A 72,089-nucleotide genomic window follows, 5' to 3' on the forward strand; every position below is an offset into this window, starting at 1 on the left:
CCAGAATCCTTCTCTCCTGAATAGACAAGAGGCAGTGGTGGGAGAGTGCTAAACCTCACACACAAGAGCACTGAGTTCCTAGGAGGCTTTCCACTGGTGCTCTGGAGCTCCCTGTGGATAAGAGCACCAACCCCAACCCCTAATAAATTATTGATTCCCAAAGTATCTGAAAATCTACTCCAGGCCATTCAGTGCACTAGAAAGTTTAGAGGTACAGAGAATTAAGTATGAACCTAATCTTCTAGTTGTCATGTTAAGTATCTTGACCAAAGAGTTGTTGGGGGTGTGTGAATGGGTTTCAGGGGTTTCATTTATGTGAAAAATTTGTTGGTATTTCTAGGTTTTTACAGTAAGAAGATACTAGCTCTTATCAGCAAAGGGCTCTGGGTCCCCCAAAATTTTTTAAAAGATTAGTTTTCTCAACTGTAGTTGTTATATATTCTTTTTTTAAAAAAGATTTTATTTATTTATTTGACAGATAGAGGTCACAAGTAGGCAGAGAGGCAGGCAGAGAGAGAAAGGGAAGCAGGCTGCCCACTGAGCAGAAAGCCCGCTGTGGGGTTCAATCCCAGGACCCTGGAATCATGATCTGAGTTGAAGACAGAGGCTTTAACCCACTGAGCCACCCAGGTGCCCCTGTAGTTGTTATATATTCTTATACTAATAACAGAAGTCCTATAACCCTGGACAAAAAGCAAGGGAGGGTGCTTTTGAGTAACAGGAGTTGGATTCTATCTGGTTTACTGTTCCAACATCTACTTGTTAAGTTTGATCAGTTATCAGACTCTAGCAATGGGGTAGCACTGTCCCCATGGACATATGGATCCTGCGGAAGAATAATTAGAAGTTCTCTGACCAAATCTAAGGGCTGACTCTTATTTTCTGTAGACAGTGTATCATATGTCACCAATCCCTGCAATAATTATGCAAGCATGTTCAAAACAAGTAAGCCAAAGGTAATCAATTTGTTGTGCAATATAGACATTCCCATTATTTCTTGTCATTAATATGAAGAGTATGGACTGCCCCACGGTGGACTCTGTCACTAAGATTGCCGCTGTTGAAATATGGAGAAATTTGAGTTTCCAGAGTCCCACTTGGCTGTTATTTGATGGCATGGTGTATATATAATCTGATTTCTTTTAATTTGAATCTAAGCAAATCTAAAATTTATTCTTTGAAACTGGATATTTCTTTTTGCTTTTGTTGTGGGAGAGACATTTTTTTCTTTATTTTTATTTTTTTCTTCATTGCTGAGGATAAGGGGAAAGTTTACTTATAGGAAATGTCCTTTAAATTACTAAATAACTTTCAAACAATTGTATAAGCTAAATCCAGGTGTTTTAATCAGAAGATTAACCATGGCCTAATTTCACAGCTGTAGCTTTCTTGAGTTCAAAGAAGGTTAATTCCATACCTAAATTGGGATGCTTCTCTCTCTTTGTAGGAAAATACCTAATTATTTAGAGTAATAAGTTTCTTACAGATAATTAATACTAGCAAAATTAATTCATTCTTTTTTTAAAGCATTGGTCTGACAATAAGTGAAAAACTTGGGCTGAAGAAAGCATAAGTTGTCCTCTATTTATTTTTTCCAATATTCTAAATCAATAACTCTCTTTACCATAACTGGGTCATTACTGATAGAATAATAAAGAGTAGGAAAAGTTAACAGTTAACTACACTATATGACTTCATTTATATAAAATTGATTTTGGAGAGCTGGATAAAAGTTGTATAAAATAAGTTCTGGTTGGCTGCTGAAATAATAGAAAATAGTATCAGGCAGCTTTATTACCAGAAAAAAATCTAACATGATAATGTAAAAATACCCACTTAGTTTTTGATGCTGCATCTCAAATATATATTTAGATGATAATGGGAAATCTGATTAAAGTTGGTCCAGTGACACTTTTCAGATAGCTGAGAAATGAGAAATACATTCTCCCCTTCACAGCTTTATGTTTCATGGGTATGAATTGATAGGTTCCTTTGCTAAAGAAGTAAGCCATAGTCATTGTACTAGGGTGTTTCTATTTCCAATTCTAAACTACTCTTTTTTTCCCCAAATTCCAAAGAATATTACTAGCATGAAAATCATGTCTCATTACTGAAATCATAAGAATGAATTAAAAAGTGAACTCTGTGCTTTTGCTCAAGGTAGAACAATACTTTATTAAATGTACAGCCAGAAGGAATTCCACATAGCACAAAGGAAGAATATTCTCCGTGTCAAGTCTGACCAGACAGATAGTAGAAACTACTAAAAACCATCTACTGCTACTAAAAACCATCTAAGGTAATATGGATTTTTTTCCTTCTTTATTCTTAATTTTATTCTTTATTCTTAATTTATTCTTATTCTTAATTTTTTCAGAGTTGTGAATGAAGTGTTATACAAACAGAACTTAGAAAAAATGAACTGCAAATGATTCTGCAATTGAAATTATCTATTGATCTTCGGTGTTTAAAAAGGTTTATTTATTTTTACTTATTTGACAGGGAAAGACAGAAAGAGCAAGTGGAGGAAGGGGTTTAAGAGGTGGAAGGAGTGAGAGAGAAAGAATCTCAAGCAGACTCCACACTGAGTTTGGAGTCCAACGAGGGGCTCAATGTCATCACCTTGAGATCATGACCTGAGCCAAAATCAAGAATCAGATGCTTAACTGACTGAGGCAGGAAGGCACCCTTCCTTATTGATCTTTTAAAATGCATGCCTACTTCCTTAAAGTGTCCAATGTCCTTTCCAAATCCAACTGCACCTCCAGAAGCATTCCTGTTAACACTTTACTTAATTCAAAAGATGATCTTTCCATGAAACAATGAAAACGACCTTGGAGGAAAAACTCTCTTGTTTGTCACACAACCTAGACTTGGAAAGGAGACCAATTGTGAATGCTAGTTGAGAAATAGTTAGTTATGAATCTCCATCAATCAAGACATGTGACTGAATATTGACCACCAAACAAGAAGATAACTCCTTCCCAAACTCAAGATGCAGAAGATGGAAGAGATCTGTTCAAAAAATTCATTCATTTATTCATTCACTGAACAAACACATCATGTTGAGATGGTTGCAGAATGCACAGATGCCAAGGGGATTTCCCAGAGCCCTTCCAGTCTCCCGGAAAGTTTATTTATTTCACCTCACAGTCTCATCAAAGCTCTAAAGAGCTTATCGGCTATAACTGGGCAGAGGGGTCCACCTCTGTGTTTTCTCAGTCAATAAAAATTTGTTGAACATTTGCTATGTTCCAGGTACTTTGTGTGACTCATAGGTCTACAAACTCTTCTACCATTCATGCCTTCTTGCATCAAAAAGTATATATAAGATACACACGAGAACATACATGCTTCTGGATGCTTGATTACCATGAGGATCACTTGCAGCAACTGGTGTCCACTTATTGTCTCCCTTAACATAAGAGTAAATTCTGAGCAAGGTTATCACTCTCCTCTGTTCCAAGGTGCCATAATTTCTGTCCTCCTTAGAACTCTCACAGTTAAATCCATTAAAGAATATTCTAATGTTAAATAATTCATTATTAGAATTCATGGTTTTGTGAATTGTTATGTAGGGTAATACTTTCTCAAGTTTCGATTTCATGAAAAAGTAAATAATCATTGAAGACAAAAGCATCTAGTTTTCTCCTAACCCTGTCAGTTGTTCCAACGCTCCCTAAAGCTGTGATTCTCCCAGACACAGCCATTAAAAAAAAAAAAAGAAGAAGAAGAAGAAGAAGAAGAAGAAGAAGAAGAAGAAGAGGAAGAAAGAAAGAAAAACTTACTTTAGGTAAGTCTCTTAGTTTCTAAGGATCTTCTTATCTCACTCCAAAGTCTAGGGAATGACTAAATAATCCAAAATTCTATGGTATCTTATTTTCTCTCTTCTTAACCTTTGTGATTCTACATTATTTTACAAAAGAAAAAAACCCGTAAAATCATAAATTCCAATTCTAAATTCTTTAACATAAGATTATTCTCCAAAGGACTTATCTGTGAGGATTTACTTTCCATCCCTGACTGGATACTAGAGCTGTAGGCAGCCCTATCTATTCCTGCCCATGGTGTCCAGGAGGTTCTAAGGCAACCCACCTTTCAGGCCAATCGTGAAGACTTTAATTGCATTGAAACTCTATAATAATACATATGATAATTTTATAAACAGGAAAAGAGTTGTTTCTCATAAATATGAAAAGAAAGGACAGCTTCCCTGAAAAATAATTTCAGAGTTTCCAGATTTCTGCAGAAACTCCACTGAAAATATAAAGACACCAGACAGAAGCTCAAACAGATATTTATAAAACTGAGAAGTTAGTGTTTCTACTTCAAAAAAAAAATCAACCTAGTAAAGAAAATATCATGGACATATTTAATACAACACAAGTATCACCAAAAATAATGTCAACTGGCCATTTAGCTGAAATCCAAAAGAACTATTTGCAAAATTCCTCATAGGATTGGGGCTTTCCTCATAGCAGTTAACCTCCCTCCCTCACCTCCTGTGACCCCAGCAGTGGATGCACCCCTCTTAAGGCAATTACAGTAGGTCTTATAGTTTGGCTGTTCTTACAGGTCTTACTTCCTCTCTAAGAGTGTAAACTAGCAGAAAAGAAGCCCTTTTAATTCACCTTGGGAAAATGTCTGAGGTAGACCTATGTGTGTCCATCAGATCACAGACATTGGAAGAAGGAAGGGAGCTAAATTGAAAGGATGTATTGACAGAACGGATAATAACGAATACTTACAGACTATTTGTCATGCACCACAGCTAAGCCAAGTACTTTATCTGCGTTAACCCATTTAATAATCACAAAACCTTATCAGGCAGGAACATCTGATTCCCTTTTTACAGATAGGAAAGCAGAAGGGACAAGAGACTAAATATTGCCCCATGTCACATAGCCAGTAAGAGACAACTAGGAAAACCCAGGCTTTGGGCTTCTGGAGTGTTTGTTCTTAACCCCTCCGCTGGTGCACTTCCTAAAAAGAAAAGATACATGAGGAAAGGAAGCTCTGGTATCCAGCTCTGAAAAAAAATGGTGGGTTTCTGAGTCTGCCCGTGATCAGCTTACTCTACAACAACAGTAAAAGTTCCTTAAAAATAAAAAAGAATAAGTTCCTCAGGAGACCGTCCAACATGTGGAAATTCTGTCTTCCTCCTTAGTCCATAGGTTACCTTGAACCAAGTTTAGCTAACCAGATGAATTAACCAAACATACATAAATCTTTAGAAAGGGAGGTTACAAATCTTCCAGCATATCATCATCAGCCTATACACACTAATTTCATACATAATGAAAACATCTACGTCTCTTAACTGGACTTATATCTTATTTTACTAATTGATTAATTGATTGGCTGATTCATAGGAGGAAGCCTAGTCTTTTTGTTTTTTGAGCCCCAGCTTCATTTATAGTCAAGTACTTCAACATCCCACTGTCAGCAATTCATAGAACCAACACACAAAATAACCAAAGATGTAAAAGAACAGCACCATCAACCAATATCATCTAATTGACATGTCTAGAAAACTACACCCAACTCAGTGAGATAGTTTTTTTTCTTCAAGTAATCATGAAATATTCAACAATATAGACCATATTCTGGGTCATAAATAAACTGCAACAAATTTAAAATAATTAAAATCACACAGCATAAATTCTCCAACTATAATGGAATCAAACTATGGTTGGGTTCAGTCAAACTACTCAGCCAAGCAATATAATGCTATTTTTGCCTTATTTTGATATAATTTTTATGAAATAAAGTATTATCATACTTTTCTTCATAGGCTGATTGATATCAAAATTGTCACTTTTTAAATCTCCTAAATAGCCGGAAATATTTCTTCCAGCATTTTTTTGAAGAAGCCTATATTTCACATAAATGATCCTTTTTTAATTTATAATTTTTGCACTTAATCTTTTCTTGCCAGAGACACCTTTATTTCTCTGTTTCCTACCGAAAGCATCCAGAGTATTAAGCATTAATCTGCCCTTCCAGATTAGCCGAAGGTCACTGGCTGCATTGTCTCTGGAGCTAAGTGTGTTGCTGGCGTAGACATAGAAGGGAGTCCATTGCTCTCTGGGAGCCTGTCCAGAGATGGGTTTAATCTCCAGAGATGAGTTTACTCTACTAGAATAAAATTAGCCCCTGGAAAGCAAAAGTCAACAAGCTTTATCATTCTTCTTCTTTGGTTATTTTGCTATTGTTGACAGGCTGTCTTAATGTCCCAGGGCAGTTGTTTTCTGGATTTGCCTTACCCTTGGAACAAATCCCTCAGGATTCATGGCTGTATGGCCCCAGAGAGCAGTAGAAATGCTGCCCAACAGTATGCCCTAGATGCACTTTCCAATAATATCCTTCCACTGCAGCAAGCACCATGGCCAAAACCTATCTCAAGAAGCACTTGGGCACTAAGGAAGCCATATTTAGCTCTATGAGGTAGATACAAGACCATTTGGATCATACTCCATAGTCAGGTAATCAGCTAACAGGATCTCCTTCTCAGGAAAAAACAAAACAAAAACAAAACAAAATGAAAGCAAAAACACCCTTCTCAGGAAACACAGAAAGTATGCATCTATATCACAGCCCACAATAAGGAGAACATGTACTTCTGTTTGTGGTCCCCGTTCAGACTAGTATGGATGAAAGGGTGTCCACCACTACCCCCAAAATTCACATATTGCTGTGGACTGAATTGTGTTGCCCCAAAATTCATACGTTGAGACCCTTATCTCCAATGTGACAATATTTGCAGCACTTCTCTCTCCTCTTTATCTCCCTCTCCTCTCCCACCTCACCCCTACTCTCCCCGCCATGTGAGGACAAGGCTTCCTGAAAGCCAGGAAGAGAGTTCTCACCAGAACTCATCCTGATCTCAGACTTCCAGCATCCAGACTGTAAGGCAACAAATTTGCATTGTTTAAGCACCCAGTATTTTGTTATGGCAGTCCAAGCTGACTAAGATGTACGTTGAAGTCCCAACCTTCAGTACCTCAGAGCATGACCATATTGGAGAAAGAGCCTTTAAGGAGGTAACGTAGGGAAACGAAATCATTAGGCTGAGCCCTAGTCCAATATGAGTGGTGTCTTTATAAGAAGAGGAGATTAGGAAACAGACACAGAGGGAAGACTGTGTGAGGACACACAGAAGAGAAGGCAGCCAAGGAGAAAGGCTTCAAAAGAAACCAACCCTGCCAGCACCTTGATCTTGGACTCCTAGCCTCTAGAGTTATGAGAAAATACATTTCTGTGGCTTAAGCCATGCAGTCTGGGGAACTTTGTTATTGAAGTCCTAGGAAAACTAATACTCAGGCTACTGGGGAAGCCCTTGTGGTATATTCCACATGTACCAGCATCACAGTCCATAAAGCCACTCAAAACAATAATTAATTCAGAGAAAATGGAGTACCAAAATGGTGGATATGATAAAGAAAATGTGAAGGAAAAGGAATAGGACAGACAACCTTAATAAAGTGGTGATGAGAGCTGAGACCAGGTGACCAGGGCAAGGGAGTGAGCACACTGAAAGGGACCCAAGTGAGGTCAGGGCATGGCGGAGGAGTCACACACAGGAGCTACCCCTTCTCCACCTGTGGAAGAACGGTAAGGCAGGGGAGTGTGATGGGGTGAAGCCCAGGAGCCAGCTGAAGAGATCAATAGATGGGAGTCCAGTCATCAGAGGAAAGAACTCAGAAGCTACTCTAGCTATGTGACTCTCCATACCCCCTCTACTTCAGGAAGGTTCTAGCTTCTCCGAGCAGTAAGGGAGTAAATAATTCATTGACCCTCTAACAAGGAGACACAGGACTGTTATTAATGAAGTGAGAACAAAGTAATTATCTGGATAATTCAGACATCCATCCCCATTTTCAACTAAAATGTTCAGGTAAAAAAAGTGTAAGAGTCAAGTGGAATAGATTGATTTGAATTAATTGCCTCAATTTACCATTTTATATTGGACTTGTCCAAAGTAATTTACAAAGATGACCTTTAGCTATACTCATGGGTCAGCCAGTGATAGAGAATGTTATCAGCGAGTGTTGCATGAAGGGACTCCGGTCCCAAGACCTGGTCTGGAAGGAGAGAACAGACATATCATTTCATACTGAGTCATCCTCAGAGATGTTTTCTGGGTATGATGCAGTGTCTCACATCTTAGAGGGTGAATCCAGTAGGATGAGCCATGCAAAGACTATTATGTACAGAACAAGTCTAGAAAAAGAACTAAGGTATCTGAGCCAGCTTCTTGAGTACCTATTTGGGGAAAATGCATGAAGGCAAGAAGAAGGGGACATTGCAATCAACAGCATTTACATGAAGATCTCATCCAAAGAGCAGCAACCACCAGTGTTCCAACATGCCTGGACGTCCCTCCCAAGCACATGGCATCAGAAATCTGAATGTTATCAAAGACCAACCTTGGGAAATGCCACTCGGCCCCATCTCCTTCTCTGGTTGTGAGTGCTAGGACATTTTTATGTTGCTTCCCTGAGTGTCCTCTCTGGAAGCCAGCTGAATCTAAAAACCCCATGCCTTAACTCTCTAAGAAGTGCCATAAAGAGTTCAGGATTTCCTAATCTTCTCATTGAGATTCAAGAGTACAAACTACTTGGGATATGGAGCCACAACACTTGAGTTCAAGTTTTAGCTCAGCCAGTTATAAGCTAGGCGATCCTGGAAAATCTTTAACTCCAGAGATCCTCAGATGCCTTCCCTGTGATATAGAACATAAAATACAGCAGGTTATTAGAAGAATTAAAAGAAATAATGAATACCAAAACAATGTGGAATTGCAGCTCTTCTTAGTAAGACACTAGCTTACTCCCCAGATAGTAGGCAACTTGTGTATGAACAGAGTCACTGAGATACAACCTTATGCTGCTTATTTGATCCTCTAACACATTCGTAATTGGCCCTTGTAGGTATCTGTGCTTGCACAATGTAGATAGTAGAATCTGGTGAGTTATGTGGAATTTAACTCCGGTTTCCTTATTTGTAAGGCTGGTGGTTAAAATATCCACCAGCATATTTTTTCTATTGAATATTAAATGAGACCATTTATGAGTTAACTACCACAAGGACTGGTACATTTCTGGTGTTTGATAAATGGGGTTTGGGGGCACCTGGTGGCTCAGTTGGTTAAGCATCTGCCTTTGACTCAGGTCATGATCCTGGAGTCCGGGTTGGAGCCTATGTCAGGCTCCAGGCTCAGCAGGGGACCTGCTTTTCCCTCTGCCCCTTTCCCTGCTCATACTCTCTCTCACTCACTCATTCACTCTCAAATAAATAAATAAATCTTTAAAATATATATATTAGGTTTTTAAAACTATTCGTAATGATACGACTGTTGTTCCGTTGCGCTTGGAACAGAGAGATGGCCTTTCTTCCTTCTCAGTGGCCGGCACACTGCTATCATTGGTCTGTTGGTTTACTGGTTTGTATATTCCCCACTCTAACTCCTACCCCCACACTCCACTTCTGTTCTTCTTCTCCTCACCCCAAAGTAAACATTTTAAGGTTTTTGATGTCAGTTCATTTATTTTATTTATTTATTTTTTTTACTAGTTTTGTATGTTTCCTTGTAAAACATGTTAAACTGTTTTGGGTACAAAACAAAACGAAAAACTTCATTTCCCTAATCTCTGAGTCCTTTCTGGAGAACAAGAGAGAATGGCTCTCACAGCATTATGGCATTTTGGACTATACCAGAAGCTTTAGAATTCAGCTTGAGACACCAAAAATATCTTTTTTCTTTCTGAAATGGCAAGGGCTCAGGGCCTGTCCCTCAGGGATTGTGACTCTCAGTCCCAGGTGACTGGTTACTGCTTGGAAAGCACCAGGGAGGAGCAGCACCCTGATAAGGGACTGATCCTGCTCCTTGAGCAATAGGACTGATGTCATCCTTGTGGGGGACAGGTCACGCTCTTATTAGTGGGAGGAAGGAGAGGTTACTCAGGGCCATCCATAGGCTTACAGAACTTGGACATTTCTAAAAATGAGGCTCAAAAGTAATCTTCTATACACAATAATAGCTCTAAATGGGTCATAGACATAAATACAAAACCTGAAACTATAAAGCTTTTAGGAGAAAACCTTTAAGGAGAAAAAAATTCATTTTCTTGACCTAGTTTTAAATGATATATTTTAGGTATGATGCCAAAAGACAAGCAAAAAAAATAAAAAATTAATTAGACTTCACCAGAATTTAAAACTCTTATACTTTGAAAAACACCATCAAAAAAGTGGAAGGAATCCACAGAATGAGAGAAAATATTTGCAAATCCTCTATCTGATAAGATACTCATATTCAGAATATATAAAGAACCCATGGAACTTAATAACAAAAGTCAAAAACACTCAATTAAAAAGTTCAAAGCTATGAGAGACTCTGGACTCCAGGAAACAAATTGAGAGCTACATAGGGGAGGGAGTTGGGGGATGGAATCACTGGATGATGGCTATTAAGGAGGGCACCCAATGGGATGAGCACTGGCTGTTATATGCAACTCATGAATTGTTGAATACTGCATCAAAAACTAATGATGTACTCTATGTTGGCTAACTGAACATAATAAATAAATAATTATTTTTAAAATACTAAAACAAACAAACAAAAGGTTCAAAACCTTAAGGATTTGAATAGACATTCCTCTAAAGGACCTTTCTCAAATTTCCCAAAAGAACATGAAAAAAGGCCCAAGATCATTGATCGTCATGGAAATACCAGTTGAAACCACAATAAAACTACCTCTTTACACCCAAAAGGATGACTGTAAGCAAAGAGATACATAAGAGAAGTTGGAACATTCATATAACAGTGGTTAGAATGTAAAATGGTGCAACCACCTTGGAAAAGTCTGAAGTGTGGCTGTTCCTCAAATGATTAATCATAGAGTTTCCATATGACCCAGTAATTCCACTCTTACCCGAGGGAAATAAAAAAATATGTCATGCAAAACTGATACACAAATGTTCATAGCAGCATTATTCATAACAGCCACTAAGTAGATATAGCACATGTCCATCAACTGATGAATGGATAAATTAACTGTGGTATAGTCACACAATAAAATATTGTTTGGTGATAAAAAGGAATGAAATGCTACAATATGGATGACCCTTGGAAACCTTATGTCAAGTGAGAAGACACCAGTCACAAAAGACCATACATTGTATGCTCCCATTTATATGAAATGTCCAGAATTGGTAAAGCTATAGAGACAGGAGGAAATAGACCTATGATTGCCCAGGGCTGGGGAATGCAGAATTTAGGGGGTGTTGGTTAACTGGTTCAGAATTTCTTTTTGAGGTGATAAAAATGCCTAAAAATTATTGTGGTAAATGTTGTACAATTCTGTGACTATACTAAAAATGATTGAGCTATAGACTTTAAATGAGTGTGTATTAATAAAGCTATTAAAGAATTCCCTTTCAAGGGCAGATCTCAGAACACTGAAGGTGGCCAATATTTTTCAAAGTGAATGTATTAAGGCTGAGTGCCCCCACTTAAAAAAAAAAAAAAAAAAAAAAAGAATGACAAGGGACCCCAGATACTAAATGGCACATATTTCTACCCACTTTCTGTTTCAGAGACCAAGAAATCAAAGTAGCCCAGGTTGTGGGGCTGGCTTGACGCCTCCACTGCCACACCCTATGTTAATAGGGAGGAAGGAGGTAAGGTGAAACTATCAGACAATCTGGTAATTTCTTGTTTTTTGTTTTTTTTTTTTAATTTTTTATTTTTTATAAACATATATTTTTATCCCCAAGGGTACAGGTCTGTGAATCACCAGGTCTACACTTTTGACTTCAGAATATCAGTAAAACCTGGCAGAGAAACTTCCATTCCCAGATTGGCACCTTTCTCAGCTTTCCCTGCAGTGGATGGTCTGTGACCTAGACGGCGGGCAGAAATAGAAGGGGCGTAATGGGGCGCCTGGGTGGCTGAGTCCGTTAAACGTCCCACACTTGATTTCAACGCAGGTCATGATCTCAGAGTCTAAGTCTGCTTGTCCATCTCCCTCTGCTCCTCCCCCCCAACTCTCTCTCACCCTCGCTCTTTCTAAAGTCAGTAAATAAAATCTTTTGAAGAAAAAGAGAGAGAGATGTCAGATATGGCCACAAAACATTGCTGTCCATGCACAGGACCATTTGTCGATCTGTAAACAAGCCGGCTGGGAAGCTTCCTTTTTAGGGACTCTGAATTGCTACACTGACTGAAGCATTATCTAATGTCACAGAAAGTATACCAGTTAGGTGGTCTGCTAACAGGTGCCCAGGAATTCTCAGACTGATGGGACACTTATATTGGGAGACAAATAGGATCCAATGACCTTAATGGCTCTTTGAGACCCCGAATCTCTGATTCTATTTAATTAGTCACATAACGATATTTATTCTGAATATGAATCCACAAAAATTTCAATGAGCAGTAGATTACAAGGATACAAGTCGATGTCAAGGAGTCATCTTCATAAAATAGTGTCCAAGCAATTTTTTTGTAATCAATATAGATTTAATGCAATTAGAGTAGAATGAATGATCTAGATTATAATTGAGGAGAACCAAGTTTTTGTCCTGACTCTGCCCTTGTCTTGGACACTACAACCACGACCACAGGCTGCCCAGGCCTCAGTTTCCCTATGCATCTAGAGCTAGTCTTTTAAGATCTCTGTGTCTAACCCTCTATAAATCCCTGCTCCTCTGTTTCCCTTTATGGCTCTGCAAAGGAGAACTGTGCCCAATACTTGTGACCTTCTACACAGCCTAGTGTTGTGGCATATGCACTATACTTAATGCCAAATATACACTGTGTATTTTGTATAGTAAGTCTCCATTAGATCAACGATTGAACTAGCCAGAAAGCTCAGTCCCTGGTTGGGTCACAACAAACTGTCCTCCCTCCCGCTGCCCAGCTCACTTTCTCCCCAGCCTTTTCCATGGACTGAGCTGCCTGACTCTCACAGTCCCAGCTTCCTGCAACCTTCTATTTTGGTGATGCCCCCGGTCCCATTACCCAAATCCTGCCCATCATCCAAGATGCAGCTCAAGTCAGGACCTCTGAACCCCACATTGGACCTGTGAAGTCTGCAGAGACCCCACACTGGGCACTTTATATACACTGACTATCAGCTGTGATGCGTATCCATGCTCCTCTCTTCATCTGGAAGCTCTCAGAGCACTTACAGAGTGCTTACAGCCTCCCTGAATACTTGAGAATCAGAGGTGGTGTGGGGATGGCGAGTCTTGCTAGCCAACCAGCCATTAGTTGACCATCCGCACAAAAGGTCTCAGCCTTTTGAGGGTAGTGTATTCCAGTCCTTACCCTGTGAGAAAATAAAGGAAACTTAAGGGAAGAAAAAGTTAGCAAAGAATAAGTGACAAAAGTTATCAAAAAGTCTTTCAAAGAAAAGCTAAAGAAGGTGTATACCTAAGAAAGTTTATCTGAAGTCAAGGCAAAGACAAAGACCAAAGTTAAACATGAGAATGAACTTCCTGAGACTTTGCCAGTAACCCCAGGAAGGCATGTCTTCTTCTTACCAGGAAATCCACTTAAAACGAGTGGAGTGTTCTATTTCTTAGATGCAAGAATGCAAGTCTTCATGGAGGCAGGTGGCCTCCCAGAAAACCTGTCCTCCTCAATGACTCCAAATCCTTTCCAACCCCTAACCACCATGAGGCTGGAGCCCAGGGCGACTTATAAATTCTTTTTTTAAGTTGCACCGTCTTCAGAGAATCAAATTAGTCAGAGCTGTGGAGGGCATAAGAGGTCACCTAGTCCTGTCTACTCATTACACAGGAGAGGGACAGACACTCAGACTTTTGGAGACGGTCCCATAATCGTGGTTCATAGCAGCAACTCTCTCTCATACAGATACAAATGCACCACCACGCATTCTAAATTAAGACTGAGAGCTGCTGGGGGGGAAGTGGGTGAGAGGTCGGGGTAACTGGGTGACGGGCACTGTGGAGGGCAGCGTTGGAGTGAGCACTGGGTGTTACCTGCAAGGGATGGGTAACTGAACAAGACCTCTGAAACTAATGTTAATTAACAAAATTTAAATATAATAAATAAAAAGATATAGGGGTGCCTGGGTGGCTCAGTGGGTTAAAGCCTCTGCCTTCGGCTCAAATCATGATCTCAGGGTCCTGGGATCCAGCCCCGCACTGGCTCAGCGGAGAGCCTGCTTCCTCCTCTCTCTCTCCCTGCCTCTCTGCCTACTTGTAATCTCTGTCTGTCAAATTAATAAATAAATAAATAATCTTTAAAAAAGATATAGACTCACGCAGACAGTACCCAGGAGTAAAAATGAAGTGCACGTATAAAAAAGTACCTGTCTCACACCTACCATCTCACATCATAATCACAGGAAGTACATCCTCGCTACTGTCTGCCCAGCCTAATACAAGGTGTTGGTGAGCAAGAGGGACCAGCGATACAAAAGTGAAAACCACACACACTTCTTGCCCTCCTCACTTATGTCTCTGACTGGCAATGTAATATGGAAACACATGAAACATTAAATCATACGACCAGAGAAAATAGAAGCTCAGGGCAATAGTAGAAGGTTTGTATGAAGGCTCTTTATGACCCGTTGTTCTAAAATGAAACTGAGAAGAGACCGGAGTCAGAAGCCTTGAGGTGCAGCTGGGCTGGCCCAGGAGAAAGGTTCCTTGAAGTAGGTGGGGCTGCAGCCTGCCCCAGAAGGTAAATGGATGAGATGGGCGTAATCTAGGAAGTGCTACTTCACAGGCACAGAACCTCACTGCCCAGACAACAGTACTGATTTCTGAGGTTCCCCCCCACCACCACTTGTAAGAGCTGCTGCTCTGCATTCTGACTTTATCTCTTGGATAGCAGAATGAGGGAGTCAGAAAATTTTTCTTTTGCTTCCTCACTGGAGTTAATCACCCAACCGTCATGCCTTCCTTTGGTTGACAATGTCCTACCCACTATCTTACACCTGTGCCCTCCACCTAAATGCAGGCCCCATTTTTTTCTTGACATTCTTATTTGTGTATGTGTATGTGCATGGTGTGTGTGTGCGTGCATGGTGTGTGCACGCATACATGTACAGACCACACTGGGCCTACAATTCTTTTTTTTTTTTTTTAAGATTTTATTTATTTATTTGACAGACAGAGATCACAAGAAGGCAGAGAGGCAGTCAGAGAGAGAGGAGGAAGCAGGCTCCCCGCTGAGCAGAGAGCCCGGTGCGGGCTGGATCCCAGGACCCTGGGATCATGACCTGAGCTGAAGGCAGAGGCTTTAACCCACTGAGCCACCCAGGCACCCCCCCAGCTACAATTATTGAGGTCTTCTTTCCAGCTTCTGGGGACCATTTGCAAATACGATGTAGTCATAGGCAGAGAAGAGATAGGCTAATTAGTCCTTGTCTGTACTGGTCTCTATTTGTCAGAGGCGTTTTTTGAACAGCATAGCTGGGAATAATTTGTATCAGATTGCATTTCCTTGTATTATGTCAGTGAGAAGATTTATTTGGCATCATGGTCACTGTTCGTAAATATCCTGGAAGCAATGGGGTATAAATGAATGCCACAGAATCATCCAATAGTATGCAGCAAATTATGTACTGAACATCTGTATCAGGATGTGAACAGCTCGGAACTCAAAATATCAGGCTTCTGGGGGGGCTTTACTAACCCCCACAGTTCGCTTCTGGTCACCAACAGGTGAACCCAATGCAGAGTTTCACTTCTAGAGGCTGCAGCTGGACTATTCAACATTATCTAATTCCTTGAAAACTGGTCAGGTGGCTTCCTAAGGGGGACCCGGGGCTCTATGTTTCCTCAGACTGATGGTTCACCCAATGGGACTTTGCATCTAGGAGCCACGAAATCGCCGCTACTCTCTGGGATTAATCTTGGTGACACCAGAATGCATCTCTGCTAGAGTCACTAGTCCGCCTGCTGTGGGAAGGCCCCCATGTGCCTCAGAAAGGGCAGAGATTTCAAATACTCAGAAATGTAAGGAATCATCAAGAGACAAACAGATACTCTGGACTCTGGGAAGCAAAGTGAGGGTTACAGAGGGGAGGGGAGAGGGGGGATGGAGTACCCGGGTGATGGGTATTAAGGAGGACACGTGTTGTGATGAGCACTGGGCGGTATATGTAACTAATGAGTTGTCAAACACTACGTCAAAAACTAATGATGTGCTATATGCTGACTAACGGAACATAATAAAAAAAGAAAGAGACAAGAGGACAGCTATGCCTAACCCTCCTGCATGCCCTGTTCTGCTTTGGCTTTTCCTCAACCCAGATTTCCTATTTTTGTTCTATTAATCTCTGCTTCTTACACAGCACGGTTAACTAGTTCAGTAGGTATGTTACAAAGATACTTCCGCTCTGATACACACATAGTAAGTTACTTTTCTTTCTTCTCTCTCTCTTTCTCTCTCTCTTTATTTTATTTTTATTATTATTATTTTTTTTTTGGCCAGATATCATGCTATCAGTGCAATTACTTACATAACTGTTTCATTTAATTTTCACAAAAATAGCTAGGAGGAAGGTAGATAATTTTAATCCTATTTTAGGGATGACTACACAGAGGCTTAGGAGGGTAGAGTCACTTGCTCAAGGTTATAAACTTCCCAAGAAAGCCCGGACTCAATCTCTGGTCTTCCTGAGTCTAATACTCACACTGGTTTCCTTTACATCAGCTGACCTCTCTGGACCAGTATGTTTTCTGCTCAATGAGTAGCTTATACCATAAGATTTCCTGAATCTTAATTCTATTTAATGTCTCTATGGAAACTAGTTGATATCCTTTGAAACTTAGAACTTGCTGAGGAGAGGGAACTGAGAAATGTTTTACTCAAAGGAAAAAGATGAAGGGGATGCCTGTGGTCACAAACAATGCTAATGTTTTCCAATAGCTTTTGACAAAGGGTCTAAGTAGAGTCATAATTTAAGAAAAGTCCATATATTAATCCTCACAGTATTTCTGTGAACATACTCAGGTCAACTCAACGATTCAACGTTTGCTCCATGGTGCTTGTGTCCTGGGCCCCGTCAGAGGATGGAGCCCAGCACAGGGTGACTCTCTAGAGAAAATGAGGGAAACAGAAGCTAACCCCCATATTTCCTTGTCTTGGGTTTTCTCCTTTAGAGAGGGTGACAGCTCAGAAGCATCCAAACACCCCACAAATTTTCCCAACATCCAAGTTATCAGATTCATTTTTGATTCCCCAATCACAACAATTATGTTCTCTGCTGACACAGACAATGGTACTGAGACCTCATCATCTCCATTTGGTTCTTCCTACCTAAATTTTTCACCCATTCTCTTTAAAGTGAACATGCGTTTCCAAAAATACGAACATCAGCTCCTCCGATGGAAAGTCAGTCATAAAATCATTCTAATAAAATGCTCAGAGAAATGATGTGGGGGGCGGATACTTCTTCCAGACCTTCCACAATTCAGTGGCTCAGGCACCATCAGCCTAATAACACCTTTAATACAGCGTGAATGCAAAACCGCTGGTCACAGCAGGGAGTTCCGAGGCCCAAGGAGTTCCTGGCTAAAGACCACCATACACCGATGAGGAGAAATGTGGAAACAAGTGCCAGGAACAAGGCCTATGTTGTAGTGTGCATCTCCCCTGAGAGCACGGAAGGAACCTTTCTTTTGGTTTTTTGTTTGTTTGTTTGTTTAGGAACCCTTCTGGAACTACCCTTCTCACCACCAGAAGACTGCAACCCTTCACAGGTCGTTTATTCCATCTGGATACAGAGGCGCTACTTGTGACTAGTAAGCACTGGCTCATGCAACAGGCGATTGTGTATCTGGTAGTCCCTGGCTCCGGGTCCTTGCTCCAGCCCCTGCCCTGCACTCCTCCAGCCCTTACTCCCCACCCAGCTTAGCGCTCCTCACAGCCTACCTTCAGGGCCCTCCGGCAGTTTCCCGTCTCTGTATCTGTTCACCAAGTGGACTGGAGGTGCCTTGTGGACAGGCCAGTCTCCCGGGTCGGTTCATCCCTTCTGTCATACCTGAGCTCGGCTCCTGGGTGGATAAAGTCTGCGCAGCTGAAATATCCATGCTGTGTGGATTCCCTACAGCTGCGAAAGGAGGCACCTTGTTAAATGTCTCCTGGAGGAAGAAGGGAAGGATTTGTGGAGGAGGCTCTGGGGTGTTTCCAAGGAACATGCTGTCTTCATCTGCCACTCGGTTTCTCCCCGCTGGCCTCCCCATCCCTGGAGGAAACCCAGGAGCTGGTGCATGCAGGGGAAAAACCCCCTCTACCCAGTTTCCCAAGAAGATGGAGGGGGCACCTCAGTGGGATTTCTTGAAGATTTGGACCCCTGGACTCTTGCTGGGACTGGGACTAGGTCCCTCAGGACACTGGGTCAGTCACTCACCAGGCCTCCTGTACCTTTCCCTCTGCTCCCTCCTGGTGGGCTGAACCCCAGGCAGTTGACCCACAGCCACAGGTACCTATCAAGAGTAGGGGCACCCGGCCACCACAAAGTCCAAAGTTTTGGTGAAAACAAAGTCACTGTTTTGGCGAAAACGGGACAGAAAGGAAAATGTCTCAACCAAGAGGCCATTGAGGACTAGTTCTGGAAATGGCTACAAAGTCAGAGCAGGGAGCTGGGGTGGGTTTTGTCCGGGTGCCTGGTTATCTTCTGAAGGCACTGCTGGGTGGGCGGCGGGGCAGGGTCCAAGTTCCCCCAACCCCACCTCCCAGGGCCCCGTTCTAAACAGGCCCGAGGAGAGGAGCGCAGAGGTGCTGCCGGCTGCGCCTGGCCTCAGCCCCTGGCCGGCCCCTGCTGGCGCTCAGAGGCTGCGGAGACTGGTGTGCAAAAGCAAACAGGCCCGGCTGGCTGCCCTTTGGACCTTTTGCAATTCGCCGGGGCGCTGCGGCCTGGGCGGGCGACCTGGTATAAATGGGGCGCGGGCGCCGGCCGCGCATTCCCTCCTCAGTGCGGGGCGGCGGCCTGCGGGTGCCCGTCCCTGAGGAGCCAGCCGGCCAGCCAGGCGACACGAGGCGCAGCGAGGGAGCCGCCCGCCCCGTCGCCATGGGCCGTCCGAGGCCCGCGCTGCTGCCGGGGCTGCTGCTGCTGCTGCTGCTGCTGGCGGTCGCCGGCGCCGGGGCGCGTGAGTGGGGCGGCCCGGCCTGGGGGCCGCGGGGGCCTGGGTCCCGGGAAGAGGGGTTGGGGGGGCCGGGGACCCGGACCGGCGGTGGCTCGTCCACGTACAACGCAGTTGGGGGGCGGGGACAGCGCAGGCCGGGGAGAGGGTTCTCCAGAACCTGCATTCTCTCCAACGACGCCAGCGGGCCCCCTGCCCGGGAGACCCGGGGCCCCCTGGAAGAGGGGAGAAAACCCAGCGCTGTCTTTCTCCTTTTCTTACAGAGGACGAGGTGCTGGAAAACGCCAGCCCCAGCTGCCCAAGTAAGGCTTTTCCCCACTGGGCGGGGAAGGGCGCCCCCAGCCCCCAGCCCCTCCTTCTGCACCTCAGCTCGCTAAGATGCTGGGATGCTATGATGGGTGTGCACGGCTCTGAGCCCCAAGAAGCCAGTTCCGTGGGACTCTGCCCTCCTCCAAGGGATCTCAACTCCTTCTGCCTGCATTTCTACTCTGTCCCAAGCGCTTGGCCTGGGGGCAGGGACTGTCACTCTCTGGGCCCGGGGGCACTCTACCGAGTCCCATCACCGTCTGTTTATCAGTGGCTAATCATTGATTCGAAGCACCTGAGGGTGAGGAAATGCTGACTTTAACCTTTGTGGAGAAATCCAGACCCCCACTCCTTCCTATTTACCTGACCTCCAGGGATCAAAGGAGCTGGCCTCCAGGTGGTACCCAGCGCCCTCGGCCGAGCGAGAGGCTGGCCTCTGATGGGACAGCACTGCCATCTTGTGGCCACCTGGCATCACTGCCCTGGTGTTCGTGCCCCAAATGCTCTTTTCCTCAAATTGTTCAGCCAATTCCTCTCACAGTGGAAAACTCCAGAATTCTTAAGACCGTCAGAGATCCCTGAGACTTAATGAACTTTGCCTCAGGAATTTTCAAGCTGAAAAGGCATTAGAGCTATTTGCTTTATGTTGCTGATTCTTAATTCCCCAGTCTCTCTTACAGACTTTCTCAGCCCCATTGTTTAACACTCCCCTCCCTGCACCTCAGATAATACATTCAGAAACTACTGGCAAATTTAAGCAGTATCCTCAACAAAACATAGTGGGGAAGTTAAATCTGTAAAGGGAAATTCAAAATAATGCAAAGTCAATTAAAAATAATTTGAGTTTAATTACCATTTTTTACGATCTTTGCCACGACCTCTCTCTTCCCAGTAGACTACTCTTTGGGGGAATTATCTACTATGTCGCTGACCTATTTCTCCCCATGTTAGAAGGTGCAACTCGCTTCAAGCACCTCAGGAAGTACGTATACAGCTATGAGGCTGAGAGTTCCACCGGTGTCCCCACGGCCGCTGATTCAAGGAGTGCCACCAGGATCAATTGCAAGGTATGAGGAGACAGGAAGAGCCACTGGAGGAACCCAGGGCTCCTGTCCTAGCAGACCCTGCTCACACTAGGACTGCCGTTAATCACAAAGTGAGGGACTGTCTCTGGGTTTGAAAGTCAGCCACTCTGCTGAGTTTTCTGCTGCAAAAAAATTTTGCCAACCAGATTTATTATTCCATTAGCTTCTAAGATGTAACTGGAATACGTGATCTAGAATATTAGCATTGCAGCATGGTAAATTTAACATGATGAGAGAAGCCCAGGGGGTAAGCCAAAGGAGGGGGGCATCTCAGGAAAGCATTCTAGAGTACAGTTTTTAGACTCGGAGCGAAACAATCTTTGCTTAAGACAAACAGAAAAAAAGAAAAATGTGAACATGTAGTTTGTTTTCAAAACTTTATCTATCGCTGAAATGATTGTATTCATGTCTGTGTTCACATGGAATGGATCTAAGGGTCACTATTAGGGGCCATGTGGGAAAGAGAAGTCAAGTTGGAAAACAGACCTCTTCTTTCTAGGGCCCCATAGTCTGTGTTGTCTTATAAGGTGGCCATTGGCCACATATGGCTGTTTAAATTGAGTAAAACTTAAACTTCTTAGTTATACCAGCCACATTTCAAGTGCCCATGGCCAGCAGCTCTCCTATCAGAACATTTCAATCACTGCAGAAAGTTCTTGAACAGTGCCAAATAACCCTTACAGATCTCATGTACTCCGGCAGTACATGAAGTTCTGAATAGGCCCCAAGAGATATGAACAGTTAGGTTGCTTGGTTTTTTTGATGACATTAAGGAAACATTTGCCGTTGAAACCAATGATGGCTTTCTTTCTGCTTCTTTGTTCTTCCTCTAGCTCTTAGACTGTATTCCCTCTAACCAGGGGTCCCCAACAGTATTTTCCTCTGTGTCCTGATTAGAGAGTAAGCCCTGGGCTGTGAATGGTCTCATGTTCTTGATGCTGCTTACTACCCTTCTCAGGTTGAGCTGGAGGTCCCCCAACTCTGCAGCTTTATCCTCAGGACAAGCCAGTGCACCCTGAAGGAAGGGTCTGGCTTCAACCCTAAGGGCAGGCCCTCACTGCAGAAGACTGAGAACTCGGAGGATTTTGCTGCTGCCATGTCCAGGTAAGGCAGGGGCCTGTCTGAACTTCTGAGCTCTGAGATTTGCTGGATGTGTTGTGGATATGTGTGTGTGTGCATTCGTGTGTGTGTGTGCACGTGTGTGTGTGTGTGTGTGTGTGTGTGTATCCAGGGAGGGATGAATGCTTGTGTTTTATGTGAGGCCTGTGTGTGAGGACAAACATTTCATTCTGTATTCACTATGGATCAGGGAATTGCTAAGTTGTCCCAAGAATCAGCAAGAGGTAAACATTATTTACCCTCCCCTAGCGAAGTGCCCCTAATTATCATTTAAATGTGTTTCTAAAAACTCCCATGCTTTAAATCTCCTTGAGACAATAAAGGTGAGATGGTTTGTTTAAACAGGTGAATTCTTGTTTAAAGAATTAAACAAGACCCGTAGCCCCGTGGTCTTCAGGGAAGGTCCAGCAGGACTTGGTGTGGTGCAGGGTCTATTCCACTGGGGGCAGCAAGGCTCAGCCTCAGCAAGTGCAGAGAATGCCAAGTACCCCCCGCCCCTCACTGCCCTGCCCTGCCCAAGACTGTAGTTCTGCCCAAGCATAGTGACCAGGCCACCCTGGTGTTTGCAGCTAGCCTGTCTTCTGATTGATCTATGTCTGTATCGCTCCTGTTGTAAATATTGTGAACATCACCCCTGCCTCGAGTCCAGATCACAGTTGGTAGTGTCCTAAGTGTGTGCAAATACAGACAGTTATAGGTTTTTTGGTCTGGGGGCATCAGAAACTCCCCACCCATCTTTTCGATTTGTTAAACATTAGACATGAAAGCCAGTCCTTTCTCTGCCGAGTAAGCCTTCATGCTTCTGTCTGTTGCCAATATTTTATCCAAGACCTGAATATGTCTGCAGCACAGGGATCAGTGACAGGAGGGACTAGTAGTTTCCTTTTGGGTTTTACCTTCTCCAAACTAAAGGGACTCCTGCTCTTGACTATTACCGGCTTCCCAAGCCTACACTGCAGTATCTGGAACTTTCTGCAAAGATGTTGAGCTATGGAAGATGTGCCTGTTCTCCTTCTCCTGCTTATGACCTACCCAGAGCAGGTGCAGCCCTGAATTTCCAAAAGGAAGTCCCCGAAGGGAAGTCCCTAAGACCATAGTTGATATGGGCTTCAGACATGGTCTCAAGGCTTATTAAAGAGTGATGACCCAACAAATGTATGAAAAGAGGTTCAAATTCACTGTTAGTCAGGAAGTGTAATTAACGTAACAGCAATATATTTATCACATTATGCCCATACGATTACCAAAATATAAAGCAACCAAGGGCCTGTTGCTGGTGACCTCTGAGGAGAAGTGAACATTGCTGGTGGAAATGAGAGCCAATAGTCAATATCTGTTATAATTAAAAACTTACTACCTCTGACATAGCAATTTCAAAAGGCTGGGACTCTCGCCCATGAAGAGAAGAGCAGTAATGTGTGAAGATAATATGCATAAGCATGTTTATTTCAGTGTTGTTCATGTGGGAGGGAAAAATCCAGAAAGAAAGTGAATCCCATCAAATAGAGGGAATGTCTGAATCAATTATATATAACCATAAAATGAGAAAGTTCTATAGCTTAAAAAAAAAAATCTGTCAGACCTGTACCAATGGAGTCAAAGGATTTCTGTGGCATATAATTGAGAAAAGAAAGATGGGGGGAAATGTGAAAACATTGTGTCGTCTATGTAAAAGAAGCAATGAAAAAAATCTTTATGCGTGAATGTTTCCACCCCACACCTCTAGATAGGAGTGTCTGAGTGTGGAGAGAGAAGTGGAAAACCCAGTGAGTTATTCTGTAAGGAACATGACAGCAGAGACTGGTGTGGGTAGAAAACAGAGTGAGGATGCATAAGGCAAGAAAAGCAGGTAAAGAAGTCAAAGAATACAAAAAACATACACATATTTGTACACTTTTTTGAAAAATGTACACTTATAAAGAAAAGATGGGGAAAAAAAAAACAGTAAGTAAAAGGAGATGCAAAGCTACCTAGCTTACATCCAACAGGCTTACAGCGGAAAAAGGACACGTCTGTGACCTCACTCTCTCTGAAACAGGCACGAGCTCAGGCTGGCCATTCCTGAAGGGAAGCAAGTTTTACTTTACCCAGAGAAGGAAGAGTCTACACATATCCTGAACATCAAGAGGGGCATCATCTCTGCCCTCCTGGTTCCCCTGGAGACAGAAGCTGATAAACAAGAGTTGTTTCTGGTGAGAATGCAGAAAATTGATAACCATGCCCTTTGAACTCATCTTCACAAATTTGAGCTGGGTCCCACTCTGTATATAAAGTGGATTATTGACTTAGCCACATGACTAGCTACGCCCAGGAGGCCCTGTACTGGTGAGAAGTGCTGGTACCCAGGGCTCTTCCTGTCCCCTGGGCTCACTGATGGATTTCCTTCTGAGCAGATAGAGAAAAGAGCCTAATTTTAAAGCAGTATTTGAGGAGTCCTGACCACCATACTCTTCTGTTTGATTTTTTGTGTCCCCACAAGATATAACACAGTAAAGCTCTGTGTATTTTAAACCCAGAAAATAATGGAATCTGTTGCTAGCCTCTCTCAAGAATTTGAAGTTTTGATCCAAGAGAGAATTCAATTTAGTTGAATCCCATGAACATTTTTGAGCCCTTACTATGTTCTAAGTTCTATACTCTGCTCCACTTGGAGAAGACATAGATGTGTCCTGCAGAGACCTTTCGTAATATGCTCGGGATCTGTGGAGAGAACCAAGACACACTGAGCACCAGGCAGACTGGAATCCTTGCTGTAAAGGAGCAATAGAGAAAATCCTCTGAGAGCACAGAATGTAGTCAGAGTCTGCTGGGAACTAGGTGGCCAGGTGAATGTGCCTCAGAACCAGAACCACCCTTCATGGCTTTCTCAGTCTAGCTCTGGAGTAGCAGCAATGCCCACTGTCAGCCTAGGAGGAAGAAAATCCTTTCCCAATCCATGGTGCTCCTGCCTTTTCTCCCAGGCTCCTTTCCTAGCCCCTCTAAAGCATCCAGAGCTGTTTTTCCCACATTGAATACACCTGTTGTATCTTCTACTCCCATAGGATACTGTGTATGGAAACTGTTCCAGTGACTTAACTGTTAAAACAAAGAAGGCAAATGTGGCAACAGAAATATCCATTGAAAGGAACCTGGAGAAGTGTGATCACTTCAAGGCCGTTAGCACAGGAGTTAGCCCACTTGCTTTGATCAAAGGCATGGTAAGTTTCACATCCACGTCGCTCCTTGCAATGAACACTGTCCTCTTGAGTCTTAAAATTCTGGAATGTTAGAGCTGGTAAGAATTTTAGGGAAGAATCAACCCAGACTCATTTTCGTCTAGACTATAGCAGGAAACTGAGGACAGGAAAGGACTGCCCAAGGTCACGTGACCTGTTATTAATTGAACCAAGACCAGAGTCAGGTTCCTGACTTCCCAGTCCAGAGCTCTGACCTTCTTGCTGTCTTTCTGTTACTGACACCGAACCATCCACCATCCCTGGAGAGTAATGACTGTCCATCCCTGAAAAGGTTCTAGAGCTTAATGGAGGATAGCAAAGCCATCTACTGCTGTTTCCTACAAGAGGACTGGATGTCGCCAGCTCCAGGAATCCAACCTCTGAGGAAGTCCCAGGACTTGTTTTCTGCCCTCCTCTCCCTCACTCCTATGAAGTGACATTACCAAGAGCATTCCAGTGTCCTATCCTTTCGTCCCATGTATGACCCTGCTCAATGCCTGGCCTCTCTGCCCCCTGCCTAGGCCAGCCTCTTAGTATTAGCCTTCTCTCCTGTCACCTCAACAGGGACCACTAAGCACCATATTACCAGAGCTTACCCAGTGCCTTGTAATCTTCTGGGACATGAATCACAGCTTATCTCAATAAACAGGAAGGACATGAGCAATCACTGCCATGCTTGGCAATGTTCCTGGTCATTGTCCTTGAGGCTGAATATATGATGTCTGACAGCCATAAGGGTCATATTCAGAAGAAGCCAAGGCACTGGCCTGTGTGTCTTTTCTGAGAACTTGCTGTATGCTTAGCCCCACTCTGGGCGGAACTGAAGGTCAGAGACTGTAGCAGATGAACCATGGGCCTTTCCCTTGTACTTACAGTCTAACCCAGGAACAAGGTTCCTACGCATGCCAATAAAGGACAATAAATGGCATACTAGATAAAGTTATAAACTGACCAGTGCAGACAAGCAATCCTAACCCTGACCAGGAAGGAGAAAGCACTATTCACGTAGTTCAATGGGAAAATTTGGTGGTAGATCTGCTTAGACGGAATGGTGGGCGGGTATCCATCAGTCTAGCCTCAAAGATTTATGGGGGATGTGGAGCATGAACCTGTAAGATACAAAGGATGTGAGAGACATAAGACATAACGACAGGCTTCTAGGCAAAGAAAACTTAAGAAGCAGTGTGAAGTGTTAATGTGTGGTGGGTGGGTAGGTGTATAATACCTGGTTAGATATACTTTGTGCAGGATGAGATGTTCATTGGGGTGGAATAAGAAGAGTCTACAGCTTGACTCCGCTTTGGGTATACTGAGTTATTGCATCCCTTTGTCTACATGCCAAGTACCAAGTTTCCTTCTTTAACTGAGTTTATCTAGTGGGGCAGAACTCCCATCTCCCATCTTCCTTGAAGTTAAATGCCCATGGCAGAAGAATCAGGTTCAATCCCCAGAGGCTGATCAACACGTTTTTTCTAATCTCATTTACAGCTCCACCCCTTCTCAACTCTGATTAGCAGTAACCAGTCCTGCCAGTACACTTTGGACCCCAAGAAGAAGCATGTGTCGGAAGCCATCTGCAGGGAGCAACACCTGTTCCTGCCTTTATCCTCCAAGTAGGTCACCTTCTGCACCCTGATTCATTATTTATGGGTTGACGGGAGACGAGTGCTTCTCAGTACCCTGTTCCAAGCAAGGCTGTGTTTGGAGGAGACTGTGAGGAGGTACAAAGCAGAGCCCAACCCCATCTCTCTTTTCAAGCTAACAGATAATTAAGCAAGAAAATCTTAGGTATACAAAACAGTTTGAGACCAACAAAAGATATCTTAGACCCAGACTCTAAGGGTTATGGATCAGGAAAAACCAAGGATCATTGCAGGCTGCCCTGGTTAAAAAGGCTTTATCAAAGATTTGGGATTGGGACCAGAGACTGGTATATCCCAATCCATTTTGAAACCTGAGACATCAACTAGTGTTTACTGATTAATTGCTCTATTCTTGGCATTGTTCTGAGGGAGAGACACAGGAGTTTCAAGGCACAGTGTTAGTCCCTACCCTCTGGGGACTCCAGAGTAGTGAAAGGGGTAAGTTACAGATGTCCCTCTAATGGAAGGGCAGGTAGCATGACCAGGAGGAGGTGGAGGGTGTTCATTGGCAGGGAAGGAGGTCAAGAGGCTGGATTCAATGGTTTGAAAGGTAGGCAGGATTTGGGTAGAAGTAGAGAGGGAAACATTCAACATGAAAAGAATATTATTCTCTAGGGAACTGGCTATCCATGACATGATGTGCTTCCTTTGTTACCAGGAGTCAGTATGGGATGAATGCACAAGTTACACAAACTTTGAAACTTGAAGATACACCTAAGATCAATAGCCGCTTCTTTGAGGAAGGTAAGATTTTATATGTATATTGTTGCCAGGACCTGGAAATCTGCCCAAAACATAGCATGTATTATGGCTAGGAGATGCCTGCTGACCGGTGAGTCCAGTGGGGTTTGACGTTCTGGGTATGGGCTCCTCTAGTGAGAAAGCACATCCCTTTCAAAATGTTAAGTGTTAATGCAATAGACAAAAAGGAGAAGTATCCCAAAGCTACCTAGGTTTTCGTAAAAAGGAAATTGGCCTCCTGAGTCTACCTTTGGTAGGTCTGACAACCTCCTACACTCTGAAATAAGCCTGGGACCTGGATGAGGTGGGGCAAGTGGGAGAGACCCTTCGGAGTCAGGAATTAGTCTTTAGAGCAGGAAAAAAACCTTAGCAATCTCTAGTCTAACCCTAACCCTGCATTTGTCTTATATTTAAATCAGTCTTATGCATTCCCTCATTGTTCCCTCATATGCAACCTGTGATGTCAGGTGGTAGCCGTGTGTGTTTTTATACCCATTCTACAGAGGGTGAAATGAAACTTGGAGAGGCTTGTGATATATCCAAGGTCTCCAAATATTGGTAGTGCAGAATCAGCCCTCGGGTCTAATTGAAGCCAGGGCTCTTTCCATTGCATCACATTTCCCCCATGAACCCCACATTTTCCACATTAACTCCCATCCTGGCATAGGTCAGGGCAGGGTGATGAAAGAGACACAGAAGCGTTTTCCCCCATCAGCTTCTTATAGATCCCATTGGAAAAAAGGGCAGGTAAGCATCAATGGGTCTAGCCTCAGCCATAGTCATGTCAGTGGCAGCTACAGTCTTGTCTAGTTCCTTCCAGCAGAGAGGTAATCTGATCAAATTCAGATAAGCCTGGATTCAGTTGCAGCTCTGCCCCTTATACTCAGAGAGGTCTTAGGCAAGGAGAGTTCCTCATCTCTGGGTCTCAGTTCCCTTATCTTTAAATTGAAGAATAATAATGAACCCATAGGACAGTGTGATGAGTCAGTAAAAACACTGAAGTCGAACACCAAGCACAGAGCCAGATACATAAGTATTGAGTATAGGATAGTTTTCTTTTCCTCTTTGCTGTACCTCCCTAATTTCCAATTTTCAGTAGACCAGGAATCGGTTGAAATGTAGAGGTAAGCAAGAACCCCTTTGACACTCCCCCCCCCCTTTCCAGGCACTGAAGTGGTGGGTCTTGCCTTTGAGCACACCAAGTCCACACCACCCCCACAGCAGGCTGAGGCCATTGTGAAGACTATCCAGGAGCTGCAGACATTGCATGTCTCCGAGCAGAATGCCCAGAGAGCTAACCTCTTCAGGAAACTCATTACTGAACTGAGAAGTCTCAACAAGGAGGCCTTCACATCCGTCTTGCCAAAGCTGATCGAGGTGTCCAGGTATTTCTTTAATGGTGGTAGCCATATATTTTGTATGACCTGTGGTAGGGGGCTAAACTTTCAAACCTTGGCCAAGCAGAAAATCTCAGAGGCCACTGAAATATCAATCCAATAATTCCACTATTAATTAATCAATTAATGTTTGCTGGATAGAGAAATATCAGCTAATGTGCTTAGAGTTCTATGGGACGGACACACACACACACACACACACACTCCCATGCTGCATTCAAGGCAGATAGGCATTTCTGTGTCAAAATGGGAGAGCAATGTTTCCCACCTTTTGATGGGTAACTTCTAGTTCCTCATTCTATTGTGAGTACCTTGGAAAGTTGGGGAGGAAAAGAAGTCTGTGCCCTCCGGAAGCCTACACTAGTGGAGAGAGAACTAGGCAAACAAAGTGATACTGTGATTTCTCCATACTTTAAGGCACTGGTTCTAACTGTTGGGAAGACCAGAGGAAGGACTAAGGACCGAAATGAGGCCATGCCAGTGCTTGTCTGGCACGGTCTATGTTCTGAATGAAAGGCAGTGATAACAATCCTCTTTGGGCTCTGGGGTCCCTCTGGGGTCCTTCTTGAGCCTTTCCTCCGTGGTGCTTCTCCAGTGGACAGTGCTTGTAGAGAAGGCTTCCTGCTTCCTGGGATCTGTGTTGGATTTTGGGAGATGGTCAGATTTGGAGAGCGAATCTCAGAAATCATGGGCCAAGGATATTGGAGCTGCCTGAAGGTGATCTCTGTAATCTTCTCTGTTCTTTCCTTCTCAGCCCCATCACCTTACAAGCCTTGATTCAGTGTGGACAGCCCCAGTGTTATACTCACATCCTCCAGTGGCTGAGAAGTGAAAAGGCCAACCCCCTCCTGATAGATGCAGTGACTTACCTGATAGCCCTGATGCCAGAGCCCTCAGCAGAGAGACTGCAGGAGATCTTCAGCACAGCAAAGGAGCAGCAGAGCCGGGCCACTCTATATGCTCTGAGTCACACAGTCAACAAGTGAGTTTCACACTGCTTCTCCTAGTGGGAGCTGAGGAAGACCCCCACATCTCTGTACTAAGATTATACCCCACCTTCCACTTTCAGACTCTCTTGCGTACTCTTGTTTTTTCCACTAGCTATGTTGAGAGCAAAGACTTGAAATAAGAAATGTTCACACACAAGTTTGTATCTTAAATAAACTTGGCTGTGCTTGCTAAGTCCTAACTCTCATTCTGCAGCTATCATAAGGCTAACCCCTTGGTGACTCAGGACCTACTGGATGTTGCTGATTACCTGTCGGAACAGATTCGTGATGACTGCACTGGGAACCAAGATCACACCTACTTGATTCTGAGGGTACTTTCAGCCTTTTGTAGGACATGCATTGTTTCAGAAGCAATTTCATGAACACCCCCTACTTCTCCTTCTGCACCTGACTTTCCCTTGTTTCTTTTCAATACAGGTCATTGGAAATATTGGCAGAACCATGGAGACAGTAACCCCAAGACTCAGGTCTTCAGTCCTGAAGTGTATCAAAAGTACCGAGCCATCCCTGCTGATTCAGAAGGCTGCCATCCAGGCCTTGCGGAAAATGGAGCTTAATGATGAGGTGAAGTCCACAGAGGAAGTCCGAGTGTAAAAACTTTAGTCAGATTAACAAGGACTTGGAAAGAGATTCTAAATCTCATCATTCTACTGCTTTCTAATTGCCAATTTCAACAAGCCTCTTGACTGCCTAGCAGTATGTGGACAAGACAGAAATAATAGACCACAGTCCTACTCTAGCCTCAGAATATGAGATTTTAGTTTCATGCTGTCCCCCTTCCAGATCAACCATCACTCTCACCTTAGGAAAACATGAACATGCTTGATTTCCACCATCTTCCCAAATTGGGTGCAAAACGCTTATTTATTTGGAAATAAATAAGAGCTTTGGAAAACGCCTTATTTATTCACTCCAAACTCTCACTTTCCCTTCCCACCTACATTCCTGCATTGAAATAACTTACAGTTAAACAGATTTGTTTTCACTTATAGTAGCAGATCTTCCTCAAGTCCCAACTTGAGTATGTTAATGCAGTTGGATGTAACGTGCATTTAATCTGAGACCCTTCCTTGAGCTGGTTGTTCTGAGGGACACTGGTGAGAAGATACCATACCAGCATTTGAAAAGTTATCAGAAAGAAATTTGACTTCTATGTAGTAAACCACCAGCAGACCACACTGGTGTTTGCCAGGCATGTTCTGTGTTCTGACCAAAGGACAGTGGTAACAGTCTCCTATTTTGGATACAGGTCCGGGAAGTCCTTCTTCAAGTTTTCCTCAATGATGCCTCTCCAGGGGATAAGCGACTAGCTGCCTATCTCATGCTGATGAGGGGCCCTTCCCAGTCAGATATTAACCAAATCATCCAGCTTCTTCCACGGGAACAGAATGAGCAAGTGAAGAACTTTGTGGCTTCCCACATTGCCAACATCCTAAACTCAGAAGAACTGTATATCAAAAAGTAAGTAACAGTAATTTTCCCACATCTGCCACAAAGGGCAAAGAGTAATTTCCCATCCCCCTCATTCCTAAAGCCCACTGCCTGCCCTTTATGGAGTGTTCTTTCTTCTGGACAACATGCACACAAAAATGCAGCAGTCCTGAGCCAAGCTCTTGGGCAAATGAAATCCAGATCGTTTGGTAGCATTCGGCAATCCATATTTCCTTGGGGTGAGAGAGACATGGATTTGTAACATGGTGAGTAAGCTAAAAATATGCTCCCTGTTTCCATCTAGCTTGAAAAAGTCAGTGGAAGAAGCTCTGAAAGGATCTCAACTCCCAACCATCATGGACTTCTCAAAATTTTCCCGGAACTATCAGCTTTCCAAGTCTGTTTCCTTGCCATCACTTGACCCTGTCTCAGCCAAAATTGAGGGAAATCTCATATTTGATCCAAATAATTACCTTCCTAAAGAAAGCATGCTGAAAACAACCCTCACTGTCTTTGGATTTGCTCCAGGAGATCTCTTTGAGGTATGTGTGAGACTTAGAAGAAGCTCCCATTCTTTCTCTAGTTCGGTACAACTCCATAAATAGAAAGTCAAGGTGGGGCATGAGCCAGCCTGGGAGGAGCTAAGATCAAGCAGCTCATTCCTACCATCAGTTTGAGGCCACCTTCTTTCCCTCCTCCCTCGCCCTCCTGCCTTCTAGCTAAAGGTCACCTGAAGCATGACACTGTAGTATTAAGGGAAATGTTGATGTCTTAGGGAAGCCCTTAGATCCAAAGCCAACAAAACACATGGGCTGTGCAATCAGACTGATCTGGTTCAAACCCCAAATTCATTCCCAATCTGAATCTCTTGTTTAATTGCTTATCCTCTCTGACCTTAGCCTTTTCTGGAAAAAGGACAAGTAATAAGTTCTGCCTTTCAAGATTCTTGTAAGATTTAAAGAAGACAACTCCTGTGGTTGCCGAGTTCAGCTCCTACTGCATAGTATTCATTAAATACTTGTTTAATTAAATGGACATTAAAGAGGGATTGGAGGCTGACATGGAACAAAGCAACCTGATGGCATTTTCTTGCCTGATTTTCTTTCTCAGATTGGTTTGGAAGGGAAAGGTTTTGAGCCAACATTGGAAGCTCTTTTTGGAAAGCAAGGATTTTTCCCAGACAGTGTCAACAAGGCTTTGTACTGGGTTGATAACCAAGTTCCTGATCATGTCTCCAAGGTCTTAGTTGACCACTTCGGCTATACCAAAGATGATAAACGTGAGCAGGTATGTTTTCATTAAGAAAAGCTTTGGATCTCAATGCAAAACATTTTCCTCCTAGCCTAGAAGTCGTCAAGGAGCTATCTAACTGTGGCTATTATTAACCAGTCCCGTGGAAGTAAAGACTAGGGTCCTCTGCAGTTATAAGCCTCCTAGAGATTCAATGTGCCCAGGAGCCAGACTTATTAGAGGCACTCTCCCATAATGATTACCTGTGGAAATTCTGGGGCATGGATTTGAATTCTGACCTTACTGTTTTCAAACTGTGCACGCCTGAGAAAACTGCTTGATACTCTGTCTGTTTCTACATCCCCAGAGTGCTAATAATCCATACCTCACTGGGTTATTTAAAGACTAAATGAAATAAAGTATGTAAAATGCTAAGCAGAGTGCATGACTGGTACTGATTGTTCAATAAGCAGATATTATTTTAATTTTTGAATTCTTATTTTCCTTATTAACCGCTTTCTTCGGCTCTTACTCGTATAGCGAGAGCAAAATCTACTTTGAAGCTAACATAAGCCCCCACTTAAGGAGTAGAAAATAGATAGTATAATCTGGAGTTTCTCATTCTTTAGTTTTTTGCTACTCCAAGTCTGATTCAGTCATTGGCTCACATCACGGTTTGTTAGAAACGCAGGTTCTGAGACCCCATTGAGATCTACTGCATCAGAACCTGCATCTTAATGACACTTCCTAGGTGACCTGTATGTACATTTCAGTTTGAAAAGCAGGGCAATAATTTACTCCTAGATGCCAACAGATGGCCCAAACCTCCACTTTCTAATTTACTCATGTCCCCGTGAGGCTGGGGCCCTTTGCTCTGTTGGAGTCTGTCAATCGTTCTTTTTATTTTTTTTCCCTCATGTATAAGCATCAGTCTATGGTGTTCTTCTAATCTCTAAGAAGAACTTATCTAGGATAAGGTGTTTTTCAAGGTTTTGGCCAATTTATATAGCAGCTATATTTTCTCAAGAAACCCCTGGTATTCATCTCTCATCAGAGGAAAAAGGGGTAATCAGGAGATATCTTCTACTCTTGGTGAGCCCTAGCAATCCTGGGATCCTGGAGAACAGAGGTCCCTCTTATTATGTCTGCATTCAAGTTTCCAACAGCATGGAGACACCTCCTATCCCTGATAAGACCTCAGTTTCTTTTTTTTTTTCTTTTTTCATCTCAATTTGGTAAAGCTATCTATCTTTCAATAAAAGGCGGGAGTGATTTCGGTGGCTTCCCTATATCCCCACCTGTGTATTTATGTCTAACCCACCACGGCTGCAGTAGATGGCCCCACAGGAGGACTCTAAAGGTGTGTGACGATGCTGACATCTCATTAGACATTTTATTGTTAAAATCCCAGGACATGGTCAATGGAATTATGCTCAATGTCAAGAAACTGATCAAAGATTTGAAATCCAAAGAATTCCCAGAAGCCAGAGCCTACCTCCGCATCTTGGGAGAGGAGCTTGGCTTTGTCAGGCTCCATGATATCCAGCTCCTGGGAAAGCTGCTGCTAGATGGTGTTCACACTCTTCCTGGTATCCCCCAGATGGTAAGTAGGCCAGGCGCCATCACAAGCAATGAGAATAGCCCATGCCCTTTGTAGATCTCCCAGACCCCTAAGATCCTGTCCCACAAACCAGAGAAGGTGCTGATACTTCCTTCAGGGAAGCAGTTTGCTTTGAATTTCAGAAAGGAATATTCTTGGATTGCAAAGAATTGGTAACATTTAGAAATTAGGCCTTTGATAATATTAGGTGTATCTTTTGAGGGCATCCATTTGTTCATATGTGTTTCTCTATATCTATGCTACAAGTTCTCTATATCAAATGATTATGAAATCATTTGTATAGTATTTGAAAAACTGTTATCCACTATCTAAATATGAGTTATAGTTTCCATCATTATTAATTTATTCATAAGGGAGAAAAATGTGTAAATATATCTCCTGGTATTTGATAAATAATAATGTTGGCTTTAAGAAACCAGATTTCAAGTTATTTTCTAAAAATGTTTTTTAAAAAAAATTCATACTAATATGTTCATCATCTCAGTAGCTTGTCAATTAAAAAAAAATGGTTTTGGGGTATGTGGATGGCTCAGTTGGTTAAGCAGCCCACTCTCGGTTTCACTTCGGGTCAAGATCTCAGGGTCCTAGGATGAAGCCCTGAGTCAGGCTCTGTGTTCAGCAGTGTGTGTGCTTGTCTCTCTCTCTCTGTCCCTCCCCCACTCTAAAATAAATCATTCTTTTAAAAGAGTTGTTTTATCATAATAGATTATACTTCAGTAAGCCCTCATTTCCATGTAGACTCCAAATAACCAGAATTAATCCTTGCCATCCAAGGCTACTTAAAGCTCAGAAAGCTCTGAGGCCCAGCCCTATTCTTAAGTGACTCTGAACCACTAGTTCAAAATGACATGGTATCTGGGAAGGGCAATTTCTTACATCCCATTCTGTTGAAACCAGTAATCATGCATTTGATCAAATCCTCAGCTAATCAAAATATGCTAGTCTGTTCCTTTCTGGATAAAGAAGAACAGTTACTGTCTGAGATGTGGGAGACTGCCTTTCACAAATCCCACTTGGATGAGGCTTACTTGTCGTTGCCATCTTGGATCTACAGATTAGAGAGGCCATCAGGAAGGGCTCAGTGAATGACTTGTTTCTTCACTACCTCTTCATGGACAACGCCTTTGAACTGCCCACTGGACTTGGATTACAACTGCAAGTCTCCTCCTCTGGGGTCATCACTCCTGGAATCAAGGCCGGAATGAAGCTAGAAATAGCCAATGTAAGACCCTGTTCACTTTTTCATTCCTCAGGTTGTTCATTTCCTCCACGGCGGGTTTCTTGTATGATTTTAAAATGTGTGTAGTTCAAGTTGAAGTGCATCATCCCTGTCATCACCTTATTCATTTTTCAAAAATTTTTATTTATTTTTTAAACTTCTTTTCAGTGTTCCAGAATTCATTGTCTATGCACCACACCCGGTGCTCCATGCAATACGTGCCCTCCATAATACCCACCACCTGGTACCCCGACCTCCCACCCCCCTGCCCCTTCAAAACCCTCAGATTGTTTCTCAGAGTCCACAGTTTCTCATGACTCATCTCCCCCTTCCTCATTTTTATAAAAAAAACTTTAGCATTCCACTAGGAGGCTCCACCTGGCTAGCTCCTAGCAGTAAGGAACAAGCTATTCTCAAGAAAATCTGATTCCTGTCCTCTTTTCATCCTATTCCGTTAACTTTAAGCATCTCAGGCATTTCCTGGTGCTGGTATCAGTGTAGTGTGGCTCTGGGGAACTGACAACATGGCTTTTCTTCCTCCAAAGAAATCACAGTAATGTTTCCTGAGGCGTGAGTGGTCCAGACATGTGTGCCCAGGGATGGGGAAGGGTGGTTGATCTGACTGCACAGGGACATGGGTATTTAATGAAGCTGAACAGGTCATTTTCTGATTTACAGTTGCAGATGGGGCTGGTGACAAAGCCCTCTGTGTCTGTGGAGTTTGTGACAAACATGGGCATCGTCATCCCAGACTTTTCAAGGACCGGGATCCAAATGAACACCAACTTCTTCCATGAGACAGGCCTGGAGATGCAAGTTGCCTTGAAAGCTGGGCAGCTGAAGTTCATCGTTCCTTCTCCAACGAGGCCAGTCAAGCTGCTCAGTGGCAGGTAATCCATCCGCCAGAGGGGACTAGCCAGTGTGAGAGGGAGAGTGGAAACTGGGTCGGTAGGACTTGACTGCCTGAGATAATTCAGGGCCCCGTGATCTTGGGGGTGTTGGGGGAGAGAAGGTAGTGACTTACCTAGTTTTAATGTAGGTTAGACTCACCAAATAATACCAATTTCCTCGACTGTCCAGGTTTCACCAAATTGACATTTAGGACTTACTGATTCATCACTTAATAGATTATGTTTTTTTGTTGTTTTGTGTTTGTTTTGAGAATGAAGAAACATAAACTCTAGAGAAATCATCCTTGGGAAATGAACCTTTTTTTCACAGGAAAAATACCAGGGAACATACTAATCTGTGGTAGCTAGCTCAGTGGATAAAGCATGAGAGTCCTAATCTCATGATTATGGAAAGCAGCATATATGGAGAGCTCCATTTCAATGATATCCTTAAACACTGATTTATCTTAGTTTCTATATCTTGGACTCATTAATTTGTTGATTCCAGAAGAGTAAAAATAGTATTTAAGTGCCTAATGCATGAAGCATGTGGAATGAAATACACCTGACCTTCTAGTGCTTACACATGGAATGAGATATACCTGACCTCTGGCACTTAGTTCATGGGAAGGACATAGAAGTATCAAATGCACGCTGAGAGGAAACACTGGAGGACATGAAGTTCTGTAAGACCTAGTCTGTGGCACTCGGGGAAAGCTTTCTGAAGAAGGCCATGCTTGAACTGCTACCTGAAGGCTGTCAGAGTTCTGCAGACCAAGCAGAAAGAAATGAGTGTTCCCAGGCCAAGAGAATGGCTTGAAGGAAAAAGAACAGTTCAGGAGCTGCAAGAAAGTCAAAACTCAGTGTGGTAAAGCTCACAGGGGTCATGGAGGGAAGTGGCAGAGGCTGGCCAGGGTCCACCTTCTGAGGCACCTGAAGGATGGTGGACTCTTCTGAAGGCAGAGGACTTTAAAGGTGGGAGCATAGATAAAGAAAGGCTGGTGTTTTAGAGGACACGCTCTGACTTCAAAGTGGGGCATGGATGGATAAGAAACATGGGTGGGGATGGGGAGACTGGTTGGAGTCTGTCACATCCAAATGTGGTTGAGAGATGCTCGTGACCTGAACCAGACTAGGGCCAGGGATGGTGTCGGAAGGAGCAAACCTACTCCAGAAACTCTTCCGTGGTGGAAACATGAGCACTTGATGATTGACCAGTTGCAAGATGAGGAAGAAGAGGAAGAGCAGTGGGGGTGCCTCTCGCTGAGACAGGGAGAGGTTTGGAGGAAGTTAACAAACTCAGTTTGGGATGTGCCTCATTTGAAGTCCTGTGAGACCACCGGTTCTAATATCCAGCTGGGAGTGGGACCAATGGGTCTGAGCTCGGTAAACAGGCTGGAGCTACAAATACCAATTTGGGCATCACCTGCAGAAGGAGGTTGTTGAGGTCAAACAGCAACTGGTGTAGGGTGAGACGCGATGGACTAGGACAGACGTGTAGAAAATGTGAATGTGTGAAGCAGCAGAGGAGAAGCAGGAAAGCGTGAGGAGTAGTGTTCAGGGAGGTGGAAGAAGGGCCGAAGTTGTAAAGGGTCTCAGCAGCCCAAGAGAGACCCAGGAGAGACCGCCAGGATTACCCCATAGGCAGCTAACGCTGACAGAGTTCCAGCCCACCAGCAAGGCTAGCTTTTTGGGTACCCTTAAAATGAGGAAATAATACTGAAAGAAGAACACGATATTTCCAAAAAAAAAAAAAAAAAAGCATCCTTGGATGAAATCAGCACATTGTTGAACTTTGTTGGACTTACTAATCTTTTTAAGTCCATTCTTGAGAGGAGAATTCTATCTATCATCTGTTCAGAGGTCAGGGACTCTAAAGTCTTAATCTGGCCATAAGTGAGCAGGTCTCCCTAATGCTCCTGGGAAATCAAGGAAGATAAAGCCTAAGAAGGTCCTCTGGAGTTAGGAGCAAGAAGGTGATTGGAGATGCTGACAGAGGCAGGCCCAGAAACGTGATGGTGTGGTGTCAAATCACAGTTCGTGAGAGGCGTGTTGAAAGAGTGAAGACCATGAGGCTGACCTGTTTCTTGACTGTGAGGGAGACGAGGGGGAAGCAGGGAAAGAAAAGGGTGCGTGTGCATGCGTTCACATGTGCACACGTGTCATGGGGAAGGTGTGCAATGGAGAGGTGTGCGTGATGGGAGAGATGTGCGCGGGGAGAGGTGTGCAATGGGGGGGCGGGGTGAAGGAGGTGTGCGGTGGGGGAGGTGTGCGGTGGGGGAGGTGTGCAGTGGGGGAGGTGTGCGGTGGGGGAGACTTGCAAAGGGAGAGGTAACTTAGACTTGTTCCGTGTGGGAAAGAAGTAGAAATAAGCCAATACAGTAAGAGTTACCCTTGGGCTTCCCTTCACTAATGGAAGGAAGGGGCACACCTGAGTTCAGGGCCCAGGGATCCTTATTCAACATCTGAGTCTCTGTTTCCTCTGTAAAATAAAGAGCCTCCTAATGCCTGCCATTGTGGGGATCCCAGCTAACAAAAGCGAACACCTCAGGGCAATGCCTGAAACCCAAGAGTCCCTGTGTTTGTTGCCTTGTTGATGTTTGTGCTGTTCGTTGTTTCTGAGTGAATGAGATAACCTGAGGTGGGTGCCGACAGAGGGGAGACGGAGAGCACGTTAAGGGGGCACATGTTGGCACTGCGACCTACGTACGGCCATCAGTGGTGTTCACGTCCACTGGTAACGTGAAGGTAACACAGGTTTCTTCTTTCTTCCCCAGTAACACATTGTATTTCGTTTCCACTGACAAGACAGAAGTGGTTCCACCTCTCAACGAGAACAGGCAGTCCTGGTCAGCTTGCAAGCCTCTCTTTCCTGGCCTGGACTATTGTACCTCAGGCACTTACTCCACCGTCACCTCCCTAGAACTGGCCTCCTACCATCCGCTGACCAGGGACACCAGGTCAGAGTCGCTCAGTGTCCCACCCTGCATCTGCTCCCCTTCCACATTATGGCCACTTGGTGGGGTGAAGGGAAATCTGTGTGTTGTAAGAGGCCTGTGCCACCAGCCTTGGCACATCATCCTTTAATTACTTAAAATAGCGGTCCTCTGTCCAGCACACCTGAAAGGCACTCCTATTCCTCCCTAAACTTTGAGTAGGACTGAGTTTCTTCATAGATGAGGTGGGGCGGGTGGGGGTAGAGGCAGCTGGAAGGTAAATCATGAGCCTAAAAGAGGTCCTAGCTCAGAAAATAAACAACCAAGATGATTCTGGCTCACTCCCTCCAGGGAGCTAAAGCCCTTGTACATGTACAATTGTACCAGTGTACTCCTTTGAAATCATCTCTTTATAGATGGTGTCTCCCTTTTCTCCCTTATGCATTAGGGAGTGGAATCAGAACACAGATTCCACTTTGCTCCTAATTCAGTGTCCAGGTTTCTGAGCCTCCACACCCATTAGCTGGATTTCCCCTGGGAGCCCACTGAAGCGTTTGAAGTGCCAGCCGTGCTTGAGGGCTCCTTGTCTTCAACTCTCTCTGCTCCCACTGCTTCTTGTCAGCTTTGCTGACACAACAAGTCAGCTCCTGCTCTGTGTGTCCAAACCCCCTGGAATCTCCCCCTGCCTTGGGTTCTTGGAGGGATGGAAAGTGATCAGAAAGGTCCTCCTGAGTGAGGGACAAGAGATGACATTAAAATAAGGGCCATACGTGGATTGCCATGGAGGAGGAGTTATTTGGGGGCGGTTAACATCATCACCGAAAGCTCTAACATTGTGCACATGCCCTGGGATGTCTTTAGATTTGAACTGGAACTGAAGCCCACGGGAGAAGTTGAGCAGTATTTGGCCAGCGTAACCTACGAACTTCAGAGAGAGGCTGGCGCCCCGGTGGACACACTGACCTTTGTAACTCAGACAGAAGGCAAGTATCTGGAAAGGGCTCCTCCAGCTCTGCCTCGGTCTCAGATCCAGGACTCACAAGGAGCACTGATTAATTTACTGAATTTAACAAATATTTACTGTGGTCAGGCCCTTGTAAGAGCAGAGGCTAGAGCAATGAAAGTGGTGATCAAGTCTCTGTCCGCATACCATTTACAGCCGACAGCCAAACACGTAACTCTTCAGAATGCCAGACTGGTGCTGGGGAGAAAAATAGTTAAAGGGATCTAGGGAATGTCTAGAGTGACAGGGAAGAGGAGGGGGTGGGGGAAGACAGTGCCATTTGACATGATAAGGGAAAGGGTCACTGGTAAAAGAATGTTAAAAAGGGACTTGAAGGAGATAAGGGTATGAGCCATGTAGAAAGTGTTACAGTCTGAGGGGCTCATAGGTGCAAAGGCCCTGAGGCAGGTGTATGGCTGCCAAGTTTGAGGAGAAGGAGGGAAGCTGGTATGACTGAAGAGGAGAGATCAGGGAGGAAAATGTTAGAAAGTGAGGTCACAGAGATAGGGGGCAGTACAGGAAGGACGTGTTTGTAGGTCGTGGCAAGGATATTGGCTTTTACTGTGAGTGAAATAGGAAGTCACTGGAGAGTTTCCATGATTTGATCTATGTTCATAGTGGGGAAAGACGTTACGGGGGACAGGGACATTGCAGTGGGCTGTTGCGGTGATCCAGGCCAGAGATATGGGCACTTAGGATTAGAGCAGAAGCAGAAGAGTTCTAATAGTTGGATTCTGGACATATTTTGAAGTTGGGGTTTCTTGGGATTTGCTGACAAGGTGGGTGTTGAAAGTAAGAGAGAAGATGGAATCATGATGAAGTTTTTTGGCCCAAGGAACTAAGAGTGGAGTTGCTGTGTACCTAGATACAAAATGACTGGTGGAGAAGTAGCTTTTAGGGGACATGGCAAACTTAGATGCTCACCTTGGAAGGTTTTTTAATGTAGGGATAGTATGTCGCAAAATTAAATGAGAAAAACAAAACCCACAAGAAATGAGGTACATGCTGGGGAAAAAAATGGTCACGTAACAACTTTCCAAAGGTATAAAATGGGCAATCCTGTGAATTGAAAACCTAGGAATCTTGTGACAAAGGAAGGAGAATTTGGGGAGAGGGGAAGCCAGGACTGGCATGGCTAGGAACCAAAAAGGGTGTCACAGGTAGAGTCACATAGAGATGTCCTCTCTGTCTGACATAGAAGGACCTCGAGGCTTTGTTGTTCCCTGACTTTGCCAGGTGTGCCCCATGTCAGATCTTTTCATTCCAGGTCCCAGTGCCTGGAATGCTCTCCCTCCTGAACATGGTATGGCTCAGACTTATTCTTCATTCGGGTCTCTGCCCACACCTTGCTGCATCAGAGAGAACTCTCACCACCACACAGGAAATAGCACCTCTCTATCCCTCTCTTTATTGTCTTCCTAATTTTTACTTTTCTTCATGAAATCTAGTATCATCTGACATAAGTAAGATGATTATTGCCTGTGCACCCCCCACTAGAATGTGAGCTCTATGAGGACAAGGTGAGCTCTATGCTCCCCAATACCAAGAGCAGGGCCAAGCATACGACAGGCAATCAATAAATATTTGCAGACTGAACAAATGTATAGTTAGGAATTGAAGGTAAACTCCTAAACTGTGTCCTCATTTGAGCACATTGAATGATTACTTAGAATTTCTCTGCCTTTTCCTCTCCTTCCTTCCTAAACATAGCTTCTGAATACACATGTCTTGATTCTCTCATATACCCTTGCTAGGTGCAAAGCTGACCGAGGCTACTATGACGTTCAAATATAACCGGCAAAGGATGACGTTGTCCAGTGAGATCCAAATTCCCGATTTTGACGTTGACCTTGGTACAGTCCTCAGAGTTAGTGATGAATCTACTGTGGAAAAAAAATCTTACAAGCTCACTTTGGACCTTCAGAACAAGAAAATTACTGAGGTTACTCTCACTGGCCGCATGAGGTATGGAAGGCTTGGATGATCTGACCTGAACAGCAGGCCCTTGTAGCTCTTCCTTTTTAGCTGTAAGACTGACCAAACCAGGGGCACATGGGTGGCTCAGTTGGTTAAGCATCTGCCTTCAACTCAGGTCATGGTCCCAGGGTCCTGGGATCAAGCCCCACGTCGGGCACCCTGATCAGCAGGGAGCCGGCTTCTCCCTCTACCTCTGTCTGCTGCTCCCCCTGCTTATGCTCGCTCTCTCGCTCTCTCTCTCTCAAATAAATAAATAAGTCTTTTTAAACCTTTTTTTAAAAAGTGATGACCAAACCAGGGGCATCCCCAGTCTGTGGTCCGAGGGGCAGATAGAGAGCCCTCAATACTCCAACCGTCTGCACATGTCTAGTTGGACCTTCCTACTATTCACTGGGCATTTACTACTCATCAGGCATTGTGCTGGGTTCTCTGAAGGAATCATCTCAGTTCTTATAATAAACTGCAACCTACATATGAGTCTCCATGTTTTATAGATAAGAAAATGGGAGCTCAGAGGGGCTAAATAATTTGGCCAAAGCCAGAGAGCTAGTAAATCGTACAGTGGGATTCAGACAATTTCTGAAAATCATTCCTTTCTCCCACACCTCCTTGGAAAAGTCCCGCATTTGTGCCAAAGTCAGCTTCAGACGTTAATGAGCTCATTTTCGGAGCCGTTCATGTATCTCATTTTTGTGGCCACAAATGACACTTTTGTTTAATCCTATGTATCCCCTTGGAATGGATAGTCATTGATATCAAATCATTTTCTTTTCAATAGCTACAACAAAAAGGAAGAAGGCAAAATCAAAGGTGTTATTTCCGTGCCCCGTCTGCAAGCCGAAGTCAGAAGTGAAATCCTTACCCAGTGGTCTCCCACAAAACTACTCCTCCTCATGGACTCGTCCGCCACAGCTTACGGCTCAACAATTTCCAAGAAGCTGGTCTGGCGTTATGGTATGTACCTCCTCTTTCCGTGAGTACTTCCGAGAGCACCGTGGACGGGAGGGTATTTCTGAGAAGCATGGGTTAGGACTGACCTGGTACTACAAATGATGTCTCACATGTGCACTTTCAGACGAAGAGAAGATTGAATTTGAATGGAACACAGGCACCAACGTGGATACCAAAAAAGCAGCTTCTAATTTCCCTGTGGATGTCTCTGATTATCCTAAAAGCTTGCATATGTATGCCAATAGTCTCTTGGATCACAGAGTTCCTCAAACAGACATGACTTTCCGGCACATGGGTTCCAAATTAATAGTTGTAAGTACAAATCAGTCAGCTGATAAATACATGGTTAAAAGAACTAATTACATACTTAACTCTGAGTTAGGTGAAGAAGAGTATCCAAAGATGGATATGCTTCCTACCCCAGGGAATTCCTGGGGAGCAAACAAATATGAATGCATGGTTAGTTACCCAGTTACACAGGCCATATGTGATAAATACCTAATGAATATTACTAACCTTCAAAGGAAGCTTCAAGACCTTGGCTAGGAGTTTGCCTATGTTATATATTCTTTTTATAAAATCCAGGAAAAGATCGATGATGAACACCCCAAATTCATAATTTTCTGTGATTTCTTTATAACTTTCAATGCATTATTCTGCTTAATGATTGATCTGTCAAATATAGATTATCACCTAATGTTAATTATACTTTGAGGTCCCTCCATACCCTTTGCTCTAAAAGCTTCTTTTATTTTGTAGGCAACAAACATATGGATTCAGAAGGCATCTAATCATCTTCCTTATGTCCAGAACTGGCAAGATCAACTCAGTGGACTAAAAGAATTGTACCTCCAGAAAATGGGATTGCCTGAGTTCCACATCCCAGAAAACCTCTTCTTGAAAAGGTAAAAAAAAAAAAGAAAAATGAAAAATTTCTTGAACCATGGAAAGTAAATGGAAGGTTTTACTTAGCATAACTTAGACTCTTTTTAAATTTACCTTTTTAAGAGAAATAATTGAAGCATCTTAAGGAGATTAATAACTCTCACATAAGCATGATGGCATTTTTGCTTTATGGGTCATGGGATCTGAATGTGAACACCAATCCAGTCAGAAAGAACCTAAGAAAGTGATTGGGGGATTCTGGTACATTCCCACAAAGAGGTTTTATGCACCGCAGACTGAATTTGAAAGCCATCTAGTTTTCCTCTGTTATAAATGAACTATTATAATAGTCCACTGTATGTGCATAGTATTGAAAAAATTTCAAAGGGCTTTTAGGTATGTGAGGCCAGCTCTGTGAGATGGGTACTATTATCCTCTCTATACAGATAACATCACTGAGATTCAGAGAGGCATAGACACATAGCATCACCACTCCATGGAAGCTAAAACTATAGCCCAAGATTACTGCCCCTACACCACACTCTTTTCACACACCCAGTTGTCTCATTTCAGTTTGGCAAATAGGAAGTATCAAATGTCACGTGTGTGTAAGATGCTACACTAAGTGCAGTGAGGAGCTAGAAACCAGATAAAGTATCATCCTTCCTCCCGGGAAGAACATGTAAGCCTTGACAACTGAACAGGTTAATTATGTAAGCAGAATTGCAACATGTTCTTTGAGATAGATTTAAGGGACTGGCTCTTGGAAGGTTTTTGAATTGATTTGAGTCTTTGATGGTTGGAGGTAAAAAGCAGGGTTCTGGACACAGGGAGCAGCATGAGGAAAAGGCAGTGTGGGTTGGGGTATGGGGCACATGTGCCACTGCCTCTGTCAGAGAGCAGGGAACTCTGAGTTGTTGATGTCTGACTGTGGGGATGTTGTCTTTCTTTCATTTTAGTGATGGCCGTGTCAAATACACATTGAACAAGAACAGTATGATAATTGAGATTCCTTTGCCTTTTGGTGGAAAATCCTCGAAAGATCTAAAGATGTTAGAGACTATTCAGACACCAGACCTCAACTTCAAGTCCGTAGGATTCCACCTGCCATCTCGGGAATTCCAAGTGCCCACTTTTACCATTCCCAAGTTGTATCAACTGCGAGTGCCTCTTCTGGGTGTTCTAGACCTCTCTACAAATATCTACAGCAATTTGTACAACTGGTCTGCCTCCTACACTGGTGGCAACACCAGCACCAACCACTTGAGCCTTCAGGCTCGGTACCACATGAAGGCTGACTCTGTGATTGATTTGCTGTCCTACAGTGTGCAAGGTGAGCCATGGTCGGGTAGAGGATACACAGGGTGAATTCATTGCACGCTCTGACAGGATAGTCTCCTCTGGGAAGGAAAAGACTTGGGCTTTCTTACAGATATTTCCCTTCTATTTAGAATCCTATTCATTCATTCATTCATTCATTCACTCAACTAATAGAAATATTAATTAAACGTATAATATGTACCAAGCATTCTACTGGGGCATCAACAGAGTAAGAAGGCAGCTAAACTGATAATGAAAATTTAGCATAGGAGATACTATGAAAAATATAGTGGAAAAGTACAAGGCACAGAGAAGCACTTGATAAGGGAACCCAACAAGATCTGTGGTGGTCAGGGAAGCCTTTGGCTGTCAGATTTTATGCTTGTGTTATGGATGGAGGAGACTTGCATGACTAACTCAGATTAAGGGGACTTTATTTTTTTTTGAAGGGGGGGTACTTTATTACTGAAAGACTTTCAACATAGAAATTGCTATGGAAATTTATTATTTGATTTAACTAACTTAAATTTTTATGTCAGGGTCTGGAGAAACAACCTACGACCGCAGGAATTCATTCACATTATCATGTGATGGGTATCTACGCCACAGATTATTGGATTCAACGATGAAATTCAGTCACGTGGAAAAAATTAGAAATAATCCAGCCTCAAAAAGTTTGCTAACATTTGAAGCTTCTAGTGCCTGGGGACCTCAGATGTCTGCTTCAGTACATTTGGACTCAAAAAAGAAACATCATTTGTATGTCAGGGAAGCCAAGATTGATGGGCAGTTGAGAATCTCTTCGTTCTATGCTAAAGGCACATATGGCTTGACTTACCAGAGGGATTCTAACACTGGCCAGTTAAGTGGAGAGTCCAACCTGAGGTTTAACTCCTCCTACCTCCAGGGTACCAACCAGATGACAGGAAGTTATGAGGATGGTGTTGTCTCGTTAACCTCCACCTCGGATCTGCAAGATGGCGTCATTAAAAATACTGCTTTCCTAAGATACGAGAACTATGAGCTGACCCTGAAATCAGACACCAATGGGAAGCACGAGGACTTTGCCACTTCTAACAAAGTGGACATGACCTTCTCCAGGCAAAATGCATTGCTACGTTCTGAGTATCAGGCCGATTACAAGTCATTGAGGTTCTTCACCCTGCTTTCCGGATCACTAAATTCCCATGGCCTTGAATTAAATGCTGATATTTTGGGCACGGACAAAATTAACAGTGGTGCTCACAAAGCAACGCTAAGGATTGCCCAGGATGGACTGTCCACCAGTGCAACTACCAACTTGAAGTATAGCCCGCTGGTGCTGCAGAATGAGCTGAACGCCGCGCTTGGCCTCTCCGGGGCATCTATGAAATTAACAGCGAACGGCCGCTTCAGGGAACACAATGCGAAATTCAGTCTGGATGGAAAAGCTGCCCTCACAGAGGTGTCGCTGGGAAGTGCTTATCAGGCCATGATCTTGGGCGTCGACAGCAAAAATGTCTTCAATTTCAAAATTAGCCGGGAGGGCCTGAAGCTTTCAAATGACATGATGGGATCTTACGCGGAGATGAAGCTTGACTACACAAACAGCCTGAATATTGCAGGGTTATCGCTGGACTTCTCTTCAAAACTTGACAACATTTACAGCTCTGACAAGTTTTATAAGCAAAATGTTAATGTACAGCTACAGCCCTATTCTCTCGTAACTACTTTAAACAATGACCTGAAATTCAATGCCCTGGATCTGACCAACAGTGGGAAGTTACGGCTAGAACCCCTGAAGCTGAACGTGGGTGGGAACATAAAAGGACTCTACCAAAACAACGAAATAAAACACATCTACACCATTACTTACGGTGACTTATCAGCAAGTTATAAAACAGACACCATAGCTAAAGTGCAGGGTATGGAGTTCAGCCATCGGGTCAACACAAACATGGCTGGGCTGGCTTCCACCATCGACATCAGTACAAACTACAACTCAGATTCACTCCACTTCAGCAACGCTGTTCACTCTGCCGTGGCCCCATTTACAATGACCATTGATGCACACACAAATGGCAATGGGAAACTGAGTCTCTGGGGAGAGCACAGTGGGCAGCTGTATAGCAAATTCCTGCTGAAAGCAGAACCTCTGTCCCTGACTTTCTCTCATGATTACAAAGGATCCACAAGCCACCATCTCCCGTTGAAGAGCAGCATCACGACTGCTCTTGATCACAAAGTCAGCGCCCTGCTTACTCCGGCTGAGCAGACCGGCACCTGGAAGCTCAAGACCCGGCTGAATGAAAATGGATACAGCCAGGACTTCGATGCTTACAATAATAAAGACAAAGTTGGTGTGGAGCTTCAAGGACAAGCCCTGGCTGACCTCACCCTGCTAGACTACCCCATTAAAGTGCCATTTTTGTTCAGTGAGCACACCAACATAATTGACGCTTTAGGGTTGAGGGATGCTGTTGACCAGCCCCAAGAATTCCGTGTTGTTGCTTCCGTAAAATATGATAAGAATCAAGATGTCCACACTATCAACCTCCCATTCTTTGAAACACTGCCAGAATATTTCGAGGAGAAACGAATGGTGATTATAACCGCACTGGAAACCATACAGAGAGAACTGAAACTCATTGATGTTGATCAGTTTGTGAGGAAATACAGAACAACCTTGGACGAGCTCCCACAACAAGTCAATGGTTATTTGAATGCACTCAATTGGGAGAGACAAATTTCGAGTGCCAAGGAGAAACTAACTGCTCTTGTGGAGAATTACAAAATTACAGAAAATGATCTACAAATCACATTAGACAATACCAAAATCAGCCTTAATGACAAACTGTCTCAACTAAAAACATATGTGATACAATTTGATCAGTATATTAATGATAATTATGATTTAGATGATTTTAAAACCACTATTGCTAAGATTATTGATCAAATCATTGAAAATCTGAAAATTCTTGATGAACATTATCATATCCATGTAAATTTAGTAAAAACAATCCATGATGTGTGTTTGTTTATTGAAAAGACTGACTTTAGCAGAATTGGAAGTAGTACTGCATTTTGGATTCAAAATGTGGATGCAAAGTACAAAATCAAAATCCAGATACAAGAGAAATTAAAACAGATCAAGACACAGATTGAGAATCTAGACCTCCAGCACCTTGCTGAACAGTTAAAACAGCAGGTCCAGGCTACTGATGTCAGAGTTCTTTTACATTGGTTGAGAACTATAATTCCATTTCAAAGAATACAGGAAATTATTGAGCATGTGAAATACTATATTATAAATCTTATGAAAGATTTTGAAGTAGCTGAGAAAATCAGTGCACTTGGAACCATGTCCCATGAGTTAATTAAGATGTATGAAGTAGACAAACACATCCAGGTTTTAATGGATAAATCGGTACAGTTGGCCCACCAATATAAGTTGACAGAGACTGTTCAGAAGCTAAGCAGTGTCCTACAACAAGTTAAGATAAAAGATCACTTTGAGAAATTGGTTACATTTATTGATAATGCTATCAAACATCTTAAAGCATTGTCTTTTAAAAAAATCATTGAACAAGTAAACAGATCCCTTGACTTGTTGGTAAAGAGATTAAGGTCATTTGATTACCACCAGTTTGTAAATGAAACCAATAACAAAATCCATGAGGTGACCCAGAGACTCAATGGTGAAATCCAGGCCCTGGAACTTCCACAGAAAGCTAAAGCACTGACACTGTTTGTAGAAGACATCAAGGCCAAGGTTTCAGTCCATCTGGAACACCTCAAGGGCACCCAAATAAACATATTCTTTGATCAGTTGCAGGAAGCTTTAAGTTCAACATCTTTAATCTACATGAAAGAAAAATTCCGAGAAACCCTAGAAGATACACGAGACCGGTTGTATCAAATGGACATTCAGCAGGAAGTTCAACGGTACCTGTCCCTGATCAGCCAGGCTTACAGCACGCTTGTCACTTTTATTTCTGACTGGTGGAGTCTCGCCGCTAAGAACCTCACTGACTTTGCAGAACAGTACTCTATCCAAGACTGGGCTGAGAACCTGAAAGCCTTGGTAGAACGAGGATTCACTATTCCTGAAATCCAGACCACTTTTGGAACCATGCCTGCCTTTGAAGTCAGTCTCCGTGCTCTTCAGGAAGCTACGTTTCAGACTCCGGACTTCATAGTCCCCCTGACAGATCTGAAGGTTCCATCAATTCAGATCAACTTCAAAAGGTTGAAAGATATAGAGGTGCCATCCAAGTTTGCCACGCCAGAATTTACTGTCCTTAATACCTTTCATGTGCCTTCCTTTACAATTGACTTGGTAGAAATAAAAGCAAAGATCATCAGAACGATTGACCAAATGCTGCATGGGGAGCTGCAGTGGCCAGTTCCAGAAGTGGACCTGAGGGACCTGATAGGGGTGGACACTATTCTTGCTAGTATCACTCTGCCAGACTTCCATCTGCCAGAAATCACAATTCCAGAACTCATAATCCCAAATCTCGATTTTAAAGATTATCAAGTTCCTGACCTTCACATACCAGAATTCCAGCTTCCCAGCATCTCACCCACAGTTGAAGTCCCTACTTTTGGCAAGCTTCATGGCCTTTTGAAAATCCAGTCTCCCCTTTTCACATTAGATGCAAATGCTGATGTTCAGAATGTAACGATTTCAGGGAACAGGGCAGAGATCGCAGCTTCTGTCACTGCCAAAGGAGAGTCCAAATTAGAAGTTCTCAATTTCGATTTTCAAGCCAACGCACAGCTTTCAGACCCTGAGTTTAATCCACTGATTATGAAGCAATCCATGAGGTTCTCCAGCAAGTACCTGAAAACAGAGCATGAGAGTGAAGTGCTGTTTTTTGGGAATAGGATTGAGGGAAAATCAAACACGGTGGCAGGCTTACACACAGAAAAAAATACGCTGGAGCTTAGTCATGGTGTGCTTGTCGGGATAAACAATCAGCTTACTTTGGACAGCAACACAAAATACTTTCACAAATTGAACGTCCCCAAGCTGGACTTTTCTAGCCAGGCTGAGCTGCGTAATGAAATCAAGACCCTGTTGGGAGCTGGACATGTAGCATGGAATTCTTCTGGCCTAGGGTCATGGAAATGGGCATGCCACACATTCTCAGATGAAGGGTCCCATGAATCACAAGCTGGCTTTACTATGGAAGGACCCAGTGCTTCCTTTGGATTATCTAATAAGATCAATAGCAAACACCTAAGATTAAGCCAAAACTTGGTTTTTGAATCTGGCTTCTTTGACTTTGCTAAATTTGAAATCCAGTCACAGGTTGAATCCCAGCATGTGGGGCGCAGTGTTCTGGCTGCTAAAGGCACAGCACTGCTTGGAGAAAGGAAGGCAGAGATAACTGGCAACCATGATGCTCATTTAAATGGAAAAGTTATTGGAAATTTGAAAAATTCTCTTTTCTTTGCAGCACAGCCATTTGAGATTACTGCATCCACGAACAATGAAGGGAATTTGAAAGTTAGTTTTCCATTAAAATTGATAGGGAAGGTAGACTTCTTGAATAATTACGCATTGTTTTTGAGTCCCAGCACCCAACAAGCAAGTTGGCAAGCAAGTGCCAGGTTCAATCAGTATAAGTACCATCAGAATTTCTCTGCTGGAAACAATGAGAACAGCATTGAGGCCCACATAGGAATAAATGGAGAAGCCAACCTGGATTTCCTCAACATTCCTTTGACGATTCCTGAAATGACTCTACCTTACACAACACTCACAACTCCCCAGGTGAAAGATTTCTCCCTTTGGGAAAAAATGGGCTTGAAGGATTTCTTGAAGACAACAAAGCAATCATTTGATTTAAGTGTAAAGGCTCAGTATAAGAAAAACAAAGACGAGCACATCATCCCAATTCCTTTTTATGCAAAAGATTTCCAGGTACTGAGTACCCCAAATGATATTTTCATTCCAGCCATGGGCAATATTACCTATGACTTTTCCTTTAAGTCAGTCCTCATCACGCTGAATACCAATGTTGGACTGTATAACCAGTCAGATATTGTTGCTTATTTCCTAACTTCCTCTTCTTCTGTCACTGATGCTCTGCAGTACAAATTAGAGGGCACCTCAAGTTTGACGAGGAAAAGAGGCTTGAAGCTAGCCACAGCTTTGTCTCTGAGTAATAAATTTATGGAAGGAAATCATGACAGTACTTTTAGTTTGACCAAGAAAAACATGGAGGCATCAGTGACAACATCTGCAGAAGTCCAAATTCCTATTTTGAGAATGAAATTCAAGCAAGAACTTAATGGAAATACCAAGTCAAAGCCTACTGTCTCTTCATCCATTGAATTAATGTATGATCTCAATTCTACTGCTACAGGAACAATCAACCACCAACTCAACTTAGAGAGCCTCACCTCTTACTTTTACATTGAATCATCTACCAAAGGAGATATCAAGGGCTCAGTACTTTCATTAGAATATTCAGGTACTATTGACAGCGAAGCCAGTACTTACTTGAATTCCAAGAGTACTCGGTCTTCAGTGAAGCTGCAAGGGGCTTCCAAAGTTGATGGTATCTGGAACCTTGAAGTAAAAGAAAATTTTGCTGGAGAAGCCACTCTGCAACGCATCTATGCCATCTGGGAACACAACACAAAAAACTATTTACAGCTAGGAGGCTTCATTTTATCATCTGGAGAGCATACAAGCAAAGCCACCCTGGTACTCTCCCCATGGAAAATATCAGCCTTCATTCAGGTCCATGAAAGTCAGCCCCATTCCCTCCTTGAAATCAATTACCTTGGCCAGGAGGTGTCCCTGCATGCTAACACTGAGAACCAGAAGATCAGCTGGAAAAGTGAGGTCCAGGTTCATTCTCAGTTCTTCCAGAACAACATACAAATTTCCAATGGCCAAGAAGAGGCACGCCTTGATATTGCAAGTTCCTTAAAAGTGTCCCCATGGTTCCTCAAAGATATTGTCCTTCCAGTTTATGATAAGAGCTTATGGGACCTCCTAAAGTTGGATGTCACCACCAGCATTGATACGAAACAGGATCTTCATGCTTCAGCTGCCCTTGTGTATACCAAAAACCCCAATGGCTATCATTTCTCTTTCCCTTTGCAAGAATTAGCTGATAAATATATTATCCCCAGACTGAAAATAAGTGATCTAAATTCAAGTTTTGTCATACCTACATTCCAAGTCCCATTTACAGATCTTCAGGTTCCATCCTACACGTTTGATTTCAGTGAAATAAAAATCTATAAGAAGCTAAGCACTTTGCCATTTTCCCTCTATATACCAACACTACCCAAAGTAAAATTCCCCCAAGTTGATGTGTTAACAAAGTATTCTGAACCAGAAGACTCTTCAGTTCCCTTTTTTGAGATAACTATGCCTGCATCTCAGTTAACTGTGTCCCAATTCACCTTTCCAAAAAGTTTTTCAGCTCACAGTGCTGTTGGGTATCTAAATGAGGTGGCCAGAAAAATTGCAGACGTTGAGTTGCCAGCCATTACCATACCTGAGCAGACTATTGAGATACCTACCCTTATGTTCTCTGTACCTGCTGGAATTTTCATTCCCTTCTTTGGAGGACTGACTGCACATTTTGGAGTGGCCTCTCCCATGTATAGTGGTAATTGGAGTGCTGGTTTGAAAAACAAAGGAGAATATGTTGAAACATTCCTGAATGCTACATGCAGTTCAACCATTCAATTCCTGGAATATGATCTAAATGGTAAGATCCTCTCCTATATGCTCTATATTTGCAATGAGAGTTGTGAATGAATAATTAGATATTTTTGTAAGACTGGAAGCAAAATTACTTCCACAGCAAAATTTTAAAAAGAGAGAAGGAGAAGGGTATATATCCCACATGTAAAAACCATTCAATAGAAAACCTATGATATTCAAGAGAAATAGATTCCAAGAAAGTGTATTTTTTTTTCTGTGATGACCTTAGGACTAAAAATGTCTCCTTCTGTTTATCGTTGTTAAATATGGACTGCATGTTTCAAACATGTAAAGCATGTAGTCGAGATGGAATTCTCCTGGTTTTCACAATGAAAATGCTTATGTCTTGAAATTCTTAATCTAATGAAATATAGCTTTTCTCCTCTACAGTTGTGGGAACACACAAATTTGAAGATGGCACGTTCATCTGTAGGACGAAAGGAACATTTGCACATCGTGACATCAGTGCAGAATATAAAGAAGATAGCAAATATCAAGGACTTCAGTATGGAACTTTTATGGAAATCTCACCTCTTTTCAAATCACTGTGATATTTTTTTCTTCCCAAATCCGTGCCCCTTTCATGATGGCTCATCTGCTTTTCTACTTTCAGGGACTGGAAAAAAGAGATTCGCCTTGACATCACCAGTCCAGCATTCACTGATGTCCATCTGCACCACCAGCTAAGCAAGAACAGCCTCTCCTCCTCTGTGACCTCCCCAGCCATAGGCACTGTAGCCTTGGACTTGGAAGAAAATAACAGTACCTTAAAATGGAACTTGTACTATCGCCCTCGGGTGAGTCCCATCTAATGGGTTACATACCCTGAGAATGGGTAGAGAATTTGGGAAGATCAATTCAATTCATTACAAGTATTCTCTCAAGGCTTTTCCAAAGTATGGGAAAACAAGCAATGAGCAGGCTGAACTTTTTCTCTGAGAAACTACTCTCCAGAATGTACTACCATGATTTTGTTGATTTTAGTTATGATGGGCACATATGACATCCTATTTCCACTATTATTTTATTACTTTGTGGCAAATTTAGAGTGACGAGGGTTATGCCTCATCATCTAAATCATGAGCAAACTCTCCTGAGTACAGTTTTTCCATAGTGGTTTCCAGAGTATCTGAGGCTTCAGAAATTTTTCCCACAATAGAAGCGTTAGCTGAGATATGCCAAATTTCTCTCATGTACTTTACACGTTCTACTGGGGCCAAATCAAAGTTGCCATTAGTAGAAACGAAGAAGCCATAAAGTTCTAGTGCAAGAGTTTGTCATAGGTTTGGAGAATGAATGGCTCCTCATACTAGTATCCTAGAACTCTGCTAGATGGGCTCTGGACTTTTTCCTTTTTGCTACTTCTCCTTTCTCTGAAGTAGTCTTCTCCTGTGTCTTTTTCCACTTTCTCCTCCTCCTCCTCCCCCTCCCCAACGCTCTCCCCCTCTTCTAATCTTCAGTCCTTAAGAAGGCCTTAATGTTAAGCGTTACTGTGTAAATGCCATGCATAATTTTATCTTTCCTGGGTTACATGATAAAGAGGAATTAACAACAGTGAATTTGTTTAACCATAACACAAACACATGAACTGACATATGAAAGATAAATCCCCTTCAGAGTATGAAAGATCCTCTGATCTTTACTTTTAACTGCTAATGAAGTTTTAGTGTAGTATATTATGTATCAGGATAATGGAAAACATGTTATTTTCATCTTCTTTTTTTTTTTTCTTAATTTTAGTCCTCTCTAGATAAAAAACTTGACATATTCAAAACTGAATGGAGGTACCAGGAATCTGGTGAGAACCGTCAGATCAAGGTCAGCTGGGAAGAAGAAGCAGCATCTGAACTACTAAGCTCTCTCAAAGACAATGTGCCCAAGGCCACGAGGGCTCTTTATAACTATGCTAACAAGTACCACCAGGAGCACACAGGACTCGATCTGGGAGATGCTTCTTTAAAACTGAGAAGAAGTCTGCAGAATAGCGCTGAGTGGGCCTATCAAGGTGCCATGAGGCAGATTGATGAGGCAGAAATAGAGCTCCAGAGGATAGCCAGAGACACCACTAGAACCTACCAGCAGTGGAAGGACAAGGCCCAGGATTTGTACCAGAAACTGTCATTGGCTCAGGGAGACCAAGCTGATCTCCAGGGACTCCAGAATGACATGTTTGACAGATTAATAGTAGTTACTCAGAAATACAAAGTCTTAGTCAGTCATCAGATTGACTTGTTGGTTGATTTCCTGAAGTCCACCAAATTCCAGCTCCCAGGAAAAGCTGGGACATATACTATAGATGAAGTCTGCACTGTGGTCATGAAGAAAGTAGGGCAGGTGCTGTCCAAGATATATTCAAAAATCCACAGTGGGTCAGAAATACTGTTTTCTTATTTCCAAGACCTGATGGAGAAATCTGAATTAATCAAGGACCTAGAAATTAAAATTCCTTTTGAGTCAAAGAATGTTAAACTAAAAAATTTAATCTCAGAGTTTGGGAGTCTATTGGAATATTTATCAGATAAGCTACAGGATATATTTAATAAACTTCAGTCTCTCAAGACTACAGAGATGCTAAGTGATCTTCAAAACCAGTTACAAGACACTTTCAAAGACATAGAAGAAGTTATTCCATACTTAAAGGGTACAGAATTTGCTTATCTCATTGATTTTATTCAAGACAAGATCAACATAATTTTCAATGAGTCTATCACATATGTTTCTGAACTCCTGTCCCTTTACCTTGGCAAGTTTAATGAACTTGAATATAGGCTTCAGGAAGCTTCTGAACAGTTACAGCAGTACCGTCAGTACATAAAGGATCTTTACAAAGAATCTGTTGATGGAAGTGTGTTCAGCTGGACAACGAGGTTTTATGAACTTGAAGAAAAGATCATCTGCTTCCTCGAGAACCTAGTGGGTGTCCTTAAGGACTTGCACTCCACTTACATTGTCAGCACTGCTATGTTGTCTTCCGAAATCTCAAATCATGTTGAGCAGTGGCAGAAAGATATCCAGGAATACCTTAGCATCCTTACCGATGCAGATGGAAAAGGGAAAGAGAAGATTGCAGAGCTTTCTACCAGGGCTCAGGAAAAAATTAAAAGCTGGGCCACTGCAATGAAGGAAATCATTTCTGATTACCATCAGCAGTTCAGATATAAACTACAAGATTTTTCAGAACAACTCTCTGAATATAATGAAAAATTCATTACTGAGTCCAAAAGATTGATTGACCTGTTCATTCAAAAATACCACATGTTTCTAACATATATCACTGAATTACTACTGAAAGAGATACAATTGACCACAGTCAATAACATGATCCCCTACATCACGGTTTCTCCAGGAGAATTTACTATTACCTTCTAATTGTTTATAGCAATTAATTAATTGTTTCAATTAAACTTTCATATAGTAGGGGGAAATTCAAACTGTACTTATTGATATAACCACACACTGAGCCAACCTTATGGCAAGCAGCTCACTATAAACAGAAGCCCATATGAACTGGATCTGCACGGAAGCTGGTATCAGATCTCTGAAGGTCTCTCAAGTCTGGGAAATAACATTTCTTTTGCCAGTTAAAAAAAAAAAATCAGGATCTGAGTTATTTTGTGAAACGTGGGGGAGGGAGAACAAATAAATGAATTCTTTATTGCATATACTAGCACGCAATTTGACTCATTCATCTTGAAAAATAACAAAATGAGGGTATTGGTTCTAATATCTGGTATTTCAAAACTTCTAGAAGAATACATGCAGAGTTTAGAGTAATAGAATAAAAGAGGAAAGGGAGAATTTGAGGAGGGAAATATTTTGTCACCTAAAAGAAAAAAGAGGTAACTGATATCAAGGATTGTATTTGCCAAGTGAAAAGGAAGAACTATTTCTAAAGGCTTTCATGTAATATGATTCCAAGGAGCAACTTACTTGTCTTCATGGGCCACAGTCTTCTTTGTCCACCAGTCTGCCCTCACCAGGCAAGGCACTCTATTGGTCTCTGAGATCAAACAACAGGCTCTTTATTTCACCAGCCTGCCAGGGATGGAGAAAGGATAGTAAGGAAATCCTAGCCCAAAGGGCTTTATGATAATAGGGACCTCAGATGTCTCTCTGCAGCTTAGCAGCATCCACTCAAGGCACAGAAAATAAGGGTGGAAGAGGAAGCAAGGAGACATAAATTTCTAACATTTCTGAGACCAAGCATACATTTATGTTCTTGAGTTTCCTTATTCCCCCAAATTTAGTATCTAACAAACCCAAGTATAATCAAAACTTAAGAATGTCTCCTGCCACATCCACTCACCTCAAACTCTTAGTTTTAAACCTTGGCAACCTCCGGTCAGAGCATCCAAGCTGAGCTCTAGCAAGGGAAGACTGCAGAGAACCTGTGCAGCACAACCATCACCAGTATCTTGGGGAAGGTGAGCTCTGTCTTTCCTTTCAATGGCATTGAACAACAAAAGCTGGATGAGGCCTCTGGAGAAAAAGAAATTGGAGATTACCACCCCTTCTGATTCCTAAATGAGGTCTGTTTGGAAATGACTCTTTTTATCCCCAAATTCCTTCAAACTTCATTATTTCCTAAAGCTTTCACATTCCCTTGGTGAATCTCTGTTAAATCCCTGTTAAAATACACAAGCATTACCTGGAAAAGAAAAACATATTAGCCTATTGGTATCTTAGCAGGATTCTTTAGAACTAAAGAGCCAAAAATAGTCCTAGGGAAGTGGATTACATGGTCGTGTATGGATTTGGTCCTGAAGATACCAGATAATGAATTGGATAATGAATTAATAGATGGATGGACAGACAGATGGATGGATGAATGGACAGAGAGCTGAGTGAAAGAGTGGGTAAATGAGGGGTTAATTCCAAATGTGATAGATGGAGGAAAATTAGCCCCAGGTCCCAGGGCATCACATGAGTGCTTCTAGGCATCACCCTAGAAGAGTTCCCCTGATGAGCTCTGAGTAGCAAAAGCGTACTAAGTGCCAAAGTGAAAGGAGGCCTGGAATTGCAGCTTGATTTAGAGGGGGAGGGGGAGTCCAAGTTTTCTGATGTTCATGTAATGATACCTACATCTCGGGCATAACAAGAAGAAGAAATAGAACCAAATCCGAAATGATCGCGTAATCCCACAGTGCCCACCTGTCCCTTCACATGGTGCTCCTGGATGACTTAGAAAACCTTCAGTATGCTCAATCAAGTTGGGATAAGGGATACTTGGGAGGACTTCGACTTTGATTTCTTCTTTGGTCTTCTACCATCAATCAGGACACTTCCCTGGGGTCGATTACTGGCTGCATTCCTTACTTGCTTATTGATTTGGATTACTTATTTCCCCTCAGTGAGCCTGTTTCCTAAACTACCAAGTGAGGCTAATATCTATCCTGCCTGTCTTTGAAGGGTTGTTCATTAAAAAAAAAAAAATCCATTGGAATAATACATGTGAAAGAACTTTTACAATCATTAACGTTTTTTTTTTTAAGTGCCATGATTTTTAGATGATAATTTAAATGACTTTAATGCAAGGATAGGAAATAGAAGCAGGGAGACCTATCCAGTTCAATGAGCATTCATTAAAATGTTTCCATATGCTAAGCACAAAGGCTCTGTAGAGGAAACCAAGGTCCATACGATGCAGTTCATAGGTACCTTCCCATTTGCCTATCAAAGGTAGAATGTGTTATCTTGTGATGGGCATAAAGAAAGTACTATGAGGGCTTATAACAGGAAAGAATGAGAATCAAGAAATTTTCCTGAAGAAATTGGAATGAATCTTGAAGATGCAATGACAAGTGATAAGGAGGAAACTGCATTCTAGATGAAGGAAAACATGCAGAAAAGAAGATGGGTGTGTGTGTGAGAGACACTGGCTCTTCTAGTCGCCAGAGCACAGGAAACGCAAAGGGAGACAGGATTGCAAAGGCAGGTTTGGCAGGTTTGCAGAGATCTCAAAAACCAGGGTGTAAGGTGGTACCTTCATTGCTGGAGAAGGGCACCCAATGAAAGTTTTGGAACAGGAAGGGTGATAGAAGTTGTGATCTAAGAAAACTGCTATGGCAACTCACGAAGAATAAATTGTAATTGGATGAATATGGATACAAAGCTGCGTCAGCATCCAAATAAAAGATGCTAAGTGCCTTAGCCAAGTCATGATTGCTAGGAATGTTGAGGAGGGATAGGACATAAGAAGCTTCGTGAAGGCATTTTTGACGGAACTAAGGGGCTGATTATTTAGAACAGAGGGATAGTGCAGAAGCTGTTGGAAAGGAAGTTGCCTTGATAAATCACCAGCACCAAGAATTGCAGAGGGTGCAGGAGACGCCAGAAGAGCAAAGCAGAACAATGAGTGAAACAGGACAGTTATAAAATTTTGAACCTGAATAGCTTGAAGACCTATGGGGCATCATGGAAACAGAAGGAATGTGCTGGGGGCAGATTATTAGTGTAAGGCATGGACTCACAGACTATCACAGCTGGAAAGGGACTATGGTAGGTTTCAAGTTGTAGCGGTATGCCTAAGCAGAAATTACAAGCAAGCTATGAAGCTGGAGATATGTGCTAGAGAGACAATATTCAAAGGAATAGAGACAAAGGAGAATTTTAACTAATACTGCATTAATTTTATGACTTATAAGTACCTTTAGAAACTTAATAAGAAAACAAAGAGGTTTTTTTTTCTTGTACAATTAATTAGGTATGATCTTGAGAGTGAGCCAACATATACATCTTTTAAAAACATATCGTGAGGTGACATGGAAAATCCTACTATAATCACAGATCTTCTTTCTGTAAAACAAATGGCCAATGTTTCAAACCAAAGAAGAAGTGAAATAATGGAACCCAGGCCAGGTCCTTGGAACCTTGGAAGGAAGCATGATCAGGCTGTGTGCTTTAGTTTTACTTCTGGCTCTTGCCTAGAGTAGGGGTGTTGTCCCCACAATAAACCTTATAATTAATAAGTTCACTGGGAGTGGGCACCCCCAGGTGCATTTAGAGCAAGGCTGGTTAGGTGAGGAGCCCAGTGACCTTTCACCCATGAGATGAGCAAAGCACCCCCCACCCAACTTCTTATTCTAGGTCCCCGTTCTGGCTCTAATTTATGACTTAGTCCCCATTCAGTCAAAGAAGAGGCCAAGCTGGCCCTCGAACAGGGCCTGCAGTATGGGAGCTGGAATGGCCAAGCAGATGTTCCCTCTAAAAGTGTCTAATAACCAGAGATAAATGTGCAGAAACAGCCCCTACCTCTTAGCTCATCTCCCTGTCTTGCTGTTTCACATTAAGAGGTCAGCTGCAACTCCCTTCGGAGCACTCCATTTGTTGGTGCGATGGTTGGGTGGTCACCAGCAAATAACATTCCAGTTCCTCATAAAAGTTAGTGGGGTCGGTGCACATGTTTCTGTGAGGAAAGGGCCCTGCCTTCTCCTCCCGCACAGACTGCCTCATGCCCTGTTCAGGTCTGAGCGGTCAGTGATGTGGGTCAGTGATGCCTGGGACACCACGTGCTAAGCCCTGACCTCTGTGTCAATTTTACACCTCAAATGGCACCACTCAGTTTCAGGTGAAAGGGATGACTCAGGCCTGGGAGGTGGCCTGGTCCATGAGCAGTAGATTGGTGTCCTCACCCTCGTGTTTAAGCCATGTATAGGGCTGTGGCTATGCAGTGTGAGTTCTAAGCTACACTGAGTGGAAGGGTTTGGAGTTGACTCTAGAAAGTGGCCTGAGGGAAGGGTAATCGGTGAACAATCCAGCTCCATCAACTCCACCTGGTTCCCCAAGTGCATGCCACCCCTTCTCTGCAGGCAGGGAAGGTCAGGCTCAGGATGTCATGTGGGTCCCTATAGATCAGGGGGCACCAGAAAAGCTCCAGGAGCCTTAGAGCGGGTCTGAGCTAGCTTGGTGGGGCCCGTGGTCATTAGAGCACTTCTGGAATTGCAGGAGGTACTAGAAGATCATGGAAACTCATTCACAGTAAGAAGATGAAGGCTTAACTGTGGGTGGGTTCTGTAACATCAGGAAAATTCAGGCTTCACTGTGGGTGGGTTCTGTAACGTCAGGAAAGTTCAGGCTTCACTGTGGGTGGGTTCTGTAACGTCAGGAAAGTTCAGGCTTCACTGTGGGTGGGTTCTGTAACGTCAGGAAAGTGACTTGGTTTTTCCAGTTTCATCTTTAAAATGGGAGTTGTGAAAGAATAGGTTGAGCCACTCTGAGCAGTAGTAGAAAGTGGTTGCCTCTTATTCATAGGGTTGTAATGAAGATTAAATGAGAGAATGTAGGGGCGCCTGGGTGGCTCATTCGGTTATGACTGTATTCAGGTCATGATCTCAGGGTCCTGGGATGGAGCCCCACATAAGATTCCCTGTTCAGCGGGGAGTCTGCTTCTCCCTCTGCCTCTGCCCTTCCTCCCCTTGCTCTCTCGCTCTCAAATAAATAAATTAAATTAAAAGATAGACTATATATCAAGTGCTTGGCATATGAAGAGTGGATAAATTGTCATATTCACAGAAGTAAAAATGAATGATACACAGTTACGATTATACACAACTATGTCAAGGGATTTCACAAATAAAGGATGCAGTGAAAACGTAAGATGAAGTGCAGCATAATACCCTTTTTATAAAGTTAAAATCAACTAAAACCAAACAATTTGTTTTCTAGTTTTAGAATTATAGTTTTAAAGACAGGGAATGATAAACTCAAGAGTCAGGATAGGTTATATCTGGTGGAGACGGGCAGGGGTAAGGATGGGTATATTAGTCAGAGTATTCCAGGAAAATGGAACCAGTAAGATATGAGAGATTTAGTATAGGAATTGGCTAAGAAAAAGAGGATAAGACTATCCAGAATCTGCTCTCTGCGAGCTGGAAAACCAGGAAAGCTGGCTTTGTCCAGCGGGGTCCAAGCCCAAAGCCTGAGAACCAGGAACACTGATGTCCAAGGGGCAGAAGGGAGAAGACAGATGTCCCAGCTCAAGCAAAAGGAGCAAATTTACCCTTCCTTGTTTTATTCAGACCTCAACAGATTGGAAGGTGAACGTTTTTCCTGGGGAGGGCCATCTACTTTACTTAGTCTGCTGCTTCCAGTGCTGATCTTTTCTGGAAACACCCTCATAGACAAAACCAAAATGAAGGCTTCACCAGATATCTGGGCGTCCCTGGGCCCAGTCAAGCTGACACCTGCAATTAGCCATCCCAAGGATGGTGCAGTCGATGTGAATTACGCCATGTTCTTATTCTTGTGGGGACTGATGAGTTTGGGAGTGTTTAATATGTTACTAATTACTTTAACTATGTTGTTGATTATTTATGTAAAACAGAAGACTGAAAAGACAAGCCTTTAAGTGTCCAGCACATATGAAGCACTTAATTTATTTTGTGTTTCCTTTTCCCCTTCAGGGCATCACCCTGGGATTTTTGGGTGGACAAGCCCTCTTTTCAAGAGGAAATCATTTCATGTCTTTAAGCTACTTATTTTTTTTAAAATAATGAATACTGTTTTTCTGAAAATAAATAAATTGAAAAATTTTTTAAAAACTGAAAAAAAAAAGATTTTATTTATTTATTTGACAGACAGAGATCACAAGTAGGCAGAGAGGCAGGCAGAGAGAGAGGGGGAAGCAGGCTCCCTGCTGAGCAGAGAGCCCAATGTGGGGCTCGATCCCAGGGCCCCGGGATCATGACCTGAGCTGAAGGCAGAGGCTTTAGCCCACTGAGCCACCCCGGTGCTCCTAGTAGCTACTTATTAAGCTCCTTCTCTGGGCCAGTCACTCTCCTAGGCATTCAGGGTAGTGCTGGGGGAGGCCCTCAGTGTGGGAGGGGCCCAGATGAAGATGACTAACAGGGATCCTGGAGCCCTGGGGAACCATGGGGACAGGGAGGGAGAAAGGTAGACTAGTTATAGGGGCCTGGGAGAGTCACTTTACCTCTCTGACCTTCAGTTTCTTCATCTGCAAAATGGGAGCTCTACAGTAATGCACTCCAGGTGCACTCAGTTAGTCTGGGTCCTCCGGCATGTGGAGAGTCTCCACGACTGGCTCTCTTTTATCCTCACTAGGGAGATTCTTCAAGGCCCAGGAAACAATGTCTCTTAGTCTTCAAAGTCTTCTCCGATCATCTCCGGAGCATACCCAGGGCTTGTGCTTGCATTGGTCTGCTATTCCTTACCGACTCATGTTGCTGCCCCAGACCTAAGCCTGAAGTCAACCAGGCCATGTGCCATGGGCTTCCCCTAGGGCCTTGTCAGTTTTCCTCTATGTTTCATCTTAGGGCTGGGGAGATGAGGGGTCCAGCCCTTCTTGGGGATTCATTGATTTTGCTAAAACAATCATTCCCTTCTATGAAGTCCTGTCAAACAATTCACTCAACACTGGCACGTGCTGTTTGTTGACTGACTCACCATTTCACTGAAGTGGTACTTCAAGGCTTTCCTCTCACAAAGACATTTGAATGGTCAGAGGAAGAAGCTGAGGAGCCGTGAGGCTGACTTCTGTCCTTTGAAAGAAGACTGTCCACATCCTCCCAGGAGATGAGTGGCCAGGAACTCCTCAGGATGGCAGGGAGGCAAAACTCCCCTGTTGTTTCCTCTACAACTGCTCCCATCCCAGGAACTGCCCCCATCCCCCTAAGACCTCCTGGTCCTCCATCCAGTCAGTGGAGCACTTGGCAGAATCTGCTGTTGTCTCTCCTCAGAATCTCCTTCATGGCTGTCAGGAGGCCTGGCTCCTGCTCCATCTCTGTCCCTGGCCTGACTGCTTCTGTGAATTAGAGACCTGTCCTTAGGGTCCTCTCAGAGTCTCTATCCTTATGTTCTTCCCAATACTGACAGCCTGTGGGCTGAATACGACCACAGTGTGTCCTACCTTAAGCAAAACCTACCTATCCAGAATGCAAGCCTAAAACTCACTCTGCAACCAAGTGTTGGCTGCCTGGATATGCCCACAAAATCCAGCCTTTTTGACATCTGAATACAGCAGTTGAGTGCCATCCCACATGCCTTCCCGAGGCTCCCTAATGCATGAATGTCCTGTGAGCTCTCCACTCCTGTCTGTCTAGGTCTGTCTCTCTGTGTGTCTCCCATTTAACTTTCCCCAGGTCCCCAAACCCTGTCTGCCCCACCCAACAGAGGAAGACTCGTGCCCCTGTGGCACGAGGAGCAATTTGTCTCTTCCGTGATCATAGCTAGGGAGGGGGTGGGCTCTCATGTTTTATAACCAACAGGCCCATTGACCTATTTTCATTTAAGAAAAAGCAAGCAGTCTTCTTACTAGGAATCATGTTGCCTTCCTTTTAGGCCTCAGACTCCCAACTGCATGCAGCCAGCTTTAAAATACTTTTTAATCTTTTACAAATAAAACAGAGCAATGACTCATCTTACCATGTGTTTGAAAGAATCTATTGATCTAAAACTCTGCACACAACTTTCCTGGAACAAGGTAGATTGGCAAAGAGACGTCCCCATATACTTACCTTCTCCTAAGAGGACAAGATGAGAACCTTGCTCAGGGCAAATTACTGAAGTCTTCGGTTTTGTTCTAAGAGATGGGTCCTCTGGATTCTCAGCTTCTTCCTCCAACCATTCAAATGTTTTTGTGAGAGGAAAGCCTTGAAGTACCACTTCAGTGAAATGGTTAGTCAGTCAACAAACAGCACTTGGCAGTGTTGAGTGAGTTGCTTGACAGGACTTCAAAGAAGGGAATGATTCAGGTTCCTGATAGCACATTCTTTGTCTGTGCCCTTTCTGGGCCTAAAGGAAGGAAATAGGTAGGATAGGGTAGGGGATAGAATTTGCAGGCAATTGTCTTTCTTTTTTCTTCCATTATTACGTTCAGTTAGGCAGGCAATTTTCTAATCTAAGAGTTACTTGGGTTGTAAGCTGGTGGCTGAGGCAGTCACAGCCTTGCCTCAGGTTCCATACACATTTACTAGGTTTAATAAAATTGGGGCATTCTCTTTGCTAAATCAAAGAATATTCGAAATTTACAACATACGAGAACCAAGTGGGAAATGGTCTTATAACGCAGTTTCCCCTTAGCCTGTGAACCATTGTACCTAAAATGAATCTTCACTGCAGATTTTGGGTTTTTTACCGAGTGTGCTTCAGTCAGTTTGGCGCCGGGCCAGGTCCTACTGAGGCCACTGGGACACTGTACACAGTGTCCACCTGCATAGCAAGAAGGATTTGTTCTAGTGTTACTGAAACACTTCTAGTCCAGGGAATAATCAATCAAGGAAAATCAAGCAAGCTACTTATGCATTGTCTTCACAGAGGCCCTAGACTGACAGGAACAGGAGATACTTCCTGTCACCTTGTCATCACTGACACATACACGAGAGTGAGGTTTCCTGGGAGAGTCAGTCAGCTGATCCACTCTCACCTCCGGGGAAGTCTCCTCATGCCCCCTTGGCTACCCATCATGCTTTGCCATCCACCCCTAGGCTTTTTTCAGTCCCTTCCCTGTGCCTGAAACCCCCTCCTTGACCATCTGTGGAAATAGTCAAGGTCTCCTCAAGTCCCACTTCCTCCCGGAAGTCTTCCAAGACCGGTAGCCCTTGCTTTGATCATCTGTCTGCCGACAATGGAAGCCCACTGTTCCCTGTCAGGTTCAAGGTTTCCTCTGTGCCTGACCCAGCCTAGGCATGCCACAGCACCTCAGCAGCACCTGCCCGCATCAGTCTCGTCTGCAGGCCCTCTCCTCAGAGTGCGATGACGTTCCCTGAACACCCCTAGCCCCCCCTCGAGGACAGAATTTGGTCGTGCTCCCCCAAGAGTGGCATCCCCCTGCCCCAGATGTGGCCCTGCTTCCGGCCAGCCAGCAAGTCCACTGTGGTGGAAAGGGCAAGTCAGGTCAAGAAAAGCCTGGACCTGGGAATCAGAAGGACCAAGTTCTAGTCCCAGCTCTGACCTATGGCAAGGAAGTCACGTCACCTCCCCAAGACTCCTGTTCTTCATCTTGTGATATCTCTCTCACAGGAAAACAGAAACAGCTGGTGGGTGCTGACACTCAGGTTTGCACACCGCTGGCCACAAGATAGATGCTCGATGAAGGTGCGCTGACTGGAAAAAGGATGGTCAGGGATCCACGCTGTCCCAGAACAGTGACCCTTTTCCTTCTGGGCTCTGACCTCAGGAACCAGCCTGGCTCCCCTGTTAGTCCAGCTCAGGCAACTGTCTGCACCATCTTGATTCTTGCAGAAACTTTCTCTTGTCAGACAGAACACACGCTTCCTGTCAGCTTTTATTTCTGTGAGGGCTTGCTTACGAGCAGGGCATTCTGTTCTTGGAATTTCTTGTTAAAATATTTCATTTAATTAAGTTTTTACAACCAGCTCTGCTTTGTGTCTGTCAGAAGGTAGGGGCCAGGACAGCCCTCTCCTCAGCTCCCTGGGAGGCCATGTCACGGAGACTCTGGAGAGAGCCGAGGCCAGGCCCGGGGGCCGTGTCCCTAGGTCTCCAGGCGTTCCTATGCAGCTACAGGGGCTGGGATCCTCCACAGGCTCATCTCCATGACAGGCCCCGCTGGAGACCTAAGTGGAAATCTCTCTCAGCCCAAGAGAGGCGTAGTCCAGAACAAATATGTTATGAATAATCTTAGCTACCTCTTAGCACCCCCAAAACTCTAGTCAAGACCCACTGCTCGTCCCCTTACTACTCAGGACCCTCCCTACCCATTCTTCTGGTCTGTTAAAGCCTTACTCAGGTTCTTCTCTCCTGCAGGTCTTACTGAGTCCCTCGGTTATACCTGCTTTTCTCTTCCAGTCGCTCACTGGATGGAGATGGTACCTCCCTGGTCAACCTGGTGATTCAGCCATACTCTTGTCCCCTGCCGTAATGCACCGCAAGGCTACGTACGGTCAGAGCACCTTTCTCTCCTTCCCAAGCTCCAGCTTGGGGCCATGCTGGGGAGGCCACAGGAGGTCACGGAACCTGGCTGAGCGTGTCCTTCCCTGTCCCCACAGAGCCCAGCTGCCACAGGACAGGAATGTGTAGTTAGGGACGTGGCAGAAGGTGCTGTTCTCCCGCACCCATGTTTTGAAAGGCTGCAGACCACGTGTGCCTAACAGGTGGAACATGCGGTCACAAGAACAGCAGGAGAGGAGGGGGCCCGGGTGAGCAGGCAGGTTTGTACAGACTGTTCTCAGCAGGGGCGTGGCTGCACCCACGGCTCTTCATGGAGCCTCGGCCAACTCTCTTTTTTATAACAAACCAACCAGCGTTTCTGCATGAGTCTCCAGGATTCCATGGTAAAGCTTCCCCGCACTCCTCACCGCCCCAGTGCTGCTGCAAAGCCTAGAACCCATGCCTTGGGAACCAGGGAGGTGGGCTGCTTCTACGCCCTTCCCAGCTCACCCCCGGGGGCTAAGGCTGTGCTCTGGCCTGTCACAGGGTGGCACTGGAGGCTGAGGCTCTGCCTCCGAGGGCTCTTTTCCCCCAGCCGGCAGCCTCCTGACCTGGCCCATACCTGGCCTAAGGGAACCACTATGGCCCCTGGATAATTCCAGGCTCCTTGTGGGTTGCTAAGAGCCTGGCTGCCACCTGTCAGGAATTCGCGGTCAGGGATGTGGCAGAATGCGCTGTTTTCCCACACTCATATTTTAAAAGGTTACAGACCATGTGTGCGTAACAGGCAGAACATTAGGTCACTTGTCTCACTTAGAACAATAATCCGTTTTGCTAGGGGTCAGGTTGACACAAAGAATCTGTCCAGACCAGGTCTCTGGATGGGACTTAGCCCTCCCCTCAAACTAATGAAATTTTCAACTCGTGGGTACTTGAGTTAATAAAGTGTGCCACACATCTGCTCAGGCCGCTGGCAGAAGAAAGCCCTGGGGTTCAATTTTGAGATCACTGACATAATGTTTGAGTGGCCTCCCGCTGGCGCCCAGTGGGACACCAAATTAAGGAAAGCCGCACAATGAATGTGTGAGAAAAAACATTAGTGTATAAACACAGAGGCCAAGGCTCCCCGAGGGGAGGGTGAGCGAGGGGAGGCCTTGGAATTACAGAGAGAGGGTCGGTGGGGGCTACCGCTGGGATTTCACGCCAATGGCCTGCAGGTAATGAATTATTTTAAAGGAAATTGGCATCAACATGATCTTGGGTCAAAGAGATGAAAAAAGTAAAAAGAGCATATTTTCTATGGCTGTTGAATTAAGTGCTAAAGTATAATGTGAGTGGTTCTAAACAAAATAAAAACCTGGAGGTGAGACTATAACACAGCCCCGGGAGAGGCTACAATTCAAGCCTGCAGACCCCTGAGAACCTAGCGGCTCCCTCTCACCGGCCTGGCTGGGGCAGAAGGCCTGCCCCCTCCGGGGGGCTGGGGAGGAAGGAGCCCCTCGCCCACTGGAACAGGAACTCTTCACGGTCATTCCCAGCAGCCCTCAGATAGAAAATCAAACTGAAAATTCCTCGGGAGAAGCAAAGCTGGATGGCGCCCCTCCTCCAGAGATTCCCAGGCTCTGGAGAGGAAGGGGACAGGTAGCACGCTGAATTTTCTGTGGTCTTTCCTTGGGGAAAAGGGAGAGGACTTCTGACTTCCATGGCCCGGCTCCCAGGAAATGCCACGTGTTTGCTTTGAGGTCCGAGCAGGTCAGGCCTGAGACCTGCCGCTGACACTTGCCTGCACCTCCCCCAACCTGCCGGACGGCCGTAGGCTGTGGAAGCCGAGAGCCCCCCAAGTCCTCAGACCAGGTCCCCAGGCTGCAGGTGGGGGTCCTGGAGGGTGAGGCCACATCACCGGAGCAGGTCAGCTTCCCCTCAGACCACAGTCCAGAGGCTGTGTGGGTTGAGGAGGTATATACCTAAGGCAACATAAAGGCCACCTGCAGCCTTGGCCAGCCTTCTGTTCAGGTGCTCTGCTGGGGCACTAAGGTCAGGGTAGGGAGCCAGCTGTGGCTTGTCCTTGGGTTTTTTGTTCCTTAAAGTGCCTACCATGTGCTTTGGGGCCTTGCCCCATCAGGTAGGCAGAAAGGCCAGGGTGAACCGAGCACAGGAGATGAAGACATAAGCCTGTCCCAGGGGGTGGGGTTCAGCCCTCCTGACACATGACGAAAAGGGCTCAGCAAATGTGGCCCCCAAGGCTTTGCCCTTAGCACCCCTTGCCCTCTCCTTTCCCAGCGACATGCCACACTTTGTCTATGCCCTTCCCCTGGGAAGTCTTCTCTGACCCCAGTCCCTCAATCTGTAGGGCCCTACTTGTCCTCTGAGCCATGAGCCCTCTCTTCTCCTGACTGTGTACTTTGATGGGAGTTTCACACACCTGGTCCCCTCTGTAGCCCACTTCTGGGGTCCAAGCTCTTGGTGGAGCTGGGGGATGAGACCTTGTAGATCAACTTAGAGCCAAATTGGCCCCAGCTACACACCTTCAAGAAGGTCAGGAGTTTACCCACCAAACGAAAGCCATGGTCCCTTCCTCAGAGAGGACTTAGCAAGGGAGGGGGAGAGGCTGGTCGAGGTGCAGCTGGTCCTACCACAAGGGGCCACACCATGATTAATGATGTTCCCCAGAGGCTGTCCCAGCAACTGCACAGGGCCACTGCGGAATGCAAAACCAGTGCCTCTGGGAGCGGCCCAGCCATGCCGTGCAGCTCAGGCCTTCCCTCTCTGCTAGGAGAAATGTCCATGCTTACAGCTTCCCAGCATTCAGCCCAGATCTCCCCCGGGGGAAAGAAGAGGCTTTGTCCTTCAGTCCCACCGTCCAACAGAGGACACGGAGGAAACAGACGCCAGGCCCGGCCACCTGGATCTCATTCCAACTCCCTCCCGGTCTTTTCAGGGCACTGTACCTCCAGTCCTCATATGTAAAATGGGGATGACAATAGCACCTACCTCAGAAAGTTCTGGTGAAAATAATAGACGTTTGTGTGTGTCAGTGGCTGAGAGGAGTGTCTCACGCAATGAAATGCTATGTACATACTTGCTACTTTTATTATCTAATGATCTGATTTCAGAAACTTGTTCTTCCTTGAGAACCAACCCAGCACCTCATGGGCCATCAGCCTCTCCCTTCCTCCTCAACCCCCGAAAGTAGCAATACAGTTCTGGACTATTCAGTACCCAAGGTGCAGGGAGGCCTTGTGCTGCCTGAGTTTCTTCCTCTGCCACTAACTTAGAGGCAGCATCTTCACAGGCCTCATAACATGGAGAGTTTTGCAGGTGATAGGACCAGGGCAGCCGAAGGACCTGCACACACCAGCCAGGCCGCGGCTGCTCCCAGCACGGAAGGAGCCCAGCAATGCCATCCCCACTTCTCCCCTCTCCTCAAAGTCACTAGGAGTCGGGGCTCCGAGGAGGGTATGTGGAGAATGGGAACAACAATCCACACGTTTACTGAAAGTAATGAAGGCATAGATAGCACCAACGCCTCACAAGGTCCAAAGGGCAGCTTTGGGGCCCAGGCTCAGCAGAGTGAAAAGGCTGTTCCCGCCAGAGGCGCACCGGCCTGATGCCTCCGTTGCCTCCTCAGGCTGCTGGCCCCAGGGAAGCCTGAGGTCAGTCACTTGTCACAATTCTCCAGACCACAACAGGCCCATCTGTACAATGAAATGGTTGAACCCGGTGATTTTTAAAGGCCTTCGGGCTCTGAAGGACTGCAGAGGGGTCCCTCTGTTACCTTTACCAGCACCATCACCATCATCATCATCAGGAATAATAACCAACTCATTTATAATTACTTACTCTGTGCAAGGCATTGGGAATCATCAGAACAAGCGCATCGTAACGTTTTGTGGTCTTCGTGGGGACCACAGTCAGGGAAACTGAGATTCAGAGAGGCTGAGTAGCTCAAGTTATCAATAGCAAAGTGGGCTTAAAATCCAGATCTCTGTGATCTCCGAAACCATAGCTGGTAACCTACACTGTACCATTTTTATGGTAACAGTGACGACACCGGTGCCGTTGACGACAACTCCTCTGCCCAGCACACTTGATGAACGTGTTCTCATTTCGTCTTTACACCAATCTGACCTAAAGGTAGGGCTGGTCACGGTCATTCCATTTTTCCAAGGGCATTAATGCAACTTACCTAGAGCCGACAGTGTCCTTTCTAACACAGAAATCTGATCCTGTCACTCCCTTTAGTGAAAATCGAGCTCACGGTGACCAGAGTGTATTTCCTTAATTACTCACCCAACTTGATTTTCGGTGACAGCAGAACTGATGTTCTTCCCGTGGGCACAAGGAAAACTATACCAGTTATTAAAATATTGAAATACATCTGAGCCAGTTGGTACGCAGCCACTGGCCCAACCTCCCCACAAAACCCCCTACCCTGCCCCCTCACTGTAGCACCTTCCAGGGGACCTGTGGGTCTCCCTGGGACTCCAGTGCTGCTGTGTTCTGATTGGTCAGTGCCCACGTCAGGCTGGGTGTCACCCCCTTGGTGAAGGAGACCTATGCACATACACAAGCGTGTGGGACACATTCTTCCCATTCACACCTGGCCCTATGCACTTGCCCACAGGGGACCCGGGAACTCAGAAGTGCCGATGTTAAATTCATTAAACACGGACGTCGTCAGCCTGAGGGGGTTCCAATGTCTCCGTAGCTCACACTGGCAAACCAAAACCAGCCTGTAAATGTCTCAAGATTTAAAAAATTGAATTCTGGAACACTGAAAAGAAATTTTAAAAAATAAATAAAAATTTTAAGAAATTAAAAAAATAAAGAGGAAAAAATTTTAGAAAAATGGAAACCTCAAGCAAACTTAATCACAAACGACAGGCTTTCCCAGAGACAGCAACCGCTTCGGCTATAGCTGATCAGACAATTTCCCTGTTTGGCTTCGGGTCTCCCAGACGAGTCTTGCCCCAGCTCCGGCAGTGGGGTGTTCCTCAGCTCGCGTGCTCTAGCACTGCCCAATTTGAATTGACTGTGCTCACATAAACTCTCAAAAATTTCTGTTATGCTTCAGTTTATCTTTTCAATGCCAGGACTCTGCCCGGCTTCTACGTACAGACCCTAGGCACGTGCGTGCACGCGCACAGATACACACATCCGCAGGAATGCGCGCACACGCAAATGAGCAGGTGCACCTCCCGCATACAGACCCCAGCTCGTGCCTCTGGCTGCCTCTCTGAGGCTGCCAGACATACTCCTTCCCAGGCTTACTGCCAGCCTCGGCTTCTGAAATTCTCTCTTTCCTGCCCCATGTTGCCTTCAGCGGCTCCCTGGAAATCCGGGGCCGGGCCTCTCGACATGCGGAGGCAGACAGGAGCGCAGCGACAACGGTCAGATGAAGGGGGACCGAGAGCACGTGC

General features: G+C 44.2%; 1 protein-coding gene across 1 annotated transcript; it reads left to right on the top strand.

The window, feature by feature from the left end:
- The first annotated feature begins 18,970 nt into the window (after window positions 1–18,970).
- APOB (apolipoprotein B) lies at window positions 18,971–56,487 on the top strand. Its single transcript, XM_059132540.1, has 29 exons — window positions 18,971–19,137; window positions 19,395–19,433; window positions 20,389–20,504; window positions 21,481–21,626; window positions 23,680–23,833; window positions 24,683–24,838; window positions 26,345–26,469; window positions 27,158–27,243; window positions 28,406–28,625; window positions 29,392–29,619; window positions 29,841–29,958; window positions 30,065–30,211; window positions 30,897–31,108; window positions 31,383–31,620; window positions 32,189–32,365; window positions 33,720–33,911; window positions 34,984–35,151; window positions 35,827–36,038; window positions 38,816–38,998; window positions 39,836–39,957; window positions 41,732–41,942; window positions 42,733–42,908; window positions 43,030–43,217; window positions 43,665–43,810; window positions 44,750–45,123; window positions 45,650–52,831; window positions 53,218–53,332; window positions 53,441–53,624; window positions 54,568–56,487. Exons 1-29 carry the CDS (start codon window positions 19,059–19,061, stop codon window positions 56,194–56,196), a joined length of 13,323 nt encoding a protein of 4,440 aa, XP_058988523.1. The 5' UTR covers window positions 18,971–19,058; the 3' UTR covers window positions 56,197–56,487.
- Window positions 56,488–72,089: the final 15,602 nt, after the last annotated feature.

The sequence above is a fragment of the Mustela lutreola genome, chromosome 9, assembly GCF_030435805.1.
Source record: "Mustela lutreola isolate mMusLut2 chromosome 9, mMusLut2.pri, whole genome shotgun sequence".
NCBI classification, from domain to species: Eukaryota; Metazoa; Chordata; class Mammalia; order Carnivora; family Mustelidae; genus Mustela; species Mustela lutreola.

Excerpts from the sequence above, each read along its gene's own strand:
- APOB (XM_059132540.1), top strand. The coding sequence starts at position 19,059 with ATGGGCCGTCCGAGGCCCGCGCTGCTGCCGGGGCTGCTGCTGCTGCTG. Across the intron at positions 19,434-20,388 it reads CGCCAGCCCCAGCTGCCCAA|AAGGTGCAACTCGCTTCAAG; the intron begins GTAAGGCTTTTC and ends TCCCCATGTTAG. Across the intron at positions 29,959-30,064 it reads ACACCTACTTGATTCTGAGG|GTCATTGGAAATATTGGCAG; the intron begins GTACTTTCAGCC and ends TTTTCAATACAG.